Source organism: Dendrobates tinctorius, unplaced genomic scaffold (assembly GCF_039654945.1).
Source record: "Dendrobates tinctorius isolate UK_male_01 unplaced genomic scaffold, ASM3965494v1 ptg000205l, whole genome shotgun sequence".
NCBI lineage: Eukaryota > Metazoa > Chordata > Amphibia > Anura > Dendrobatidae > Dendrobates > Dendrobates tinctorius.
Window position 1 is genome coordinate 1085906 of NW_027361872.1, and position 72089 is coordinate 1157994.

The 72089-nt window shown below is 45.3% G+C and overlaps 1 protein-coding gene across 1 annotated transcript; it reads left to right on the forward strand.

Annotated features, from left to right (window-relative positions):
• The first annotated feature begins 11954 nt into the window (after nucleotides 1-11954).
• Nucleotides 11955-47719, forward strand: SOCS5 (suppressor of cytokine signaling 5). The gene is made up of 3 exons (XM_073554000.1): nucleotides 11955-12296; nucleotides 19430-19672; nucleotides 36518-47719. Exon 3 carries the CDS (start codon nucleotides 36530-36532, stop codon nucleotides 38135-38137), a length of 1608 nt encoding a protein of 535 aa, XP_073410101.1. The 5' UTR covers nucleotides 11955-12296; nucleotides 19430-19672; nucleotides 36518-36529; the 3' UTR covers nucleotides 38138-47719.
• The last annotated feature ends 24370 nt before the right edge of the window (nucleotides 47720-72089 follow it).

Genomic DNA, 72089 nt, shown 5'->3' on the forward strand with positions numbered 1-72089 from the left:
GGGTCGACGAGTTGATAGATCGGTTAGGAAAAGCCCGGTATTTGGGGTATGTAATTGGGAGGGGTGTTGTTAAACCCCAGGTTGATAAGATTCAGGAGGTTCAGGACTGGCCACAACCTGTCAACAAGAAGCAGGTGCAAGCCTTCCTGGGGATCGCCGGTTATTATCGCCGGTTCATACCCAATTTTGCAGCCATCGCTACCCCCCTGACGGATCTTACAAGAGGGAAAGACTCCGTCATGATTAAATGGAGTTTAGCGGCTGAAGAAGCCTTCCATAGCCTAAAACGGGCACTTTGCTCTCAGCCCGTACTGGTGACTCCGGACTTCCGCAGTGAGTTTGTGGTACAAACGGATGCCTCTGATACCGGTATCGGGGCCGTACTCTCACAAGTGAGGGACGGAGTGGAACACCCAGTCCTCTATCTCAGCAGGAAGCTGAATAAACACGAGCAAAGGTATGCAGTCGTAGAAAAAGAGTGCCTCGCCATTAAGTGGGCTCTAGAGGCCCTCAAATATTACCTGGTGGGCCGAAAGTTCAGGCTGATCACGGACCATGCCCCTCTCAAGTGGATGCACTTGAACAAGGAACGGAATAGCCGGGTGACCCAGTGGTTCCTTGCCCTGCAGGCCTACACTTTTACGGTGGAGCACCGCCCAGGGGTACAGATGGGAAATGCAGATGCCCTGTCCCGAGTGCACTGTTTGGCGGGTGTCATTGCTTGACCGGAGTGGTCTGAGCAGAAGGGGGGGATATGTGAGAATCATGTGGGAATAGTGGATGAGGGCAGGTATATCTCGCCCAGATTCCTTTCCTATGTGGCCTAGTCTGGTCAGTATCGCACCTGCTTGCTAATGAATAATGGGAGGTGGATATAAAAGGATGCCAGGTGGTTGTGTGAGTGTCTCAGCCTGGGAACACAGAGAGCCTGTCTGTGTGAGAGACACACGTGAGTGAAAGCAGTGCCCACTGCAACTGTGGTTTGGCTGGACGGGAGAAGCCCGCCAGTTGGTAGTTAGGTTGTCCATTGTTTAGTTAGTGCTGGACAGGCAAGGATTTGTTTTGTTTTATTTCCTTTTGCATTGCTTTCACCGTTAATAAACCTGACCCAGGGTCAGTTACACCCGAATCCCAGCTCTGCGCCTGAGTTTCATGCTGAATGCACGTGACCTTTGACCCCAGCAAAGGCGATCCCGGAGTGTTTTATCACAATAGATAGACAGACATATAGATAATAGATTGAGATAGATAGATATAGATAATCTATCTACATCTAGCTATCTCTCTATATCTTTCTATCTATCTCTATATCTATCTATGTATCTCTATATCTACAGTGTCTCTATATCTATCTCTCTCTATCTATCTATCTATCTCTATATCTATCTATCTCTATATCTAAAATAGAGATAGATAGAGAGAGAGAGAGATAGAATAGATAGAGATATAGGGATAGATAGAGATGGAGAGATATAGAGAGAGATAGTATAGATAGATAGAGATATAGGGATAGATAGAGATGGAGAGATATAGAGAGATAGATAGACAGACAGATATGGAGATAGATAGCTATAGAAAAATAGATGTAGAGATATAAAAAAAGCAAAACACAATACTCACCTCTCCTCCTCGCTCCCACGCTGATTCCGGCAGCCGGCTTCAGTGTCAGGAGCTGCCCCGTCTGCCAGACACACAGCGGGTGTGCGAAAAAGTGACGTCATCGCGCACTGACTGTGAGTCAGCAGAGGGGACTGATGGGAGAGAGAGCGGCGTCATCTGATGCTCTCTCTCCCATTACAAGTGTGAGCGGCGCCGGCCCTGATTTACAGCCGCATAGCGGCTTACGCGGCTGGGGGGCGGGGCTTCTGTGGGAATGGAGACCGTGAAATGATATTCACTGCTTCCCATGCCCATGTGGGCGTGGGAAGCAGTGAATATTCATTTCTCTTTAGCAGCGGGGACAGGGGCTCCTGCCTCCTGTCACCCGCTGCTGCTCCGCTGGCACAGGGCCCCCATAGCAGCTGTGTGGTGTGCCATTAGCAACACATCACTGGCTGGGGGCCCCTGGAGCAGCAGGGGCCCTAGGCAACTGCTCGCCCTGTATGCCAGCAGGTGCCAGGGCCCTCCGGATGCCAGGGCCCACCGGAGAATCCTCCGGTTCTCCGGTGGGCCAGTCCGACTGTGACGACTCCTGGAGTGGACCCTCTGGGTTGTGACACCAACCCTCCCAGGGCGAGCTGACCTAGTGAAGACCACCCCCTATACAGGGAGTGTCAGGGGCAAGCCCCAGGGGGTGAGGCACCACGACTGCTGGCACCAGGCGGCCGGCTCACAGGAGACACGAGTGGGTGAGTGTGTCTGCAGGAACGTGTAAAGCGTGGACACGGGAACACGTGGTATACAGAGACTTTGTTCGACCGGGTGTGAGTGAAGCAGGATGCGTGCAAGGAGCACGTCAGAGCACTGAGTCAGGCGGCAGGTGTGCCAGGAGGTGTAACAGAGTACAGGAGCAGGGTGTGTGCCAGAGAGCACAACTGAGCATAAGACAGAGCGCAGGATTGGTACGTGTGCCAGGAGGCACAACAGAGTAAGAGACTGAGTACAGGATCAGAGCATGTGCCAGGAGGCACAACTGAGTATAAGACAGAGCACGGAGTCAGAGTGTGTGCCAGGAGGCACAACTGAGTATAAGACAGAGCACGGAGTCAGAGTGTGTGCCAGGAGGCACAACTGAGTATAAGACAGAGCACGGAGTCAGAGTGTGTGCCAGGAGGCACAACTGAGTATAAGACAGAGCATGGAGTCAGAGTGTGTGCCAGGAGGCACAACTGAGTATAAGACAGAGCACGGAATCAGAGTGTGTGCCAGGAGGCACAACTAAGTATAAGACAGAGCACGGAATCAGAGTGTGTGCCAGGAGGCACAACTGAGTATAAAGCAGAGTGCAGATTCAGAGCGTGAGCCAAGAGGCACAACAGAGTGCAAGGCAGGGGACCTGAATACAGCGCACAGCCAGGCAGGGACACGGCAGACCAAGCCAGGAAGCACAACAATAATCAGGCACCTCCCATAGGGGGAGGTCGTCTGATATAGCACATGACTACTACTGGTTCCGGGTCAGGACCTAGCCAGAAAGCACATGACCACTACAGGTTCCGAGTCAGGTCCTCCATTACCATAGAGAGGATCGAGCCCTATACAGCACTGACAGGAGCGCGCAAGCGCAAACGTGACATGTAGGAGGAGACCCGGGGATGAGAGCTGCGCGTGCGCACCCGACGGGACCCCTGGAGTGACCCCGGCTCCGGAAGAGATGACGTCGGGACCGAGATCCCGCCCCCAGGTGAGCACGGCGTGACAGTACCCCCCCCTTTACGCCCCCTCTTTCTAAAACTGGAGAGGAACTTAGACAAAATCTGCGTTGCGCGGATATTCTCCCTGGGTTCCCATGACCTCTCCTCGGGGCCAAAACCCTTCCAATCGACCAAGAACATGGTTCTCCCTCTTACCTTCTTCATGGCCAAAATGTAATTCACCTCAAACTCATCCCCCAAGCCAACAGGCTGGGGTGTGTGGCCTGGAGAAGGATGAAATTGGTTAAGAACCACAGGTTTTAGGCGAGACACATGGAAGGAATTGGGAATACGGAGTGAAGGAGACAGCTTCAGTTTGAATGCAACATCATTAATCCGCCTGAGGACCTCAAAAGGACCAATGTAACGGGGACCCAGCTTGTAAGATGGTACCTTAAGGCGGATGTATTTGGTCGAGAGCCACACCTTGTCACCAGGGAGAAATGGAGGAACGTCCAGGCGCCTCTTGTCAGCGTGTAATTTAATTCTGTCCCGTGCTTTCTCGAGAGCGGTTTTGGTCTCCTGCCATACCCTGGAGAACTCCACAGACAGAGAATCGGCAGCAGGTACCCCCGAGACAGGAAGTACCGGTAGAGGCACATTGGGATGCTGTCCAAATACGATGAAGAAAGGAGACTTGGTAGACGATTCACTGGAGTGGTTATTGTAGGCGAACTCATCCCAAGGAAGTAGACCGACCCAGTCATTCTGATGAGCATTAGAAAAATGCCGGAGGTAGGATGTAAGGATCTGGTTGGTACGTTCCACCTGCCCATTGGTTTGGGGGTGATAGGCGGAAGAGAAATCCAATGACACTTTCATGAGTCCGCATAGAGCTCTCCAGAATCGGGAGGTGAATTGGACCCCTCTGTCTGACACGATGTGCTGGGGGAAGCCGTGAATGCTGAAGATATGGGAAATGAAGATCTTCGCCAAGTCAGGAGCAGAGGGTAGTCCGGGAAGAGGAATGAAGTGGGCCATCTTTGAAAATCGGTCTACAACCACCAAGACCACAGTACAACCGGAAGAACAAGGCAGATCAGTAATGAAATCCATGGCTATGTGCTGCCATGGAGCCGACGGAACGGGAAGCGGGAACAGGAGACCGGAGGGTGGTTGTCTGGGTATTTTGTTCTGGGCACAGGACGGGCAAGATGCTACAAAGTCTTTAACATCCTGGGAGAGTGAAGGCCACCAATAATGGCGAGAGATTAAGTCCAAAGTCTTTTTGACACCAACGTGGCCGGCAATCTTGGACGAATGTCCCCAATTTAGCACTCGTTTTCGGTTATTCTCAGCCACAAAGGTTCTTCCCAGAGGTAACGTGGTTAACTTGACAGGAGCCACAGTAATTACTTTGGATATGTCAATGATATGAGAGGGTTCTTCCTCTGCATCAGACGACAGGAATGATCTTGACAATGCATCCGCTCTAACGTTCTTATCGCCGGGCCGAAAATGTAGCTCAAAGTCAAAGCGGGCGAAGAATAGGGACCACCTGGCTTGCCGAGGATTGAGCCTCTGTGCGGACTGGATGTACGCCAGGTTCTTATGGTCCGTGAAGATCTTGAATGGATGTATGGCACCTTCCAGTAAGTACCTCCACTCCTCCAAGGCCAACTTAATGGCCAATAGCTCTTTGTCGCCAATGGAGTAGTTCTGCTCAGTGGAGGAAAATACTTTAGAAAAGAAGCCACAGGTGACAAAACGTCCAGAAGAGGATTTCTGCAGAAGGACTGCGCCAACCCCAGTAGAGGATGCGTCCACCTCGAGGGTGAAAGGTCTACTAACCTCAGGTCGGTGAAGCGCCGGAGCAGCGGCGAAGGCTTGTTTCAACGACTGGAAGGCCTCTTCAGCATCAGAGGGCCAGCCTTTGGGTTAGCTCCCTTGCAGATAAGGGACCAGATGGGGCGCACCAACGAGGAGAAATGAGGAACGAACTGTCGGTAGTAGTTCGCAAAACCAAGGAAGCGTTGGATTGCCTTCACCCCATGGGGCTGTGGCCAATCGAGGACGGCGGACACCTTTGCCGGATCCATGCGTAGACCTGATTCTGAGATAATGTACCCCAAAAATGGCAGGGACGTTTGCTCGAAGGCACATTTCTCGAGCTTGGCATAAAGGCGGTTCTCCCTCAGGCGCTGGAGGACTTGATGCACGTTCTTTCTGTGGGCGGAGAGGTCTGGGGAAAAAACGAGGATGTCATCCAGATAGACTACCACGCAGGAGTACAGCATATCCCGGAAGACGTCATTCACGAACTCCTGGAACACCGCTGGGGCATTGCAGAGGCCGAAGGGCATGACCAAGTACTCGTAGTGACCGTCTCTGGTGTTAAAGGCGGTCTTCCACTCATCCCCGGAACGAATGCGGATCAAGTTGTAGGCCCCACGAAGATCCAGTTTGGTGAAAATTTGAGCTCCTCTAAGTCGGTCAAAGAGCTCTGGGATCAATGGCAATGGGTACTTGTTCTTGACCGTGATATTGTTCAGGCCTCGGTAGTCTATGCAAGGACGGAGGGAGCCGTCCTTCTTTTTTACAAAGAAAAATCCCGCTCCCGCGGGCGAGGAGGACTTACGGATAAAACCTCTCGCAAGGTTCTCCTGGATATAGTCAGACATAGCTTGGGTCTCAGCAGGGGATAGCGGGTATATCCTACCCCTGGGTGGCGTAGAACCAGGAATGAGGTCAATCGGACAATCATATGGCCGATGGAGGGGCAGAGTCTCGGCCTCCTTCTTGTCGAAGACATCTGCAAAGGACCAGTAAGCCGACGGCAGACCTGTAGGTGCCGGGGATGGACCGGCAGAGTTCATCGGACGGACGGGCAACAGGCACTTCTCCTGACAGAACGGTCCCCACCGGAGTATCTCGCCCGACCGCCAGTCCAGGGTTGGCTCATGAGTCCGTAGCCAAGGGAGGCCTAGAAGAAGTGTGTAAGACATGGTAGACAAGACGAGGAAGATCTTCTCCAGGTGCAGGGCTCCGATCTGCAGCTCAATCTCTTCGGTGGCCTGGGTAACGGTCTCCTGCACGGACGTACCATTGACCGAAACAATCGACAGAGGAGTCTCCAGGGATCTGACAGGAATCCGGTATTTTTTAACCGCCTTGAGTGTGATAAAATTCCCCTCCGCGCCAGAATCCAGAAAAGCCTCCTCAGAAAAACACTTGGCACCGAGATTCAATAATACAGACACGAGCAGGGGAGGAGAGGAATCACGTACACCTAGGGAGGCCTCTCCTATCAACCCTAGGCGGAGAAGTTTCCCGGCTTCTTGGAGCAGGAACGGAGGAGGTGAAAGGAGCTCCTCTCTCTGGCTAATTCACGGGCACGTTCCTGAAACCGCAGGTCAATGTGTGTCGCCAGAGAGATCAGATCCTCTAAAGAGGTGGGGGTATCCCGACCTGCCAGTACGTCTTTGATTCGACCAGACAGGCCACGCCAAAAGATCCCTACGAGGGCCTCGTTGTTCCAACCGAGTTCGGAGGCCAAGGTACGAAAACGGATGGCATACTGTCCCACCGGTAACGTACCCTCATGGAGGTTAAAGAGGGACTCGGTGATAGAGGCCAGCCGACCTGGCTCGTCGAACACCTTGCGGAAGGTGTCCAAAAAGGTGGAAAGCTGAGAGAAGAGTGGGTCATTGCGCTCCCAGAGGGGGTTCACCCATGCTAACGCCTCCCCCTCTAAGTGTGAAACAATAAAGGCAATTTGGGCGCGCTCAGTGGGATAGTGCTGCGGCAAAAGCTCAAAATGTAACCGGCATTGGTTCAGAAATTCTCGACAAAACTTAGGGTCCCCGCTATATCGAGGTGGCTTGCCGAGGCGGTGCATCGGGTGCGGGGCCGAGGACTGGACAGAAACGGATTGTATGGCCGACAAACGGGACTCCATGGATTTCAAAAAGGCCATAATCCTGGTCTGACTCTCCCGTAGGAACACCAGTTCCTTTTGGATGGAGGTGGTGGAGCCAGCGGGGTCCATGGCCTGATTATACTGTGACGACTCCTGGAGTGGACCCTCTGGGTCGTGACACCAACCCTCCCAGGGCGAGCTGACCTAGTGAAGACCACCCCCTATACAGGGAGTGTCAGGGGCAAGCCCCAGGGGGTGAGGCACCACGACTGCTGGCACCAGGTGGCCGGCTCACAGGAGACACGAGTGGGTGAGTGTTTCTGCAGGAACGTGTAAAGCGTGGACACGGGAACACGTGGTATACAGAGACTTTGTTCGACCGGGTGTGAGTGAAGCAGGATGCGTGCAAGGAGCACATCAGAGCACTGAGTCAGGCGGCAGGTGTGCCAGGAGGTGTAACAGAGTACAGGAGCAGGGTGTGTGCCAGAGAGCACAACTGAGCATAAGACAGAGCGCAGGATTGGTACGTGTGCCAGGAGGCACAACAGAGTAAGAGACTGAGTACAGGATCAGAGCATGTGCCAGGAGGCACAACTGAGTATAAGACAGAGCACGGAGTCAGAGTGTGTGCCAGGAGGCACAACTGAGTATAAGACAGAGCATGGAGTCAGAGTGTGTGCCAGGAGGCACAACTGAGTATAAGACAGAGCATGGAGTCAGAGTGTGTGCCAGGAGGCACAACTGAGTATAAGACAGAGCACGGAATCAGAGTGTGTGCCAGGAGGCACAACTGAGTATAAAGCAGAGTGCAGATTCAGAGCGTGAGCCAAGAGGCACAACAGAGTGCAAGGCAGGGGACCTGAATACAGCGCACAGCCAGGCAGGGACACGGCGGACCAAGCCAGGAAGCACAACAATAATCAGGCACCTCCCATAGGGGGAGGTCGTCTGATATAGCACATGACTACTACTGGTTCCGGGTCAGGACCTAGCCAGAAAGCACATGACCACTACAGGTTCCGGGTCAGGTCCTCCATTACCATAGAGAGGACCGAGCCCTATACAGCACTGACAGGAGCGCGCAAGCGCAAACGTGACATGTAGGAGGAGACCCGGGGATGAGAGCTGCGCGTGCGCACCCGACGGGACCCCCGGAGTGACCGCGGCTCCGGAAGAGATGACGTCGGGACCGAGATCCCGCCCCCAGGTGAGCACGGCGTGACACCGACGCTGTGTGTACTGTTCGATAAAAAATCAGACAGCTCCCAATCATTGACCCGGGTGTGTGAATGCACCATAAGGGCTCGTTCAGACGAGCTCATTACATGTCTATGTGAAAAAAAGACGGCCAAGGAACAGCACACCCCGATCATGGACATTTTCACACACAAACCAATTGCATGTAAAACATCACAACATTTTTCGATTCAGATGTTAAACTTAATGACAGCACTAAAGAACACTGTCCATATGGCCCTGCCTTTTACAGGTCTATTTATTAACATTGGAAACTATATTTAACTAGCTTGGCCCGTGCAAAATTTTCACACATTAGTCGTCGGGGGCGCAGGCAATTTCAGAAAAAGAAATCTTGTCAAATGTAAATGTATTTCATGAGCTGATGAACACAGACAGGTATTTATGTAGATTGGTAATACAATAAATTGTTTTGATAAGTAGAGGCCAAAAAATGTCTTCTGGTTGAGAAGCCACCTGCAGGTCATTGTTTCTTTCTGCAGGTTTACGAAAATGAATGTTTAAATTGTATTTAGTGATAAAATCGTGAATGTGTGGATTGTTTGGCTGTTTTCTTGCTGAAGGGAGAAAGTTTACCTTTCAAATGGTGTATCATTTGTGTGTGTGGGGCAAAGTAATCAGCGAAAAAGCAGTGCATGTATACAAATGTGTTTGTACATGTGACTCACCTGCAGTGAAGTGTGCAATCCTCCAATGTGCCTGAAATAGACTGGGCAAGCACTTGGGCAAACTGAAAAGTCCCCAAGGCAAATGTTTGGATTTGTTTGTGATGTCTGTAAGCAGCTTTGTGGTAGTGTGCTTTGGAGTAGTATGGTGCCACCTGCAGGTCATTTTTCCTTACTGCAGGTTTATGAAAATTAATATTTAAACTGTATTTTGTGATCAAATCGTGGATGTGTGGTTTGTTTGGCTATTTTCCTGCTGAAGGGGGCAAGTTTACCTTTCAAATGGTGTATCATTTGTGTGTGTGGGTGCAGTATGAACGGAGATACAAAGTAATCACTGAAAAACAGTGTTTAGAAATAATAGAATAGATATGACCATAAGAAGGAATGGAAACGAGGATGAAAAATTTAGTTTTTTCTTCAGGATGAAATATGGACAATTTTTCATATTCTTGTCTAAAAACTCCAAACCTAAGGGTATGTGCCGATGATCCGGATGTGGCAGCGCTTTGGACGCAGCACGTGTTCGCTGCGTCCAAAGTGCTGAACGCAGGTGAATCGGCATGTGATCACTGAACCGTGCGGATTCACTGCGTCCAATACATTGTCCGGGTGAAATGTATCTTGTGGAGACTGAACTTCTCCGTAAGAGAAATTGACATGATGCAGTCTGAAGAGACGCGCCGCATGTCCGTCTCCGCAGGGGAGCCGCGGGCGTCTGTGGACACATAGTGGGCATGGGATTTATGCTGTAACATCTGGACGCTGCGGCGTTCAACCCGCAGCGTTTACTGATTGTGCGCACATACCCTTAGATAAAGAAAAAATGAGCAAATACCCTGCAGTAAGTAAATAAATAGCAGTACATGAAAATAACACAGGGGACTTGGTTAACACTATATTGATCAAAATAGAAAAGAGCATAAAAGCCATCCCACCACGACAAGGTGCACCCAACCAGGACGGACCCTAACTCTTGTAGTTCACCTCGCTACATGCCAGTGGCCTCAATAGATGGGGCAGAGCAGGACCAACACCTGCCCTTGTAAAGCTGTATAGACATATGCAGCCATGCCCCTGAATGAACAAGGTACAACGACCTAAAGCCAAACTGAAGAAATTGTCCGACAACCATGTTGGCTTGTCTAGGGGCACATTCACACTGTGGCCACTTAACAGAACCAAGGATCAAAACAAAATGAGCAAATACCCTGCAGTAAGTAAATAGGTCAATAGTACATGTAAATGACATCAGTGCACTTTGGTGGTGATTGGGTACACCTTGTCGTGGTGGGATGGCTCTTACGTTCTTTTGATCAAAATATTGTCAGCCAAGTCCCCTTAGTTATTTACATGTATTATTACTATTTACTTACTGCAGGGTATTTGCTCAGTTTGTTTTTAGCTTAGATTCGGTCTGCCTCTGTGAATGCGCACCTGCACATTGTGCTTATACGTGTTCGGGCCCATTTCTTCGGCTTTTACTCATCTGAACACAGTTTAACACGGCGATGGTGGAGCGTGAACTGCAGCCGACAGCTCTTCTATAAGGATCTACAACAGACGAGGAAGAAGAGAAGAGCGTATTGGTGTCAAAGGCGGCTCAGACCAAAGTCTTCATCTCTAAGATTGGCCACAATTATGTGTGTAAAGTCCTACACTTGTAAAGGGGGGTGTTCAATAAAGACAACTCCAGTCCACATTTCTTATTAGGGTACATGGCCATTGTAGAGAGAGGCGCACCGCTAGAAGATGTAGTAGAGGGCAGCAAAAAGCGGTTACAAAAAAAGGATAGAAACTGTGCCAACAGCGGAGACAGAACAATACATATCTGACATCCAGCCTATACTACTGAGAAGGACGCTCCCACAAGAGAAAAAGCTGAAGTTGGGCGGCACGGTGGCTCAGTGGTTATCACTGCAGCCTTGCAGCACTGGGTTCCTGGGTTCAAATCCCACCAAGGACAACATCTGCAAGGAGTTTGTGTGTTCTCCCCGTGTTTGTGTGGGTTTCCTCCAGGCACTCCGGTTTCCTCCCACATTCTAAAGACATACCGATAGGGAATTTAGATTGTGAGCCCCATCGGGGACAGTGATGACAATATGTGTAAAGCGCTGCGGAATATGTTAGCGCTAAATAAAGATTATTATTATTGTGATCACGTCGCCAACTGTCTATCACTAGGGGTGAAAAGAAGTACTGGAGTGAAACCTGGTGCAACTTTATTAACTAAGGGTGTATGTAAAAACGATCCGCCCCCCCCCCATGTCAGGGGTGGACAGCCCCTTTAAATACGATCTGGATGTACAAAGCCACAATAAACCCTGACTGCAATTGATTACTCGATGGAGAAGGATAAGTTCACAAGTATGAGAAGGGGACAGAAAAAAAAAAGATTTTTGCAGAATTTTGCATCAAATTCTGGTTCAAAATTAACACGGTTATGTAATGGAGACTGATTCGGGGCAAATTTCTTTCTGCTGAGTGGAAATTTCTGCTGAGTGTGACTACTCCCTGGTAAATAAACGCAAAGTGCAGATATAGGAGCCATAAGGACCCGGACCGATATTAGAGCCCACACTGCGGGGACAGGCGGCACAGAACACGGCCTCCGGCCCCGGGGTCTCACCCCACTGACTGCCTCCCCTAACGCTACCGGGTTATACAGCGCCCCGTCTCTACCTAACCTACTGCACGTCCCGCCCACTATACGCATGGTTGGCAGCCAACAGCGCTCTGATTGGCTAACCGCACCGACCCGGGCCACGCTGTCTTGGCCATATCTTCTTTTGATTGGCTAAAGAATCCACTCTGTCTTGTGATTGGCTGCGAGTTGCCGTCCGTCAGCTGGGTCTAGTCCCCTTCGTTATTTTCCGTCGCGGTCAGACCTGGAGGCGGGGGATGCTGCGCTGCTGCCTCCACAGGAGCCTCCGCCGCCACCGCTGACTGACACACGGCAGCCTACGCCTCGGTAACTGGAAGCAGGCTTTTGGGAACGGATAGGCCTAGGAGGAATCCCCGGGGTAGTGGTGGAAAGGAATCCGGAATTGACTGCTGAGGGCGGGGAATAGATTGGAATTGGAGGCCGGGGTCTGGGCCGCGCTCTGTTACCGGTGGGGTCTCCGTTCCGCTCGGATACCGGTATCATCTAGTACATCAACGGTGAGTGATCTAGATCGTAACGATCCGCATTGTGTGCGACGTCGCCTGCGACTCCCAACTTGTGCCGCACTGACCTCATTGTGCATGTTTCTCGCCAGAGACGGACGGGCCCTTGTGATGGTGATAGAGCGATCAGATTGGACGATCTGAGGTCGTTACGAGATTCTATCGATGTGATCGTATCGTGACATTAGGATTACAATCTGCGCAGATCTGATCGTTTTCTTAGATCCTGTGTGTGGAGTTCTCCCTGTAAACTGGATGAGGAGACAATCCTGCACAATCTGATTGTACAATCACAGCAGATCTGTGACTTTAAAGGCGATGTCCTCGCGATCTGTGGGCAGATCTATAGCCTGGGGATGAACCATCCTGGGAGAATGTCTGTCCATCCCCAGACTATAAATCTGCCAGCAGATCGAGATGGTCTGTGAGATAATGATTGGCTGCACCAGATTGTATGAGCGGAAGGATGATGGAAATCGGTCTAGAGCGGTGTTCCCTGTAACCCTCCACTACCCGCTGTGTGTGAGGGTCTGGACTCCTCTAAAAGGGGGTGGGGGGAAGGAAATACATGTTATCTCTGAGCGTGGCCACTTGGTATTGTGGGGGGGGGGGGGTGTCACTGCCTGATCACTAGGTATTGGGGGGGGTGTCACTGCCTGATCGCTAGGTATTGGGGGGGGGGGGTGTCACTGCCTGATCGCTAGGTATTGGGGGGGGGGGGGGTGTCACTGCCTGATCGCTAGGTATTGGGGGAGGGGGGTGTCACTGCCTGATCGCTAGGTATTGGGGGAGGGGGGTGTCACTGCTTGGTCGCTAGGTATTGGGGGAGGGGGGTGTCACAGCCTGGTCGCTAGGTATTGGGGGAGGGGGGTGTCACTGCCTGGTCGCTAGGTATTGGGGGGGGGGTGTCACTGCCTGGTTGCTAGGTATTGGGGGGGGGGGGGGGGGTGTCACTGCCTGGTTGCTAGGTATTGGGGGGGGGGTGTCACTGCCTGGTCGCTAGGTATTGGGGGGGGGGGGGTGTCACTGCCTGGTCGCTAGGTATTGGGGGGAGGTCACTGCCTGGTCATTTCTGTATCACAGTCTTTGCCCTTCAACTTTTAAAGGGTTCGACCACCTTTTGGGGACTATTTAAATACAAAAGTACATTCTGCCATTGGTCTGATTACACAGTGCCTTCTCCAGCCCCTACCTTGTACTGTCCGTTACTGCCTGCAGAGTGAGTTGAGAATAGTCAGTGAGCTCCTTCTGTCTGACAGGAGAGTCAGTAACTTTTTTTTTTTCCTCTCAGCTGATTTGTAATCGCGGATCACATCAAAGCTGAATGTGCAGGAAAGCAAAAGAGCCTGGAAAAGCCAAATGGTGCAGAATGTGGAATTAAGTCCAACTGCTTTGATGACTTCTAACCAAAAATTCAAGCAATTAAGTGCAAAGATGGCTGACCCCTTTAATATGTGGATCAGTGGAATGATTTGTGCCCCCCATTCTCCTGCAGCACAGGCTGTTTTCTCGCCTGGACCCCACAAGTCAGATTTCTACAGCTAATCGCAGATTGTACAAGCTGGGGGACAGTGGAAAGCTAATTGGTAGAACCAGAAATATTTACCCTCAGATCCCCCTTTATCTCCTGTGTATAGTGAGTATAAACTTTCCTAATGGGGCAGAGCCGGGGGGATTGAATTATTATTTTTTATCTGAGAAGCATTTGTCATAGTTATATTATTATTGTGGGGATCTTCCTGTTCATTTATCACTTGCAATATGTGTATCGCAGTCCCTCTGCTTTGTTAATGAATTGTGCCCCCCCCGATTCTCCGTTGGCACAAGCTATATCTCTAGGTGCCCCCCGATTCTCCGTTGGCACAAGCTATATCTCTAGGTGCCCCCCCCGATTCTCCGTTGGCACAAGCTATATCTCTAGGTGCCCCCCCCCCCCCGATTCTCCGTTGGCACAAGCTATATCTCTAGGTGCCCCCCCCCCCCGATTCTCCGTTGGCACAAGCTATATCTCTAGGTGCCCCCCCGATTCTCCGTTGGCACAAGCTATATCTCTAGGTGCCCCCCCCGATTCTCTGTTGGCACAAGCTATATCTCTAGGTGCCCCCCCCGATTCTCTGTTGGCACAAGCTATATCTCTAGGTGCCCCCCCCCCGATTCTCTGTTGGCACAAGCTATATCTCTAGGTGCCCCCCCCCCGATTCTCTGTTGGCACAAGCTATATCTCTAGGTGCCCCCCCCCCCGATTCTCCGTTGGCACAAGCTATATCTCTAGGTGCCCCCCCCCCGGTTCTCCGTTGGCACAAGCTATCTCTCCAGCCTGAAACCCACTTTGTCACCTCTCCCTATAGCACAGAATACCTCCGTTGTCCCCCGTCTTCTTGCACCCAGCACTGGATGTGTAGCTGGAGGGCGCCGTGCTCTGCCTGCACCCTCCTTTCCCGTTCACATTTTCTTTCTTTGCTTTCCGTATCATCTTTCTGTTCCTTGCTCTGTGATTTTCCGTCAGATCGGTTTTGACACCACTCCCTTCTCTGTTTACTAAATTTGTGGGTAATGTGATTTTTTTTTTTTTGCAAATTGTATTGTGGTTGTGCCCTGAAAAAGCGAGGCGTCATCCATACCGTTCTTTATAAATGAGGTGTGTGCCCTTTCTTCCCTCTGCATCGTACAGATGTGATTGTCGTGTACTGCTGGTGCGCAGGTGATGCTGTCGTCTTTGTGTGTTGTGCTCGGGGTTTTTTGGTTCTGGTGTCACAGTATAATTCTGGTATTGTACTGAGATCTGCCCGTTTCTTTCAGTTTTACACCTGATATAAAGGCTGATGCTCGGAGCTAGCACATCGGCATTACCCCAACAGTTCTGCATTGTGAAACACCATGTGGCTAATTCACACTCCCCTGATTGTATCCAGTCCCATAAACATGACCCCTGACGCAGCAGTGATAAGAGGGTCTCTATTATTGGGACCTGGGATGGCTGACCCAATTTTAATAATCTGCATAATTGCTGTTATAGCAGATGTTGGCACCATATAAACAGTGCGGGATTGGGTGTTGGGTCTTTATTGAGTATTTTTCACACTATACTTGTATTTTTTAGGTCCTTTTTTTTTTCGTTTTTCCTCAAATGAATTTAGCTCTAAGTTTTTTTTGTTTTTTTTTTTTGTTTTTTTTCTCTTTTCCCCCATAGACTTCTCTACTTAAATACTACCACAAAAAGCCACCAAAAGCCCAGTCTGTAGAAAAAGCTCTAGATCCTAACTACAGAGGAAATGACCCCAACACCCCCTGTATATTAGAGCGTGAATGTATAACTTAACTTTGGGGGGAAAAAAATCTGTATGTCGCAACCTCTCTGATACTGTTGATTTATTGAGGATCCATTTCTTGAGATCGCACCAACCACCGGGCAGATGACTGAGCTCATGTAGGGGGGGCGGCCCCATGCGCATCAGGGTGGGTAGGGGCGGCCCCGTGCGCGCCGGGGCAGGTAGGGGCGGCCCCGTGCGCAGCCTCTTGCTATAACTGAGCCTTGTTCAAGCCACCAAGCAAAAATCATTGGGGGTGGGTGTGAGTCTAGGGCATGACCCCCACCAATCAACTGTTTATCAGAGGGACTATGTAAAATCTTTGGGTCTCTTCACCTGTAGTTCTTGAGGGCCGTGGACACTCTGTAGCTTTAGTGATAAACTCACTGAGGTTATTTCAGTTTGTAGAGATAATAGATTTAGAAGATCGTTTGTAAGTTCTCATAAAAATCTGTTTTGGAAACACTGTGGGAGAACAGTGACCTGAGCCAAGTAGTCGATCAGTGTTCTACTGGACGAGATGATCAACAGCGGTGGACGGCGATATTCCGCCATGAAGGGATTGTCCTGGTTTAGAAAAACATGGCTGCTCTTTTCCTAAATCTGTGCCCCGCGATCTGTGGGATGTATCTAGAGTTGCTGCTCAGCTCCTTTTGAAATGAATGGAGTTTGGCAGTAAAGCCACAACTTCCAGACCGGTGTGCTGGAATTTCTGGAAGAGAGCAGCTATTTTTTTTTTTCTTTTTCTATTTAACTTGTTTACACCGGACAACCCCTTTATCGCCTATCGATAGGGTAAGTGATGACTTGTTGATAGGCAGAGGTGTGAACGCTCAGACCGGCACCGATCGTCAGAAAGGGAAACTTTTATTCCCGTCACAGCATGACGCGGCAGCCACCGCTCCATTCATTTCCGGTGCCGATGCTGAGCGCTGCGGTTGTGTTTTGTGGCAGCCACATAGGGAACAAATGGAGCAACAGTGGGACGTTCATCCTGCCAAATCCATTTCCCCAGAGGTGGGGCACTCGCTAATCCACACATTATCCTGCAGGCACGGGATGACTTGTATTCACTGGACGTCCCATTTAAACATCTCCCCTCCCCCCACAGATCAGCTACTTTTGGCATCCTAGTTTTATGAAAGGTGAGTGTAAAGTTTTTGTCTATATTTTCTGTTACTTTTGTGGTGTGTCTTTGTATGGGGATGTGCCGTCTAAATTCTTATGTAACTAAACAGTATGCAGTGTAATATGGTGACAGTTATGGAAGGGTGGGGGGATGCAGCTGCAGAAGCAAACTTGGGAGGCGTCTGATGGCTGAGCCAATGGATAGGAAAGCTACACAAAAAGCGGCTTTCTGTCTGCGTTACATTCGTACCCTTCCCCCAATTTATGGCACATATTCAGCAGCGCCTTTATTCCTGCCCCGGGCAGTTCTGTCCCAGCCTTTGAATAGGTTGAGCCTCGCAGTTTATTCCGGTCTTGCTCTGTCAGCAATATGATATTTCCTGCATCTGGAGCTCAGGTGATTCGCTTTGTTAGCTCCACGGTGACGTCTAATGTCCCAATTGTTCCAAATTTTACAATGAGCCCAGAGGCCACGCTGGTGTCAGCAGACGGTGGCGGCTGATGAATGACTCTTCCACCAGTAACCACAAAGGTGAGTCATTTTCAGGGGAAGACACCTGCTGAGATACAGCGTCTCCTTCCCCCTCATCCCGGAGGAACCTGTCCATGAGTAACGCTGCCTGCTAATGACGAGGTCTTCACTGGGAGAGTATTGGGATCTGCTAAAAAAGGTTTGACCACTGGCAGTGGGACGACCTGATGCCTTCTGAGCTGCATTCTCAATTCTGCTAATCATTGGAAAAGATCTCCCATGTTCAGGCCGATTTTGAATGACTGCGCTTTAGACCTTAATAAAGGCTGAGACTCGTCATGGACTTATAAAATCAGCCAAGTGACGTGCTAACAATAGAGCAGACCCCGACGTGTACCTATTGGGGGCAGCGTCACATTTTCAATGCTGTCTTTGAAGGGCGGATGAACAAAAAAACACCAGCTCTACCACTGTGTTTCATTCGATTGGCACCATGTGGGATAATGTTATTTCAAATGTAAAATATATGGTGCTTTTTTTTTCTACATTTTTTTTTAAACATTTTTTATATACCTCCTACATTTTTGTTAATTTTTAGTTACAGGACATTCTCCCTTACATAAATGCACCACATTATTTCTGCATTGCCATGTTTTATGTTGCCTTTTTGTCAGTCTGGCATTCGCAGGCTTGATTTCCCTGCACATGGCTAGCTGCAGAATGAGTTAAGTGAGGATCTGTCAGTGTGTTCATTCCCAAGGGGCGTTTTGTAAGCTAGATCTTGTCGTTTTCTGAACCCCTTTGTGTTGAGTTAAGACCATAAACCACATGAAACCTTAGTTGAAATTTGATGTGGTTATATATCTGCTAAGGGGAAATTAGAAACAGACACAAGTTACAAACTCCCATCAGAATAAGCTCACTAAAGGGTTCAGTTAACTCATTCTGCAGATGGAAACAAAGAGCTTGTAAAAGCAAAAATGAGCTGTATGCTCTTGCACCTACGTGGGGGTGGGGGGTGATGATACTCTTACACCTATTCAGGGGGGATGACGACGCCCTTGCACCCTTGTTGGGGGGTGGACAACAATGCTCTTGCGCCTACGCAGGGGTGGATGCTCTTGCACCTACATGGGGATGAGGATGGGACGACAATGCTCTTGCACCTACATGGGGATGAGGATGGGACGACAGTGCTCTTGCACCTACGCGTGGGTGGGGCTGATTCCGATGCTCTTGCACCTACACGGGGGTGGTGCGCTCTTCCATCTATGTGGGGGCGACGGCGACACTCTTGCACTTACGCAGGGAGGGGGACGACTGCATTCTTGCACCTTCACGGGGGTATGCTCTTGCACCTATGCGGGAGAGGACGACACTCTTACACCTTCATTGGGGGGGCAACAATGCTCCTGCACCTACGCAGGGGTGGACTCTTTCTCCTACATGGGGGGGGGGGGGCTCTTGAATCTACGCAGGGATGAGGGTAAGACGACAATGCTCTTGCACCTGCACAGGGATGGTACGCTCTTAAAACTACGTGGGGGTGACAATGACGCTTTTGCACCTTTGTGGGGGGGGGGGGGACGACAATGCTCTTGCACCTATGCGGGGGGGCAACGACGCTCGTGCACCTCCACAGGGGTGGGGAGGACGCTCGTGCACCTCCACAGGGGTGGGGAGGACGCTCGTGCACCTCCACAGGGGTGGGGAGGACGCTCGTGCACCTCCACAGGGGTGGGGAGGACGCTCGTGCACCTCCACAGGGGTGGGGAGGACGCTCGTGCACCTCCACGGTGCCTCTGTTAGGGATCTGTGATCTGCTGCCTGATCCCGCTCTAGTCCCAATACCCGAATGTGGCCTTTTCTTGCGTCTCCGTTGATGGCAGGGATATTCCTCCGCAGTTGGAGCGACTCGAGCACTTTCTCTTTCGTGATCAGGCAATATGTTTAATTCCCCATCTGGTGTAACCTGCATTAACAATTAATCAGATTACAATAAGAGTGGGCTGCTGATTCCCCGCAGGCCTCGGATCAGTTGGCAGATGCTGGAGCATGAGATAATTTTGCCGGTGCCTGAAGTTGATGTCATTTCTATAAGTTTGCAGCAATCGGATTATTTCCCACCGCTTTTTCCTGTGTGTCTGCTGCTGCTGATGTAGTGATGTGAGCGCGGCTGTGCTCCCATTGTAAATGCTCTCATCTGCTTTCATTTGCAGGGCTCGTTGGAACACCCTTAAGTGGAGGGCATATTTTGCACTAGGAAAGGAAGACCTCGCCTCTCCTCTTCTTGCACTTGTCATCTTGTTGCCTTGGAGCCATAAAGCCGCATCGCGCTCAAGCACAGCGACACTTCAGCTCTTGGGGATGAGCGGGCAGGAAAAAATGTGTTACCTTACATTTCATTCAGCTGCACTCATTCAGGTTCCACAATGAGGATCGTGATGCAGAAATAATTAACGGTAAGGCTATGCAGACCAGGCGTATACCCTTTGTATTAATCTGAACGCTCATGCTGCGGATGGTAAAGCATTGGCACATACATATCATTTTGAGTACTTATCCCCTTAAGGACCGAGCCATTTTTAAATGTGACCAGTGTCACTTTGTGGTAAAAAGTCGAACACTTCAATGGATCCCACTGATTTTGACATTTGTTTTTGTTTTGTGACATATTGTACTTCATGATGCATGTAAAATTTGCTTGATATAACTTGTGTGTATGTGTGAGAAGACCAGAAATTTGTCCAAAATTTTGCATTTTTCAAACTTTTAATTCTTATGCCCTTAAAGCAGAGTTATGTCACACAAAATGGTTAAGAAAATAATATCTCCAACATAACTACTTTACATCAGCATCATTTTTTTGAAACATAATTTTTTTTTTTGTTAGGAAGTTAGAAGGGTTAAAAGTTGACTAGCGATCTCATTTTTACAACAAAATTTACAAAATCATTTTTTTTTTTTTCTTTTAGGGACCACCTCACATTTGAAGTGACTTAGGGGGGCCTATATGACAGAAAATACCCAAAGTGACACCATGCTATTTAAAAACTGCACCCCTCAGTCTTCAATACCACAGTCACAACATTTATTAACCCTTTAGGTGCTTCACATGAATCAATGGAATGCTGCGGTATGAAAAAATACAGTAAAATTTACTTAAAATTTTAGTAAAATTTTTAATTTTTTTACAGTAAAATTTAGCTTTAACCCCAAATTTATCTTCACAATGGTGGCATGATAAAATGGACCCTATAGTGTGTCTTGTAACTTCTCCCTGAGTACGTCGATACTCCATATGTGGGGGAAAACTACTGTTTGGGCGCATGGCAGGGCTGGGAAAGGAAGGCGCACCATTTGACTTTTTGAAAGCAAAAATGGCTGGAATATAAAGCGGACACCATTTTTTGGAGAGCCCCTGAAGTCCCTAAATAGTAGAACCCCCCCCCCCCCCCCACAAGTGACCCTAAGTTGGAAACTAGACCCCTCATGGAATGTATCTAGATGTGTGGTTAGCACTTCGAGTCCCCATGTGCTTCACAGAAATTTATAAAGTTGAGCCTCGAAAAATGAAAAAAATCTAATTTTTCTTAAGTTTTTTGCCCCAATTTTTTTTTTCACAAGGGTAGCAGGAGAAAGAGCACCATACAATTTGTTGTGCAATTACTCCTGAGCATGCCGATACCCCATATGTGGTCACAAACTACTTTTGAGGCACATAGCAAAGTTCAGAAGTGAAGGGGCGCCAAATTGGAGTTCACTTTTTGCTGGAATGGTATGCAGGTTCCATGTCACACTGGCAGAGCCCCTGAGATGCCAAACAGTTGAATCCCTCCCATAAGTGACCCCGTTTTTTTTTGTTTTTTTTTTAAACTACAGCTCTCAATGAATTCATCTAGGGGTGCAGTGATCATGTTGACACCACAGGTGTCTCTCAGAATTTTATACCATTGGGCAGTGAAGAAAAAATAATTTTTACCACAAAAATTTTGTTTTAGCCTCAGATTTTACATTGTCACACTGGGAAATGGGTAAAAACTGCACAAAAATTTAGTTCACAATTTCTGCTGAATGTGACAATACCCTATATGTGGCTATGTACAGTACTGCTTAGCCCCACAGCGAAACTCAGGAGGGACGGAGCGCTATTTGCCTTTTGGAGCGCAGATTTTCCTGGAATAGTTTGCAAACTCCATATACAGCGCCCCTAAGTGCTAGAAGAGCAGAATTCCCCCACAAGTGACCCCATTTTGGAAATTATAGCCCTTTGGCAGTTTATCTACAGTTGAAGTGATGATCTGACTCCATGGGTGTTTTCCAGAAGTAAGCAGCAGTGGATGTTGCTGAGTCAAAATTGCAAATCTGCCATTGTTGTGCCCAGCTCATGGTTCTGGATAAATTAGGCGGGCTCTGATTGCTACAGAAATGCCAAACATGTGAACGCTGAATGGGGTTTAGGCACATTGTGGGGTCAGAAAGGAGGGAGTCACTTGGATTAGGAAGGGAATAATTTGCTGAATTTCTTTTGGAGGGTGAATCACCATTTTGCTTTTCCAGAGCCTTTGTATTACCAGTAACGTGAAAGCCCTGATTTATCCATTGACAGATGACAGACCTGAGTGGGGACTTGCTTTTTTTTTTTTTTTGTTTAAGCTTTTATTGGAAATATGTTACATAACGTTTGGGGTCACATTTATCTGGCGTTCTACGCTGAACACTTACATCGCAGTTTCCATCTAAGTCTTCGAATGACGTAATTCAGATGACACTCCCGAGGGATCATTGACTATTAACGAGGCAGCAGAGTTACTCTGGACTCAGTCTGGCCTCTGTTTAGCACCACCGGATCACAGGTCCTATCGCATTTACGTACAGTGCCTCCGTCTGCCTCATTATAGGGTATATCCCGTTGAGTGTTCGGTCTGAATCGCATTTTTCTGAGATTTACAAGGAAACCCCAGTGTAGCTCAGCGCAGAGCGCATGAAAAATGCGCACCGAGCCTTACTGCGATCTTTGGGAGACAGAATGAACAAATCAACAGCAGGTGAATAATTAGCTTGCTTTATTTTTTTACGCCGTTATTTGTGCAGTATAAATAATTAGAAGACTTTATTCTTCGGGTCAGTGCGATTACACTAAAAGATTCATTTTATTGCAAGAAATAGCTTTTGCATAGTCATATTTTGAGGGCTATAATTTTTCCGTATTTCAGCCAATAGAAATGTGAGGGATTGTTTTTTGCTGGACGAGTTGACGTTTTTATTGGTACCATTTTCAGTCATATGACCTTTTTACATCGCTTTCTATTCCGATTTTTGGGAGGCAGAAAGAACAAAGAACAGGAATTGCGTGGGATGTTTTTTTTTTTGTAACTTTTTTACTTAGTCCCGCCCTCTATGGGACTTTCACTTTCTTTTACTTTTTTTTTTTTTTTTTTTTTACTGTGATCACAGGTATAATGCATTTCGACGCACCAGCTTTGCAATGCTCTGAGCATGGTCTAAGATGCTTTCTGTAACTTGGGGAACTGGGGGGGTCGTCATAAGGACCTCTGGTCTCCATGGCAACATTCGAGCCCTTGCGATGGCGTGAAGTTTTTTGAGGGAGCCCCCTCCCTTCTAAATGTTTTGATCTCTCATCATGGTAGCATTTAGCGGGTTTAACAGCTGGGGCGTTGCTGGCACTGGCTGTCACAGCAGAAGCTCTGCCACTAGCAGCGCCGAGTTCCTGCCGTGATCGGACGGGAGGTGCTGATATTTCAGCACCTCTGCGCAATCATGATGAGATTGAACTGACTGATCACAGCGCTGGCATGGGCCCCCTCACCTCTTCCCTTGCCGCATGGCAGTTAGTGATAACTGTGCCGTCGACGATGCCAGACACCGGGAGCTGCAGCGGAAACTCAGTGCTGCACCTGGGGCGGGTGAAGAAAGCAGCTTATTTTTTTTTGTTTAAGCAAATTGCAGGCGGTGAAGAGAGATTTTCCAAAAGAAGAAAGCCCCATTTAAACTAGTATTCACATTTCCTAAATTGATGGTAAATGAAAGGTTCATATATGGGACTTTTTGAAAAACAATGTGCCTAAGCACTAAGAAGCAAGTAGTTTTTACCTACCTACCTGTTGTGTCCTACTCCGGTCATCACCAGCACAATGTGGTCACGGCCCGCTACTGCCGACAATTCAGCCGCCTGTGCTGACGACATGTCGACAGGGCGATGTCTTTTTCAATCCACTGTTAACAGGGCTGGACTGATGTCATTCTTATTGACAGCCGGATTCCCGCTGCCTAACTTGGCGGCGAATATTTTATTTGCAATATTCGCCGAGCATCATTGGAGTAGAAATTGCCTAATATGTTCGGCACCGATCATCAAACATAATATCGGCACAACCAGGGAACCAATATGGCACTTATATGGCAAACTCGGATTCGGTGTTCAAATCCGAACATATTCACTCAACTGTACAGGAGACGCTTCTTATTAATAGAGCAAATGCCTGAACGGCGGCCCCCCTCCATGCAATCCATACATCCTGGTAAGGCCTGTTTCACACTTCAGTTTTTTGTGTCAGTTAAAATCCACCAAAAAGGTGGAAAGCGGATCCGTTCCTAACTGATGTGAACGGATGCCACCGGATCCGTTTTTTTAAAGGATCCGTCGAATGAAGAATTTTAAAGGAACCGCTGCCCGAGAGAGAGAGAGAATTTTTTTCTCTGTCTGCCAGAAATGATTTCAGGGTTAAATTTCCTCCTCCGGGCATGCGCTCTATAAAAATGCGGATCCTGCAGTACAAAAAAAGTTACATGGTCCGTCCAGGCATCTCGGCGGACGCAAAAAAAATTGACGGATCCGCAAAAAAACGGATCCAACAGATGGCCATCCGTCAAGATCCGCCGGTAATGCAAGTCAATGTGGAAAAAAACGGATCCGCAAAAAAAAGGCGGATCCGTTTTTTTGCAAAAACGGAAGTGTGAAACAGGCCTAAGGCACGGGGACCAGGGCTGTCCTGCTCCATTTTGGTGAATCCTTATGGGAGCCTTCAGTATGTGCCTGTACAAACAGATAAATGCTCAGGCCCTTTATCCCTTTTGTACCGTTTGGTCTTTGCTTCCGCAGTGTTTTTAATGTGTGTGTGCGCGTGTGCAGACGCTGCTTCCACGTGCTTTGAACCACCTCCAAAGCTACGCTGACCCTGCGGAGTTTTCAGAACAATAGTCTTCTGTGTGAAAGGTGTTATGAACAACTCCTCTAAAACAGATGAGCTCCTCTTAATGAGGCTGATAATGGTATAATTCATCACACTTGGTATAAAAGACTATTGTGCTAGACTTGGGTTATGTTTGTTTTTATTGGTATGTAAAACCTGATATGGAGTCACTTTTACCTGCCTCACTATAAGGTCGGGATCACACTTGCGAGAATCTCGCACCTCAATATCCAGCACTCTGGACCGGAGTGTGCGGCAGCATAGAAATACATGCAGCCTCACACTCCGGTCCCGAGTGCCGGGTACTAAGGTGTGAGACTCGTGCGAGTGTGATCCCGGCCTTATAGTGAGGCAGGTAAAAGTGACTCCATATCAGGTTTTACATACCAAAAAACGAACATAACCCAAGTCCAGTACAACAGATTCCCATCATTGCAGATCTCCTATGAACGCCAGCCTGTGGACGCCGTTCACAGGTGATGATATTTGCTACACATAGCTGCCCTTCTATGTGTAGCACAAGCGATAGGACAATCGCAACGTCAAGTCTCCTAAGGGGACTATTTACGCAAGTAAAAAGTAGGAAAAAGTTTGTTTTAAAAAAAAAAAAAAAAAATGTAAGTTCAAATCGCCACCCTTTTGCTTCATTCAAAATAAAACAATATACATTTGTTATCGCTGCATTCAGAGTTGCCCGATCTATCAAAATATAAACTAAATTAATACAATCGGTAATCGGCATAAAGAGAATAAAATAAAATCGCCACAGAATTACAGGTATTTTGGTCGCCACAGCATTGCAATAACAGGCGTTCAAAACATTGTATCTTTCCCAAAATGGTATCAATAAAAAAGTCAGCTCGTCTGGAGGGGTGTTTGTGGCTGGCTTGTTTTCCCGCAGCTGGCTCGGGGAGGTGGCTGGCCTGTCTCACAGCGGCCCGGCTCGGGGAGGTGGCTGGCCTGTCTCACAGCGGCCCGGCTCGGGGAGGTGGCTGGCCTGGCTCACAGCGGCCCGGCTCGGGGAGGTGGCTGGTCTGGCTCGGGAGGTGGCTGGCCTGTCTCACAGCGGCCCGGCTCGGGGAGGTGGCTGGCCTGTCTCACAGCGGCCCGGCTCGGGGAGGTGGCTGGCCTGTCTCACAGCGGCCCGGCTCGGGGAGGTGGCTGGCCTGTCTCACAGCGGCCCGGCTCGGGGAGGTGGCTGGCCTGTCTCACAGCGGCCCGGCTCGGGGAGGTGGCTGGCCTGTCTCACAGCGGCCCGGCTCGGGGAGGTGGCTGGCCTGTCTCACAGCGGCCCGGCTCGGGGAGGTGGCTGGCCTGTCTCACAGCGGCCCGGCTCGGGGAGGTGGCTGGCCTGTCTCACAGCGGCCCGGCTCGGGGAGGTGGCTGGCCTGTCTCACAGCGGCCCGGCTCGGGGAGGTGGCTGGCCTGTCTCACAGCGGCCTGGCTCGGGGAGGTGGCTGGCCTGTCTCACAGCGGCCCGGCTCGGGGAGGTGGCTGGCCTGGCTCACAGCGGCCCGGCTCGGGGAGGTGGCTGGTCTGGCTCGGGGAGGTGGCTGGCCTGTCTCACAGCGGCCCGGCTCGGGGAGGTGGCTGGCCTGTCTCACAGCGGCCCGGCTCGGGGAGGTGGCTGGCCTGTCTCACAGCGGCCCGGCTCGGGGAGGTGGCTGGCCTGTCTCACAGCGGCCTGGCTCGGGGAGGTGGCTGGCTTGTCTCACAGCAGCCCGGCTCGGGGAGGTGGCTGGCCTGTCTCACAGCGGCTCGGGGAGGTGGCTGGCCTGTCTCACAGCGGCTCGGGGAGGTGGCTGGCCTGTCTCACAGCGGCTCGGGGAGGTGGCTGGCCTGTCTCACAGCGGCTCGGGGAGGTGGCTGGCCTGTCTCACAGCGGCCCGGCGAGGTGGCTGGCCTGTCCCACAGCGGCCCGGCTCGGGGAGGTGGCTGGCCCGGCTCGGGGAGGTGGCTGGCCCGGCTCGGGGAGGTGGCTGGCCTGGCTCGCCACGGCCTTGCTCGGGAGGTGGCGGCGTTGGCTGGTCTGATGCACAGATAATTATTAATTGCTATCATCCTCTTTAATTGTACTGATCCTCTTAACTCCTGGAAATGGCGGTCAGGATAATGTACCCTGTTTGTTTAGATGGGGGCCTAGCTATGTGTATGCAAAATCTTAACGGGGAGCAGCTGCAGCCTATGCCAGTGACTTTGCTCATATTGGCCTGGCGTTTTCGTTATTTCGGGGAAGTCAGTAAGTTTCCATTTCTCTTTACACATCTGTAATCATCTGAGATGTCGGTGTCGTGGGAGAGTATTTACCACCTCATCTGAGTAACTGTGGTTTAATGAGCCGACAAACGCAGGATTATTTTAAATGTCCCTCTTAGGCTCCAATTATAGAGCAGGGAAGGGTCCGGCCTTGCCCCTCATTACCCACGTGAGCCAGGAATCCAGAGTAGTGACACTTTGCAGGAGATGCTCTGCTGCTGCCACTTGCTGTGATGCTTGAAATGTGTTTTATTGAATCCCTCATCTCCGAAACACACAGCCGACTCCTCCACTTATGTACCGCGGTCTTCACAATGATGGTAAAAAGTTGTGATGGGCGCTGGTGATCCCTAAGTGCAAACCTGGTGGCCGCTCCTGGAGACGGGTGACTCGCTGCCCAGAATACTGATGACTTCATGTAACTCACATATATGATGACAATTGGAACACCCACTTGGCAATTTATACTTCGCCTTGTACCAATCCTCTGTTGTTCCTTGTAGAAGTTTTAAGAAAAGATACTCCATAATTCTTATCTTATGGGGAATTACAAGGATTCACTAAACCAGACGACATGTCAGGTGCTATACATCATAGGAGTGTGTGACGAGAATGGAGTCACCAGAAACCAGGCAGAAGAATCCGACGACCAAAATGACATTTATGCATAATATATATGTTTCCTATAAATGTCATTTTGGTCGTTGGATTCTTCTGCCTGGTTTCTGGTGACTCCATTCTCGTCACTCACTCCTATGATGTATAGCACCTGTCATGTCGTCTGGTTTAGTGAATCCTTGTAATTCCCCATAAGATAGGAATTATAGAGTATCTTTTCTTAAAACTTGTACCAATCCTCGGTTGTTCCTTGTAGAAGATTAAGTATAAATTTCCAAGTGGGTGTTCCTATTGAAAACTGCGAGTCTATAAACCGAAATGATAAAGACTGGAATAGGTATTCTTACTAAACAGGTGATGAGGTCAGCGGGGGTCCCACTGCTGTGAACCCCACTGGTCACCTGAACAGGGTCCTTTTGTCCATTCCATGTCCGGTACTGATATGAAGATTGCGGACCACCCTCCGCCTAGTCTTAGTGTCATACACCGCCACTCCATTCACAGCTCCCCCTAGCCGTGATCTTGTCGGACATTATTCTGACCCGCCAGCAGCAAGGCCCACACCGATCTCACAAATAGCGGCTATGCAGTGGACAGCACGGAATACCCCTTTAAGTCTTTTCTTTGAATGATTAATAAAGTGTAGGAGGGCGTAAAAGGGAATCTATATAGAATCCACGTGGGGCTAAACGCTCGCTGTGACCTGTGAATTAATGCCAAGATCAATGAAATCATTTTTACGAGCACTTGGGTTTATAGCTTACAGCGTAGGCCTGAGTGATTGTTTAAATGAAGGTATTAAAGGAAGAAGAAACCTAATTATGGAGTCTCCTTTCCTCCCTGTTAGAGACGGAGAGATGTGTGTGTATGTATATGTGTGTATAATATATATTGTTTTTGTACAGACTTGCAGTGGATCAGATAAATGGGTGCTTGTGTGGATAAATGGACGGGCATCTAACGTCTCTTGTGAGTTCCCCTGTGCTTGCTCTATGCAGAATGGATAAATGTTCAACTTGGTAAATTGCTCTTCTGCTCTGATTTATAACCACAAAGTTGATGTGACTTTTTATGTGGCCATATATCAGCTGAGAGGAGCTCAGAAAACAAGACCGTTATGAGCTCACTGAAGGATTCTACGTTGACTCATTCTGCAGCCTGCAACAACACAAAGGCAAACTGAAATAATCCAACACAACCCAACTGAATTCTTTTTTTTTTTTTTTGTGCCCAAAATACATGCATTTAAAGGATGCCTAAAAACTTAATAAGGTTTTCTGTACGTACAACAGGATTTTTTATGTTTTTGACCGTTCTGTGATTTGTATCTGCCATTTTTTTTTTGTTTAAATGGAATTGGCTCTGAACTGGTGTGATAGGATTCACTGCTATGATGTTTCCTTTACGCGGCGCACACAGGGATTCCTGACCTTTTTTTCCTTGGCACACAAAGCAACATGCAGGACATTATTCAGCAGTGAGCAGTGTACCTGTGAATTCTGCTCTGGAGTTAAGGCCCCGTCACACACAGCGAGATCGCCGATTTTGTGCCGCCACAGCGATCTCGCCAGCGATATTGCTGTGTGTGACATGTATCAGTGACCCCCCCCCCCCGGCCAGGTATCGCTGATCGCGCTCGAACGTCCTGGGCCATTTTTTGATCGTTGGTCTCCTGCTGGCCAGCACATATCGCTGCGTGTGACAGCGAGAGACCAACGATCAGTGACGCTGGGAGCTGGTATCCAAGGTAAACAGCGGGTATCTACCCGCTGTTTACCTTGGATACCAGCTTGCTCGCTGGTCCTGATCGCTGGTGGGTCTGTCTGTGACAGCTCACCAGCGATCCCATCCACGTTGGATCGTTGGTGGGATCGCTGGGACATTGATGTGTGTAATGGGGCCTTTAGGTGAAAGACTTGTTACACAGTTTCCTTCTGCTCCCTATTCATCCCTCTATATGGAGTATACCTGACTCTTCACTGAGTAAGTAGTCCATTTTTTTTTTTCAGTACAATTGAGTTGAGCTGTTGATCCAGAGGGGATGTTGATTTTGAAGGAAAGGGGGGAGAAGTGGCTTATAAGTGTAGAAAGCAGATTTCTCTAGGATATGTTGCAACGTTTCTTATTTTCACTTGTCCCGTAGTATTGCCAGGATGGAGCGTCAGCGGTGGAATAGTTTTTCTGATGATTCTCGTCCCCAGTGTGCGGGGCAGTAATATTGTGCTTGCATATGAGCTCACCACAACATATTCGTCCCACATGTGTGTATTACAAGCACATGTCGTGTCCGTGCCGCTGCTTTTACATATAGGGAAAATGAAAACTTTACAACATTGACAAGTGAAAATCGTGTGTTGTGGACACGAGAAGTATTATATGCGTAGAAGATAAGAGATTCCTGGTGGTGGAGGTAGGAGGGCGATTAACCCCTTGCTCAAAATGTGTTTGGAAAAGGGAACTTCGTTGGGGCATTGTGATCTGAACACCGTCCATGTCCGAAACTCGGCCTATGGGAGGATTCACGAACCGCATTGCTGGAAAAAAGCCACAAGTTGTTTTTTTGTGTGTGTAGGTTTTTTAGAGGCAAAACTATAAAAATTTGCTCCAGCATGTACAATCCCCAGTATTTACGCAGAAGAATTCACAGTACAATTTAGAGCAGATTCAGCCAACATGGAGGGCTCATTTCACACTGTATTTTGCAGTGTCCAAAAAAGTTATATATTGGGAGGATTGACTGATGGAAGGTAGGCTCATCGTTAATCATGCGCAGTGATCAAGAGCAAAAAAAAAAAAGCCCTAATTCAATAACTTTTTTTTCTTGTGTTTTTTTTTTTTCTTAATTTGTGGATTTTTGTACCATTCATTTAAAATGGGTGCACAATGTTTGAATTGGTGCAAAATCAAAGATGCTTTTTTTTTTTTTGCTCTTTGATTTTTGCAGCCTTTTTTGAATAAATTTTGCACAGCCCGTTGATGAGTTTCTGAAAAGCTGCATGTTAATCATGAACTGTGCAAGGAAAAAAAATAGATTTTATACTACACTCCAACTGTGCAAAAATTTAGCCGCTTTGAAAAGTCGCAAATGACAAATTAGCCAAAACCTTCTTTACATGACTAATGATGGGGGGATGGACAAAATCACGTAAAGATAACTTTAAAAAAACACGCGAATAATAAAGTCACTATTAGAACCTTTTTATACCATATAAATTTTCTAGATCAATGATGTGTAGGCCTCTACATGCTTTAGGATATTAGCAGGAATGTGTTGCATCTCTAGGGGTTTGGCCCCCCTCTCATGTTGCATCTCTAGGGGTTTGGCCCCCTCGTGTTGCATCTGTAGGGGTTCGGCCCCCCCTCCCCGTGTTGCATCTTTAGGGGTTTCGGCCCTCCTCCTCCCCGTGTTGCATCTTTAGGGGTTCCCCCCCCCTCCTCCCCGTGTTGCATCTTTAGGGGTTCCCCCCCTCCTCCCCGTGTTGCATCTTTAGGGGTTTTGCCCCCTCCTCCCCGTGTTGCATCTTTAGGGGTTTTGGCCCCCTCCTCCCCGTGTTGCATCTTTAGGGGTTTTGGCCCCCTCCTCCCCGTGTTGCATCTTTAGGGGTTTTGGCCCCCCTCCTCCCCGTGTTGCATCTTTAGGGGTTTTGGCCCCCCTCCTCCCCGTGTTGCATCTTTAGGGGTTTTGGCCCCCCTCCTCCCCGTGTTGCATCTTTAGGGGTTTGGCGCCCCTCCCATGTTGCGTGCGTCCTCCGGATTGCATGCAGCGGCCATACATACAGAAGACCTAAATTAGATGAATTGGTAGAAAATTTTAAGCTCCTTTCTGTCATCTGGAGATTTCTAAGAATTGTTACGGCACAATATTGCCGCCGTGTTGTCACCCAGTGTTTGTGTGTAAATAACAGAATAAGTCTGCAGCCTCGCTGCTTATACTGTAGGCCGTGTGTTTTTGTACAAATAAGTAGCTTTATAGTCTCTATACATGGATTTATTTTTCTGAAGCATGTTTAACCCTTTCCTTGCCAGAGCCATATTTCACCTTCCTGGCCAAGCCGTTATTTTTTTAAGGCGTTATGGCTTTTTTTTTTTTTTTTTTTTTTGTGGTATTGGCTCTGGAATGCTTCTGCCTATCCAAGCGATTCTCACTTTTTTTTGTGACTTTTTACTTTTAGTGGTAGATTATAATATAATTTGCATTTCTTTATAAACAATTTGACGAGTTTAGAAAAATTGGTAATTTTTCAATCTTTCGCATTTTTTGCTTTCAAACCGGCCATCCAATGCAAAGTAGTTGCAGATCTCTGTTTCTCGTGCCGATTCAGCTCTACAATTTGGATCCACGCAAACCCATTCAAGTCTTTGGGTGCATATGAAATATTGGACTGCACTCTATCATCCAAGTGCAGACTGACACGAACAATGGAGAAGACACCTGTGAAACGATTCTCATGACACTCGGATAAAAATCCGAGCAAAATATGAGCCGAGTGTCCTTAACAGAGCATAGAGAACATACACTAGTCTGGGGGAGTCTGTAAGTTAGCAGGACGCCCACGTTCCCGCAACACTCCAGCCAAACCAAAAAGCCCCTTTTAAAAACTGCACCCCTCTAAATTCCAAACAGCATTCGGAAAGTGCTTCACAGGGAGAATGAGGGAATGAAAAATTGTCTTTTCAACCCCCCCCCCCCCCCCCCAAAAAAAAAAAAAAAGTTATAGATGCATATTTTTCATTTTCACAATGAGTAATAGGAGAAAATAGACCCCATAATTTGTAACACAATGTCTGTGATGGTGGTGTTGACTCTAGAGCAAACCACTGATAGCTGAATGTGTTACAGCAGATCTTGTGCTGAGCATTGTAGCTCTACTAGTACTACAGCTCTGCTGCTCACCACAACTGTCCCCCAAGAAGGAGATCCCTCATAGAAACCAGGGTGCAAGGAGACTGCATAGCTCTGAGCCCCTTAAGAGACAACTTGAGAACGACTCTTTTAAGTTGGCTCTCCGTATTGCAGCAATGCCATACGTGCTAACTGGTCGCACTGTTCGGCTCAAAAGGTAATTTGGGGGGGGTGAATGTTCTCGCAGATTTTGTTTTTTTTTTTGTTTTTTTCCCCCAAACAATGTCACTTTTCCATAGTGTGTGTATGTATCTTTATTTTTTTTAAAACTTGAGCTTGACCGCTTGAGTCTCCACCGACCGTGGGAAGAAAGTAGTGCATGCCCGGACCGAAAAAAACTTGTCAATGTGAATAGCCCTTTTGAATAATATGGGTCAGTGTGCGCTCCAATCAAAAATTGAGCAGCACATGTTAGATTTATACACTTGTCTGCATGAGTCCCGAGTCTGAGACTCAGTACGAGACTTCCATAGGCTTCTATACGCAAAGGAACTAACGCTCCTAAGTGTGAGCCGGCAATACAGAGCTGTACTCACATGATCCTTGATAGGAACAGAGCAACGCTGAAAACTGTGACCGGAAATTATTTTAATGAACACACAATACTGATTTGCTTAAAAGGGAGCAATTAAAAAAAAAACAAACAAAAAAAAAAACAAATTTGGTGTTTTTTTTAGGCAAGGTTCATGTTTATCCTGTGCTATCCATTGAGCCCTTTCATATGTTAGACAAACTCGGACGTTTCACAGCACTCTTGACGGAACCGTTCACTCTGAGACAAGTGGCGTCACTTTGGACTCTTATCTTGCGTCTTTTCCGGCAGTGATCACGTTTTTGGTAGCTCACAAAAGCAAGGTCAAACCAGCTATAAAAAGAGAAAAACCTCGCAGGACCGGAGGCCAATATGACTCCATCTGCCTCTTTATAGTGTGAGGTTTCATCTGAATTGTCTTGTTTGGAGATTGTGCGCGACTTCTTTTTCAGTTGTGTCTGCTTCGAAAGCACTAAAAGATTGCGCATATGTTTTTCTATGGAAAAAATGAACTGTGGGTCATATATTCAGGCTTTTCAGTGTCTCTTACCAGTGAGGCCGGGCTGTGGGGTCTGGCATCTGGCTTCCCGACTCCACAGCCCTGCAAGTCGGTACAAACTGTTCATGACCAGAATATCCAAAATGGTGTAAAAAAAAAAAGTACTATCTGCACAGTATGGCCATGTTTCCACATGCGATTTTTTTTTTCTTCCCACCATGTTTTTTGTCTAGACTAAAATACACGATAGCAGTGTGCTCTGATTATTGCATTTTTGATGTTGTGTTTTGTTTTTGTGTGCAGATTTGATGCCACTTTTGTTGATGCTTCTTTTTTTGTGTGTGTGTGAATTGCTGGGAATCTGAACTTAAAAAACACAAATGTATTTTTTACATGCGTTTTTCACTCTCCCCATAGAAACCTTTTTAGGGGGGGAAAACACACAATTTAAAAGCGCAGTGGGAAAGAGTTTTCATGAAATCGCACCCACTTTACATTACATGGGAACACGGACTATATCTGATATATACTGTGGAGATGTATAATCTGAGCTGCTTTGCAATTGGTTCCAGTTTCTCTTAATTGTAAAGGTTTCATTCTGCCGATCCGTGTGTCACGATCATTGTGGCACACCTCGCATAGTCTTGCCTGTATGAAGTGGAGGAATGCGGGTGATATCGCTTCTTAGGACGAGGGCGATGGAGACGTGTTAAGATGTGTAGGGATGGGTTTAATTCTGTGGTATTCCTTGTAATCTGGAATTAAGGAGAAATGACAATTACTGGATTGATTCTCCTCATTATGTAAAATACAAGAGAAAACTTCCCCAAATAAAGTGATTGTTGGAAATATTCTTCAATGACTTGTGTCTCCCACATTCTGCCTGTTTGGTGAAATTTTACTTTAATGCTTGTCCTGTTGACAGCATCCATCACCTGTCTATAGAATATGTAATGCTTGTGATCAGGAAAGTTCCAATTTGTGCAACAACCACCGATCCCAAAAACTGGACGGATGGAGCGGTAGGGAGACTGCCTCACCATGCCCCACTGGCTATGTAAGAACGGTGGGCTGCTCAGTTCACCCGCGGGGGTCTGTTATGGTCTCGCCGGTTGGATCCCCACCGATCCTACACTTAGCCCCTATGCTGTGGATAGTTCTGTTCTAGCACAGTGTTTAGGGTATAACACGTATAACAACACGGACACCCACGAGTTCAGACAGGTTCAGAACGATGACTAATAAATGCCATTAACTTCAAAATTCATTGAAGGGTTTGTCTGCTTGTGACCATCACTTTTTGGTAAAAGGTTCCCCACAATGATGCCTTAATCACTAGGGGTCCCAGAGATCTGCTCTAATCTTATCGGTTAAGCTTCCCTGCACCAAAAGACCTGGAAGTGAGCGGACACCTTTACCATGGCGGCGCTGATAGTGTCTGACCTCATAAAATGACAAGAGTGAATCAAGTATTTACTAAGACACGTCTGGAGAACTACATGAATACAGCTGGAAAAAGACAAATGGCCATCAAGTTCATCCGAGGAATGGTAAAGGGCACAATGTGATCCAGTCCGTCCCAAAAGAGCAAATCTTTCCCCTCTTGATCCCAATTGTCAACCCAGTGGAACTGTTCTTCAAGACAAAATTCTATATGGCACGGTCCTGCTGCCCTAATGCCTCTTAACCAGGTACAACTCCTTTAGCGCACATACCAGTGTAATATGTATAGGGATTGTGCTGATTCTCATGCTCAGTAACTTGCCATCCACTTTTTCTGTGTCTGTGGGATTACTGGTCATTCTGGCTGCACTATAGGTACTGGAACTTTCTTTGCCTCATTCACCAGCCTGCTACATGCATGTATGCACTGAGCAGGACTCGCTGTTTAATAAGTGCTGACTAACAACAATGATCGCTGCCCTCGGTGCTGCCCCAAAGGCTGAAAGCAAGCACCTGCAGGGGGAATATAACGTCATTTTCTCCCTGTAACCACACTCTTAATTGGACATCTAGACATATTTAAACTGTATATACCTGCAGGATTTTGGCTGACTGGTTTCCCTAAAGACATTTGTTACTTTATTTGGTACAGTAGGAAAAATTATATGAATATTATTTACTTCGTTCAGTTTGATGCAGTGAAAGATCTGATCTTCCGTTTCTTTACCTGGTTGGTTGTTTGTTTGTTTTTTTTGTTTGTTTGTTCCCCCCCCTAAGCCCAGATCTGAGTGACGGAAGATGCCGATCTGCCGTTATTTGTGCTTTCCCTCCACACAATGAAGAGTTCATCTGACTTTGGATTATGTAATCGTCAGCTCTCACATGGCAGCCGCTGGTGTTGTTCTGTTATATCGGGCACGTCAACAGAGTTGATTGTCTTTTGAAATCATTGCTTAGTTGTCACCACACACCTGATGTCCAGCCCGCGCCTCTCGGGAGCATTTTTATTCTTTTCTTGTGAGAATAGAACATACTGTAAAAGCCTTGGGAGACTAGTCAAAAAGGCTGGTCCTAGGCAACTTCTTCCCGTCCGCTCCCCAGGAGTGACGGGTCTCTCCCTACATGCCTGTATGGAGCAAAACCTGTCGCTTCAGGTGATCAGGAAGTGAAAAGCTGCCGGGCACCCGCCTGTTCGATTACTGTTCCATGCAGTTCAGTCCTCTGTTACTTTTAAAGTATATTTTTCTTTCACGTGCAGCAATGTTTTTATGTCAGCCATACCTGGCTGAATTCATACAATCCGTGTCATACAGGGCAGGCAACTTGTATCAGCTGTTAGATTCCCTTTAATTAAAACTTTAATCTAAACCGGCCAGGATGATGTGATGAATTTCTACCTAAAACTAGAGGCATGTCTGTATGGGCGCTCACTTCTGAAAAAATCGAAACCTTTGGTGTAGAAATCCTCCTTGCCCTCACACCTTATTGCATGCTTCCTTCGTTTGGTTGACTGGTCCGTCCGGTGCTTGCCTTGGATTTTTGCAAGGGGCAGCAGTTAAAAGGCAAGAATGACCTGTCAGTCAGATGCAGAAGGCCGGAGCCAGGCGGGGAATAACTAGAAGGGCCAGGAGCATTTAGCGCCACATTTCTCAGAAATGACTGGGCTGATTTCTACGCCAAAGATATAGATTTACTCAGCATGAGAAGACTTCTACAGCCAATGACAGGTTCCCTTAACAAAACTCTTTATGTACTGAACCTATTGTGGACTCACGAGGACTTTGTGACTTCTTGCTATGTCACACTAACTTATAATCTGACACTTTCCTTTTTCTTTTTCAGGTTTACTGATCAATGGATAAAGTTGGAAAAATGTGGAATACGTTCAAATATCGGTGCCAGAATCTATTTAGCCATGAAGATGATGGAAATCAATCCAATGCAGTGGATGTTAATTCAAACAAGTGTTTCAGTGGGGGGGAGAAAGCGGAAGCTTCCTCTAGTCAGTCGCCCTTGTCCTCTACCCATCGTTTGCAGATCTCTTCTGAACTAACCTTGACCGCCTGCAGCAGCTCCAATAGGAGAAATCCAAATTGTGTCTCTGAAATGCCGCAGCTAGTTGAAATTAGTGTTGAGAAAGACAGTGACATGGACCTTAGTGCAGGGGCCCGTTTGGCACGAAGGGACTCGTATACCAGGCATGCTCCATGGGGTGGGAAAAAGAAGCACTCTTGCTCCACCAAAACTCAAAACTCCCTTGATCCTGATAAGAAAATCGTCAGGCAGAGGAGTGGACTCCCAAGAAGAGACCGGCGATATCTAGTGGGATCAGTTCACGACATGGAGGTTGTGTCTAATAGAGCGATCGGGAGTCGCAGTTTAAGGCAGAGACTCAATGAGACTGTGGGATTGTGTTTTCCTATTAGAACATATAACAGACCATCAAAGCCACTCTTTGCAACCAAGAGAAAGATTCATCTTTCGGAGCTTATGCTTGAAAAATGCCCGTTTCCGCCAGGTTCTGACCTTGCCCAGAAATGGCACCTTATTAAACAACATACAGCCCCCATTAGTCCACACTCAAGCATGTTGGATACTTTTGAGCAGACCCTTCTTTCCACTGAAGATGAAGAAGATAGGTTACGTGAAAGACGTAGACTTAGCATTGAAGAAGGTGTTGACCCTCCTCCCAATGCCCAGATCCACACATTCGAAGCTACAGCACAAGTTAACCCAGTATATAAGCTTGGACCAAAACTTGCCCCAGGCATGGCTGACATGTCAGTGGACAATGGTGCAGCGTCACATGGTGGTTGTGAGTCTGAAGAAGATGGCACGACACTCTGCCTACAGTCACGTCGACAGAAGCAGCGCCAGTTCTCTGGAGACAGCCATATGCAAACAAGTAGACAGGGAGCCTGGAAAGTCCACACACAGATTGATTATATTCACTGCCTTGTGCCAGATCTAGTGGAAATCACAGGTAACCCTTGCTACTGGGGAGTCATGGATCGTTATGAGGCAGAAGCGTTGCTGGAAGGCAGGCCAGAAGGCACATTCTTGCTCAGGGATTCAGCACAAGAGGACTACCTTTTCTCTGTGAGCTTCCGTCGCTACAACCGATCTCTGCATGCTCGGATTGAGCAGTGGAATCATAACTTCAGCTTCGACGCCCATGATCCCTGCGTGTTTCACTCCTCCACTGTTACGGGACTCTTAGAACATTACAAAGATCCGAGTTCTTGCATGTTCTTTGAACCCTTACTCACGGTACCTTTAAATAGAACTTTCCCGTTCAGCCTGCAGTACATCTGCAGGTCAGTCATTTGCAGGTCTACCACCTACGATGGTATCGATTTACTTCCTCTGCCATCCATGCTACAAGACTTCCTGAAGGAGTATCATTATAAGCAGAAGGTCAGAGTTCGGTGGTTGGAGAGGGAGCCCATTAAGTCGAAATAACCGAAAACACATTTCTGCTCTCTGGTCTCTACCTTCCAAAAAAAAAAAAATAATCACCTCATAGACTTAGGATATGCTCAGTTATTAAAGCACATGTACCTGTAAGTTAGAAATAGTGTATGACACTTCGAGCTTTACGTGTATCGGTAAACTATAATCTGCCGGTAAGGGAGGCCGCCGTGCGTTCTCTGAAACTACGAAGCGGATCCTTTTACTCTGCATGTTCTTACGAATGCTGACGCTTTATCATCCTAACAACGCTTGGATGTTCTCCATTTTCATTCTCGTGCAGAACCCGAGGTGTCTACATGGCTTCTTTTCTTACCATTAACGGTAGTTTAAGTATTTCAGGATTTAGAAAAAGAAAAATGCTAAATGTTCCCGACGTGACACAATCCCTGATTCCTTACACACTAGACAGATAGTGGCCATCCTGCTACGAAAATAAATGTTGATGCCTTTTTTTTCGTGTAGCTAACAGTTAAATAGGGTGTAACTTCGATGTAGCCAGCAGTTTGATTTTTCACATCCAAGGTGGTACTGATTAAATTAGTTATCAGGGGTTAGTTTTTGGGCTGATATGACCCATCTACAAATAACATTCACAGGTATGACTGCTCGGTCAACAGTAAAGGAAAATTCTGGTCCAAAATTAAATTTCGGTAGTCACATTGTTTTTTTTTGTTTTTTTTTTCAAATTTGGTCCTATCCTTTTTGCGTTTCACTGTCACATTATGACTTCTACTTAGTAAATGGCGGCTCTTATGTGTTTTGTTGTTCAACAGGGGAATTCTTTACTGTAAATTTGTTTGATCACTGAGTTTTTAAGTTGGACTCCTTACTGATTTTGTCAAAAGCACACCTGATGTGAAAACTGACTGACTGGCGGATCCTGTGTGACCTTCCTCCTTCTACAGGTTCACCTGTGAATGATATTTGTGTTCTATTATCAGACAAGTGAATTCAGGGCCCCTTCCTAATGGATTTCCTAAATGCAGACTTGAGTAGAACGGCAGGTCCTTGACATGGAGCGAAATACATATTTCCATTCGTGATGACTCTTGTGCAATAATGTCATCGACCAGGAAGATCGTTCCTTAAGGGATTCATAGTATTTTTCCAAACTAGTTGAATGAAAGTGTTACTGTACCATGAGTTTGGCAAATAAGTGGCAGAACTGTCTATTTTTGGCAATTTCCATTGCTTTATTTTTGGATCTTCATAACTTTTGGTTCCAGGACTTGTTCCGTCACTACTTTTTTTTTTTTTTTTTTTTTTTTTTTTCTTTCAGTGAAACATGGTGTCATAAAATCTGGAGTAATGCAAGAAACAGTTCAACTTGAGGAAGAGAACATGCCAGAAATTTTAGTTTAACTTATTTTTTTTTTTTTTGGTGCAGAGCTTCAGGGACTTGATGCCCAAGCGCAGCGACATTATCCATTTCGTGGGTATGACTTGGCATATTAGGTTTTACGCCTGAGTGATATCACGATAGTGTATTTATGGGCTAAGTAACGACCTAGCCCACTATATGGCTTTATACACTGTGCTTAGGTGATGAGTTTTGTTTTTGTTTTTTTTTGTTAAATCTTTACTTTTTTGGTAGCCTGCTTCGTGACCCCTTTTTTTTTTTTTTTTTTTTTTTGGCTTGAACTACCCAATCTGAAAATTCACCAAATTTATATCACAGGCTTATGCTGGATGATGAACTTAAGACATCTTTAGTTTACACCTCCTGTTGGTTGGCTTGCGGTACTGTAAGTCACACCCCTTTCCCATCCGGGTCACTCCCCTTTGTCAAAAGAGGAAAATGGCAATGGAAATTTGCCATATTTAGCTCTTCCCCTTCCCCTTTACATCTTACTTACCCTGACTAACATATTCCCAGGCACAATAATCTTTTTTTTTTTTTTGTTTTTTTTTAAGCTTCTTGAGATCTGTACCTGTGGCAATTGGTTGTTTCTCAACCCCTTTAATGCTTTAGTCTGCATTTTCAAAGGGAAAACTGGAAACAAATGGGTGTACCTTGCGCTGCCGTCGATGGGACAGGAATCCAAGTAATGTGGTTTATTTGTCAACGCGTTTCAAAGTTTTAAACTTCATCTGGACAAACCACGATTACCCAGGGTGTCCGAGAGTGCTTTCCCAACCGCAGTGCCCCCGGTCCTCCATGAAACCCAGTGACAACATTTCTTATTTCTTGCATTATTTCAGGTTTTATCTTAACCATTTTACCCCTCCACGGAAAAGCATCAGATCTATAGACCTTTTTTTAACTCCTTTTTTTTTTTTTTCCCCCTTGCCATTACATTTTTTCTGGAACTCTGTTCCGCTAGGTGTTTAAGGTACTGTGCATTCTTTGCAATTGTATATAGTTTTTAAGACTGCATTGGCACTTTAAATTTTAACCCCTTTTAGGGGTAATGGTGTACTCCGCCATTGTCTGGGACAGACGCATTGTTGGCATTGGACAGTGTTGAAAATGCTCCCCAGCCGAGCATTTATAAAGAGAGAAAAAAAAAAAAAGAAAAGGTTTGTGTGTTCATTCTTGTACATGTCGGTGTTAGTATGAGCTTGGTTGCTCAAGTTTTGTGAGTGTATCCTTCTTTTTCAAAGTGGATCTGGTACCAAAATTCACAATACTCTGTCTACGTTATTAAATATTAGACCTCATGAAGCTGGTGTAATTGCTTTGAAAAATCTGTCGGAATGGCAGCAAAATCCTTATTAGGCTTCCAACTAAACAAGGTGAGTTCATGAGTTTAAATCTATTCAATCTCCACCCACCCAGCCTGACTGACAACTGCAGCTTGTACTAAGCAGTGTGAGATCTTGGCAGCAGCAGGGAAGAGGGGCACTGAGGAACTGTGAAATCAGACTAGGTGGCCAGAGATTGATCAAATTTCAAAAACCATTGTGATGAGCTTTCAGAGTAAGCACACAAGCCTCATCAGGTCTCAGATCTATTTAACAATGTATGAAGTTTTTGTTTTGTGGAAACTTGATGACCGATCCGCTTCAAGCGCAGTTGAAATTGCATATTTTGCTAGCTGGACCACCTCGCCTCATGCCTTAGTAACGACCCCTAGTAATTAGTAAATAGGCTGTATTCTGAATATTGGTTCAGCTGGCAAAACGGGCTCCTCCAGGGAGAACTGCAATGGATGTAAGAAATTTACACAATATTCGTACTGATAACACTCTTTAAAGTTTAGTTCTGAGATGCTGCATCTCTATGCAAACCTAACATGAAGTGTTTATTGCTTCCTGTGCCTTTTTCATAACCTTTATTTCCCTGTTTGTCTTTGTCGTCTTTGGTGCTTTTTGCTTTTAAGTCTACACAAGCGAAGCAGCTGATCCTCCCTCCCACGTCTTTCCTCCAGTCACTTATCTAGAGTAGAACTTAAGATGCAATTTTTCACCTACACTTTTCTCTTTTTTTTTTTTTTTTTTTTTTTTTTTTAAATCAAACCTGTAAATTATTATTTTTTTTCTTTGTGTGTAGGCACAGATTAAGTAGCCTGTTCTACACAATCCTCCCAAAAATAAGTGTTTAATTTTTATTTTATGCTGTTACAGGACACTAAAAGTGTAAACATTAGAAAAAAAAGCAAATTAGTTTGTACTGGGAATACTTGAAAAATGAATGGAAGATGGAGCCTTTACCGCCACATTCAGGCGACCCTAATACAGGCGCGTTTTACTAATTGTATTGCCGCCACATTTCCCTGCCTAACCACGGGTTTTATGTCCCAAACTAACTATTTTAGGGATCTATGACCTGTTAGTCCATAATGGGAGACTTGTAATCAGGCTGGGATTTGTGGACATAATATAGATATTAAAATGATCCTGTATTACTGCCTAATCTATATCCTATCCCCTCCCATCAACACGTGTATGTATGGTTATATATATATATATATATATATATATAATTACACACGCACGGATACATCACACAAAAACAGGTGCGGATACATACATACGCACGTAGATCAGCACACATACAAACATAGGCGTGTGTACACTCTCACTCTTATAGACCCCCTTTCATTGGCAATGATTGTGAATATGGATTGGAATAACACGATGACCACAGAAGGGAACTATGTATGCAAGATCCTCTTATGCATCATATGCATTCAATCCTGCACATGTAAATTTTATTTCTAAATTATAAAGGACCCCTTTCCCTTTTTTTTGAGGAACTTAATGAAGTCCCTAATTACGGTACATGGATTATCCTGTGATGTCCCTACTTACTATAGATCAGAGATCAATACTGTAAAATATCAGCGGCCATAGATCTCTCGCCTCCACGGTTAGTTGCTGAGCCTGCAGTACGACACGAGTGGCGAAACACACTTTTGCACGTTAAAAATAATACCCAACCCACATTGATTCCCCTTCCCTCTCCCCACAGCCTACCAGCCAGCGACATCTCTCATTTTTATGGAAACAAGTGACCTAAAGCATTAGGCGTTGCTTTATGCCCCCACCCCCAAATTCATCCGTCGGGAGATCAAGGCGAGATGTTACGTTTTGCATAGGACTAGGTGTGGAATTGCATTTGCCGTCAGTATCTTTTATTTTAGTGATATTTAAGTGGTGATCGGGGGTGTTATATACGTATCTAGCCCATCACTTAGACTCCAGTGACATGCCCAATAATTTTGTTCTACCAAAGCAGTCGGGGTGACCTTCCTTTCCTCCCCTTTTTTTTTTTTTTTTTTTAACCATTCATGTGTATACCAAAGTATTTTAGACTTACGCATGCGTTCTATGCAATTGTGCTGGAACAATTCTCTTTTATGTGTGCACTTTAATTGCCCTTTGATGTTGTTTAGTGTGACTTGCTGACACACGAGGCATTTCCATATTTTTTTTTTTTTATTTCCTTTTGGCTACAGTGTAAAAGTATTTCAGAAGGATGACTAACCCTTCACGTGCCGGCACGGAAGGGGCTGCCGCGTCCCTGCCCTCGGTGCACCCTCTGCCCTTTCAGTAGTGCAGGGCGTCGCAAGGTTCTCCACAACGTAGTAACACTAGCGATTCCAGTCTTTGTAAAGAAAAAAAAAGTATGTGGATCTGTAAATAGACCTGACATTTCTACAACTGTACGGGCTAGTATGAAATCTGTCTTTTCAGTATTGTGAGTGTACAATACATACATACAAACCAGTACTCTGTTAGATTAGCCGCTTAAAAATCTAAAAAAAACCCGTAAAAATCCCCAGCATGAAGTTGCACCAGATCTGTATATTCTGTGCGTTTATCTTGACTGTCTGTTATTGCCATATGTTAAGATGCTAGTGAATTAGCATAATGCCCCTTTTTCCCCCCTCCAAGCTTGTCCAAAAACCAGGAAACCTTTCTTCTTATGGCTGCTAGCCTGATGACTTCTGGATGAGATGGTCACTCCCGCTTTAATTGCCGCTCTGAGAAGGTGCTGACCGGTGTTGCAGTTTGTAGACTCGTCTGGCAATGTACACGCACCACCATCCTCTTCGCTGAAGCCTAATTTTAGTGTATGGGTTGTTATGACCTCCTAGAATTTTGTGTGATGTGATAAACCAGATTTTTTTTTTTTCCAGCTATGGTTTGTAAAAATTGTCAAATATTGTTTAACAAAAAGCATCAAACCAAAATAGTGTACGCTTTCGAATAAAATAAAAATCTTAGTCTGCAGTGGATGTCTGTCCTAACATGTTGGTCATGACAATCAGCGTCTGTGTTTTCTACTATTTGTGGACCAATAATCCTACTTGGATGCAACGTAAGGCCCCAAAACGCACATCGGGCAAGAGATCGAAGGCAACCAGAGCCATTAGGTCACCTGCTTCTGCTGAGGTCAACATGTTTGGCTAACTAGCTAATGTGTATGGGGTCTCCTGACTGATGACTCTCTCGACAAATGATTTTGGGGGGAATAGAATCTGGCATTGGATTTCACTGGCCAGTTCTTTTCACCATGGGTGATATCGCTGGAAGACTTGCGGCTGTTTGCTCTCCTAGCTTAATTGAGAACACATGAGTGATAAATAAGAGTGCACATGTGCATGGGGTCTGAGCCGAAGGGTCATCAGTCTGACAACAGCTTTCAAAGGACACCTCAGGGCAGCATGTGGTCAAATGCCATCCTGCAGGTCTAGTCAACTCTTCGTCAATTTTAGATATCAGCAAATATGTGACTTGAACTTGACTGTTATTGCCATGGATGCCACTTCCAGGGCAGGGGCTGCCTGCATTAGCTGTTGTGGTTAGTTAACTTTTTTTTTTTTTTTTTGGGGGGGGGGGGGGGGGGCATCTTTATTTTGCCCCATAATGGTTCACGCCAAAGCATCTCTTTTTGAGGTTTCCTTCAACGAATACCATGTGAGCCTGGTGCTTGAAATAATCTGTATTTATGACCATAGAGAAGGTGACCAGAAGAAGGCTTGGTCTCTTCTATAGGCATCGTTCCCAGAATCTTTTGGATATGACTTACAGGGTGCTACTGCTGTGATTACGGCCTTGATCTATTGGCAGTCCTCTAAGCAGATGGTTAGTTTTAACGACAGTAATTTAGAATCCTAAACCACTTATTTCCACCAGGGGGGTCATTTTACTAATGTCCTTTTTATCTTCCAAATGTTCTCAGCCCGTAGCTTTGTCTTGGTCTGCAATGGTCTAGGGCCAATTTTGTCTTTAGGTCCTGACCATAGATTTTGTGTTTACGGACCCAATATTATTTCTTTAAATTGAGTCTAAAATTGGTCAAAGATCATTTGGGCAGAATGTAGCTTGCGGCACACGGTCACCTTTCCAGGTGTTCAAGTTTCAAGAAAGATTAGTCATCAAGTCTTGGGGTTAGTCATACATGATGTCCTTCCGGCAAACATTCAGGATTTATATTTTCTGAGTAAAAGTGGACAATGTTCAAGCAGCATTGACTTTCTGTCTTTTTTTGTAAATTTTTTTTTTTTTTTTTTCAGGTGGTCGTTCCTAAAAGAACCTTATTAATGTACATTAGGCCAACCATAAAAAAAAAAAATTAAATACAAGAATCTGTCAACTGATCTGTCAAACTTCTCACATCTTTTGATTTTACGGGAAATTACATATTGAGTCTCCAACATACCAAAGTTAGCATTTGTACAATTAAAGGATCTTCCATGTTTTTGTTTTTTGTTTTTTCTTTCAATTTTGGGATGGGGGACGTCGGGTTATAATGAAATCCAGTATGAATAAAGTTGATACTTAAATCATGATAAACTTTTTCTTTTTTTTTTCCCTCCCCCCGATCATGGGCATAAACCTGTATCACGTTTTTAGAGAATACATAAAGACATGTTATGTCTTTTCCAAATCACAATTGTGGCTAAACTTTGGTTACTACGTAGAGGGTATTTTTCAGTTGCATGCTGAGAAATCCAGTATTTGGGGAATGAATGGCTTCAAAAATAATTCTCGAAGAAAACCAATTGAATGCTTGAAGTAAGAAAAAAAAAAAAAAAAAAGGAATTTTAATGGAGGGTTTTTTCGGCTTGCACTGCTGGTCATCCAGATCGGCTAAATAAATTTAACAAAGCTATTTTTATATTCGAGGCTTACGGTAAGACAGACTAGAGAGTATCTTATGTCAATATTTTTATAAATGGTAGTAGCTGAGGGCATAATGGGCTTTGAGAGGCAATACCGCTCTCAATCAAGTTTTTTCTTTTTTTTTGGGGGGGACAAGGCCCAATTACCGTAGTTTGAGTGCTAAACGGTGATAAAGAGAATATAGTTAGTAGAAATGTGTAGGTTTGCCAGAACAAATTTCTTTTCACCTTTTTATAGTGATTACCAAATTTGAAGTACCCATGTTCGCTTCTATAATAGCCTTTATGATTAAAAAATGGTTTTGACTGTGTTAATAATGGGAATCTGTCACCAGGGTTTTGCTAAGAGCAACATGATGTAGGGGCTGAGACCCTGATTCCAGCGATTGTCACTTGCTGGTCTACTTGGTGTCATTTTGATATCACTGTTTTCGCCGCAGTGCTCAGAATGCTGAGCTCTGTATAACCCCGCCCACACCACTAATTGAAAAGTTTGCAGTAACACAAAGCTGCTAATCAATTTAGGGGGCGTGGCTACACCCCAGTTGACTAGGAGGCATGAGATGTCTTGTCCTGTAGTGATGATCTGCTGGTAAAATGCTGTTTTATTGAAATGGCAACACACAGCCCAGTAAGTGGCACATTTTTTAAATCCAGGCTCTCAGACCCTAAGTCACGCTACTCTCAGATTACATAAAATAAGTTAGCAGGTTTTTGGTAAGGGGATACATCTACTAAATCGCTGTACGTCCCACCGCTGATCGTCAAAACTGGGTACCAGGTACTGCCCTAGGGCATTTGAGACCTTGGATGGGTGGACAAAGTTGCTCCACTGAAAGGGAGGACGTAGGACCCTTGTTCTGGTAAATAATGGGGGAAACAGGGTTACCAAGTACAACCAGTGCTTGGGCATCTGAGACCTTGGCTGGGGCACTGTATGCTCAACTGCTTAAACGAATGACATGGAACCCTGGTTACTGAGATTGATGGGGGGATAGGTGATAACTGCTTACAAGCGGATCAAGTGGCCATTGCTTACCCCTTTTAGTATAGTTTAGATCAGCACACCGATGACAAAATTGTCCACAGTGTTGATGGCTACGGGAGCTTTCATGGCGTTACATATCTGCTCTTAAAGGTGGAGAGGCGTTAAATGGCCCTTTGGTAATTACGTTATACACGACATAATACATGTCAAACGGTAAATGTCCCATTTTTCTCCCCCAAAAAAGTATTTCCTATAAATCTCATCTTACTATAACAGCAAACTAATTCTTTTTGTTTTGTTTTTCTTTTCCCCTCACTGGTTCATAATCCGAAACGAGACGTTGCGAAAAGACTGTTTTCTTTCATCACAATAAAAATATAACCCACTTGAAAGATCATCCTCTACAGCAGATGTTAGAAGATTTATCCAATGGCTTAGCCTCAATCTGATCCCTTTTCTTTAATAGAATCATACCACGCTTTTTTCATTTGTCACAATCTAAAAAGACATCAGAGTTTTGGGGATTATCGAGATACATGACCCTAATGCCTTATACAGAACCTTGGTGCAATTTCTATAATTTTTTTTATTTATGTTTTGTTTTTAATCCTGAAAAGATGTTCTACTTTATATGGTGACTATCGCATTTCACTATTGTGGAAAACCTTTTACGTTTTTAAGGGTTATATATTGTAATTGCAAATGTATTAACCTCCATATTATGTTTTATGTAGAACCACCGTAGGTAATTAGAGGCTTTTGAGTGGGTGTTTTATTCACCGGTCGTGGGAAGGAAGAATTTTTCGATCGGAAAGCCACCAATTGCCTACTGATGGGGGTAGAATCTCTGTTATGTTAAAATCTGTTCCGTCAGTAAATACCATACAACTCTGACAATATTACATTTTACCGGACACAATTTTTATTTTACTCAAAAGCTGACATTCTTGGTGCTTTGACTTCTATAATCCTGTCTTAAATCTAAATAAAAGTAATTATGTATCTGTTTTTCTGTGTCCTGAGGTTTTTTTTTTTCATACACGTATTTCGGGCAGCATGATTCTAGCGACAGGTTCACTTTCAAGAAGCCTGAGGTCTGATCCCAAAGTTTCTTCTGTTGGGTAGTGTACGTGAATGATCAACTTTACATTCACTTTTATTGGGCTGATGGAGGAAGAAGTGGATTTCTGTGGTTACTTCTAGTGGAATTTGGGACTTCCAGTTTTTGGATCACAGAATAATTGTTTGGGTCAAGTATAAAATTTGTCTTCAAAAGTCTGAGAAAGCTGGGATGGAATCAGTTATGATGGCCATGTTTAAAGGGTTTCTACGAAGTTTGTAAGTTGCCTTTTTCGGATAAATTTGTCTTCGTGCTTACTAGAGATCAGTGGGTAAACCACAGAAGATTAAGTTTGGCGTCAAATTTCCTTCAAAGTGTAGTTTCTTGTGAATTGGACTATTTCACAGTTTGATTAAAGTGTCTAAATAAACTTTGCCGGCACCATTTCCCCACACTACTGAAGCCTGGGAGAGCGAGCTAATGGAATTTTACGTTACCACATGAGACTCTCCATAATGCCCTGTAGCTATGACATCTTACGGACCTTGTACAGTGGTGGTCAGTACCGGGTCGGGCAATCACAGATCAGCGGTGGAGCACAGTTTGTACGGCAGTCGTTTTCCATTTCCATAGCCACAGTGGATGGTCCTGATGAAGTTTTAACCTGCATTTCTGGATACCATTTCATCTTCCATCCTTGATCTACTGGTTTCGTAGATTTAACCCTTTCATTCTATTTTAGTTTCTATAGAGTGTAAGCTCTTATGATCAGCAGGGTTCTCTCTCTCAATGCACGTGTCTTTCTGAATATTTTCAAGCTTTCTAGTGTTGAGAATTTATTTTCTGCAAATTTTAGTCTTGTTGGGGGGAAAAGTTGGCGGATTTGAATTTTAGAAGATCCGTTAATTCTCAGAAGTTCTTTTGTCTATCAACATGTTTCTGGAATGGCCGAGAACCCAGAGAAGACTTGCGCACAAACACAAGGAGAATATTTTTTTTTTTTTTCAAATATTAAGACAAAAAATGCTCATTTTTAAATTGCAGACTTGGGTTACTCGTGAGCAGTGTTACTTGGATTCAAATGTGAATGATGGCCACATCTGGGGTTTGCATGTTTTCTCCCGTGTTTTACACTCTCCAAAAAAACAGGAATAACTAACCTGAGATAAAAAAAAAAAAAAAGTTGTCTACCACTTCTCATACCCCTCACTTGGCTCCCAAAAACTAATAAAGCCTTTACTCCCCTCCCGTGCTGTCGCCGTTCCTGCGTTGTCTGCACTCGCTCTCTCCAGTCTCCCATGCTGTTGTGAAACGTGACTCTGGCGCCCACTTATCGCCAGCGTCGCTGTCTCTGCCAACTGTCGAATTGAGCAGGAAGAGGAAGTCCGAGAGCAACTGCAGCCCGGAGTTCCTGTTTAGGTTCGAGTTGTTCGAAGGTGTGGATAGCGATGCCAGCGCTGATAGGGCACCGGGGTCATATGTCACAACAGGAGCCCCGGAACAGCGAACACAGACACTGCGGGAACGGCACCGGCATAGAAGGTTAATATAGGCTTTATTTTATGGGGGGGTCAAACATTTTGATCAAGGTTGTCCTAGTAGTGGACAACCCCTTTTAAGATGAGGTCTATTTCAAACACGGGCTGATGTGAGTAGTGGCAGTCTATGCAGCGGGATATGTCTACTCTATATTTGCAACATGACTAAGTATTTCCTTGTTTCTGGTGAAATGCACAAAAATTAAAATTTGGCAAAAAAAAAAAAAGTGTTATCGAAGAAGAGCAAAAAAAAAGAATCTAACTCGTACAAGTGCGGTTCTGGTTTTAGCAACAGAGTGCAGCTATCGTAAAAATACATAAAGGGGCACAGCTGCATAAACAGAAGCAAATATCGTGCGCAGACAGCCCTGGGTTCTTAGAACTCGGCTTATTGCATTCACAATGAAACACCTTTCACTTCTCATAAAGCTGTCAGGTAAAGGCTGCGGTAACCGCTCGGGGCTCATGTAATCCCACTAAACACATCTCAAGTATATGGCGCAAAAAGAATGTGTACTACGGTTTCTTTTATTTTTTTTCCCGAGCTGCTCCATGACCTGTATCGTCGCTCTAGCCAAGCGCTTTCTGTTCTGTGACCAACAATAACAGAGGCTGTAATGTCTGAGCTATAAGAAGCGCAGGCAGATGGTTTTCCACTGTGTGGTTAATCCAACATTACACAGTGCTATAGAAATAAAACTGCGGTTAACTCGCAGTAGGTTGGACAAATCATAGAAAAAAAATACCTGAAAAACAAATTAAAGTTAAGGTGTTATCGGAGCATCTGGGCATGCTCGTATATTATGTTCAAGTCCCGGCGCTGCATGTCTCGCGGCTGTTCGTCAGCCACAACACATGCAGGGATAGCTTAACAAGCAGACAATCCCTGCATGTGTTGCGGCTGTCTAAGGGCCACGAATCATGCAGCTGCAGGGACTCGAACATTATTCAAGCATGCTGAAGACACATGGATAACACTCGAGCATGACTCTAAGTTGGTCTGGATGCACAGCTGCACTCTTCTGCCTGGGGAAAAATTGGTTTGGGATAATGGTATATTGTTCCATATTTATTCTGTACGTGTCCATGGTAAAATAAAATTTGACCTGCTGCTTGTAGGTAAGGAGATCTCCACTTTGATGTGATACAAATTACCGCATTTTTTCTGATTTTATGACTCACTTTTTTTTGTTGGAGGGGGGGGGTGCGTCTTATAATCCAAATGTACTTTAACGGGGAGATTCTGCAGTGAAGCGGGGTCCCAGGAGTCACTGCTGCAGGAAGCTGGCAGCAGCAAGAGTGGGGCGATGTTACAGGCAGGAGGAGGCGGGGTTCGGTGGTGCACAGCTTTGTCAGGCACTGGCTTTCAGAAAATGTCACGAGTCCCCACAGTATCCATCCTTTTCACTACGGTGGACTTCGGGGGAAAATGGCCGATGGGCTGATAAAATTTGGGCACCCTGCATGGTAAATACCTAGTAGCACCCACCTTTTGAAAGTATCACAGCTTATAAACGCTTTTTGTAGCCAACCAAGAGTCTTTCAGTTCTTGTTTGAGGGATTTTCATCCATTCTTCCATGGAAAATTCTTCCAGCCCTGTGAAATTCCTGGGTCATCTTGCATGCGCTGCTATTTTGAGGTCTAGTTGCAGATTTTCAATGATCTTCAGATCAGGGGACTGTGAGGGCCATTGTAAAACCTTCAGCTTGTGCCTTTTGAGGTCGTCTATTGTGGATTTTCTCACTTGTCATCCGTGTATAATACGTTTCTTTTTACTCAGTAGCTATTAATTATTTACAGGACCATTTAGTTTCCAATGTTGCAGAATTGCAATGTGTCCATAAAAATGGGATGCATTACTGTGGCTTCGTATGGGATCCAATTAGTTTTCTCGCACCCTTAGACTTAATTGGCGGTTCTGATTCGATTTCTGGAGGAAAATCGTGCATGCTGCAAGTTTTTTCACACTAAGATTCAGGCAGTGAAAAAAAATCGCCCTTTTGCATTCAATAACATTGGTCCAAGTGCAAACTGCCTTTTTTTTCCCTTTTAAAGAACCACTCCAGCACTTTTTTATTTTTTCACCATTGGAGTGGTGCTTTAAGCGTAAGACATCTGCTCCCAGTCATATATTCGCCCTCCAGTGTCTTCACTGTTTTTCAACCGCTCTGGTCCCGCGGTGCAGTCTTATCAGCGCAGCTTCTGAGTGGCCGAAACTCAGAAACCATGTCACAATATCTTAATGTAACTCTTTGAGAGCCAGAATGAGCCTGTCATAGACTTACATTGATTTAGTGACCTCCAACGCACTCCATGAAACACTGGAGCAGCTGACGGGTCACAAACTGCAGGAGACGGACAGGAGCGTTAGCGACAACAGATGAAAACACTGGAAGGGGACTATCAGGCAGGTGCAGGGGACGTGGATTTTAAGCACCACTCCAGCAGTGACATATAAAAAAATCCCTCTGGAGTGGTGCTTTAAACTAAGGATAGTATTTGGATTGAGAATATGGTCATGTGAACAAGCCTTAATAGTGAATGGGGCCGTTCACTTGTCCTTGATTTGTCCAATCTTGATAACTGATAAAAATTGGTTCAAACTCTAATGAAAATTTTTTTTTAATTCCATTGCAATATCTAAAAACATGGCTCCACGACCTGTAATTTCTCTCCTGGTGTACTTCCTGTATCCAGTGGTGTGTTACACTGTCGCAGCCTATAGCAGAATCCTGTTTCTGTCTTGTTGGTCTTCATCAGTGTCCGATACGTGACTCTAGGCCTTCCTCAGTTGTGGCGCTCAGCGTTCTGTGGCTGTGATGTTCGGCATTCTACGTCTTTGAGTCTCGGTATTCTATGTCTTTGACTCTTGGCATTACACGGTTGTGATGCACAGTGGTCTGCGTCTGTATTGCACGCCTTCCCGCGGCTGTGACACTAGGCATTCTATGGCTTTGACTCTCGGCGTTCCGCACCTGTGATGCTCGCCCTTTCACGGCTGTGACTGAGCGTTGCATTCTACGTCTTTGACTCTCGGAGTTCCACAGCTGTGACGCTCGGCAATCAACGTCTTTGACTCTCGGCATTCTGCGGCTGTGACTCTCAGCATTCTATAGCTTTGACTCTCGGAGTTCCGTGGCTGTGATGCTCGGCATTCTACGTCTTTGACTCTCGGAGTTCCGCGGCTGTGATGCTCACCCTTCCCGCGGCTGTTACACTCAGCATTCTACGTTTTTGACTCTTGGAGTTCCGTGGCTGTGATGCTCGGCATTCTACGTCTTTGACTCTCTGCAGCTGTGATGCTCAGCGGTCTGCGGCTGTGACACTCGGCTTCTACGTCTTTGACTCTCGGAGTTCCGCGGCTGTGATGCTCGCCCTTCCCGCGGCTGTTACACTCAGCATTCTACGTTTTTGACTCTTGGAGTTCCGCGGCTGTGCTGCTCGTCCTTCCCACGGCTGTGATTCTCGGCATTCTACGTCTTTGACTCTCTGCGCCTTTGATGCTCAGCGGTCTGCGGCTGTGACACTCGGCTTCTACGTCTTTGACTCTCGGAGTTCCGCGGCTGTGATGCTCGGCATTCTACGTCTTTGACTCTCGGAGTTCCGCGGCTGTGATGCTCGCCCTTCCCGCGGCTGTTACACTCAGCATTCTACGTTTTTGACTCTTGGAGTTCCGCGGCTGTGCTGCTCGTCCTTCCCACGGCTGTGATTCTCGGCATTCTACGTCTTTGACTCTCTGCGCCTTTGATGCTCAGCGGTCTGCGGCTGTGACACTCGGCTTCTACGGTCTTTGACTCTCGGAGTTCTGCAGCTGTGATGCTCGCCCTTCCGTGCCTGTGACGCTCGGCAATCTATGTTTTTGACTCTCACCGTGCCGCTGCTATGATGCTTTGTCTACTGTCTACTAAATATACTTTGAGGTGTTTGTGAATAACCACTTGTTCGGATCCTCCTGGAGATTTCCGCAGCGAGCGCTCTGTGTAGGCAACATAGAAAGGGTGGAGTAATCTCCTACTTACATGTGATTTGTAATTTACGCCGAGCTTTTTATAGCACAATGAAAATAACAATTATCCACGTGTGAAGAGCGGATGTGCGCTCACACCCCGGATATGGAACATATCAGATTATATAACAGGACTCTCTTATTTTTTGACATTGATATCTTACGTTGATGTCCTTTAGTCCTTAATGGACATCAGTCACAAACATGTGAATCTTATAATATGCACAACAATACACGTAGCGGAAGGATCATGTATCAATGTCTAATGTTATCGGAAAACGAAAATACATAACAGGATTAGTAACGATCGAGTGGATCAACAAAATACTTGAAGGCTCATTCCCATCTTCACTGATACTTGCATAGTGATTATGAATTTTTTTTTTTTTTTGCATCATCTTTCCCCCTTAGGCCACGTTCACACACTCAGTATTTTCCATCAGTCTTTGGCGATAAATCCAGTAGTGGTGACGTGTTTCTATTATACTTTTCCTCTGATTGTTCCCTCTCCTGGTTTTGGCTACAAATACTGATGTAAAATGCTGACCGAATACTGAGCGTGTGAACGTGGCCTTACGAATGAAAATGCGTCCTTGTACTTTACGAAGCGGTTTTCCTGCCAACGGTCTAGTATACACTGTGTTCCAAATTATTATGCAAAAAATATTTCCTCCATATTTTCTCTAAATTACCTATATGAATTGCAGTCATTGTTATTTTCCAGTCATCTAATATTCTAGTATAATTGCAATGTTTTTGAACAAACTGCCCATGAAAACAGTATATTTTTTTAAAATAATAAACACTCAAAATGCGTGTTCCAAATTATTATGCACAGCAGAGTTTTCAACCTTTTTATTTTTATTTTGAACAAAAAAATGGTCACTTGTGAAATTATAAGCATTATCAGCTTATTATGAAATGAAATCAAACAGTTTTCAAGTCAAAACTTTATTCTCGGTGATGCTACATTTGCACATAGGACCCCTTGTTGGAAAGAAGCTTCTGAACTCTCTCGTCCATTGAATTTGTCAGTTTTTGGATGGTTTGTGCTTCAGTTGTTTTGCATGTGGACAGAATACCCTCCCACAGCTGTTGTTTATATGTGAACTGCCTCCCGCCATCATAGACACTCCTTTTGATGATGCTCCAGAGGTTCTCAATGGGGTTGAGGTCAGGGGAAGATGGTGGCCACACCATAAGTTTGTCCTCTTTTCTGCCCATAGCAGCCAGAGATGCAGATGTGTTATTTGCAGCATGAGACGGTGCATTATCATGCATGAAAATGATCTTGCTGCGGAAAGCACGGTTCTTCCTCTTGTACCATGGCAGGAAGTGCTGTTTTAGAAACTCCACATAGATTATGGAGCTCATCTTTACCCCTTCTGCAATTGCTTTCAGTGATATAAAGAGCCCTGACACACATCACCAGCAATGAGTTTAAATGACAAGCAAAAAAACTCTAACCTTATCACTCCTAAACTCTTTTTGCATAATAATTTGGAACACAGTTTATACAGCAGAAAATCCTGATCGTGCACCCACAGCTTTAGTTTTATTCTTCTAGTGAAATGCTGCAGGAAGCCGGGAGCCTGTGGAGTGTCCGCTCCCTCCGAAGATGATGGGTCATGTCGTTTAGGACCTTTGCGTTTTTCTGGGGCTGTAATATTGAAATAAACCCTCAGTTTCTTTACTTCAATGTATGTATTTTGGGCTAAAAGTAAAGTTTCCAACAGTTTTTTTTTTTTTTTTAATTAGCGAATTTTTTGTTTGCCTTCATATTGCATGAATGAGTTGACTAAGAGCTAATCAGTGAGCTCATTCTAATAGAGTATATAACTTTTTTTTTTTTTGCAATTTTCTGAGCTCCTCTGGGTTGATTTCTGGCCATTTGAAAGTTCAGCTCAAGCCCTGATTCAGAAGGCCTAACAGAGATATTGGTCTGCATCGTGGACCGGTGCTGTATCTACCCTTCTTTGCATGTATTCTGCATGCTGCCTTTTTTTTCTTTCCAGGAAGAGCATCGCTCTGAGTAGATAATTTCCCATAACTCGCTGGCTAAGGGGAGTCCTTGTGCTGCTCATGATGCACACGGACCAGATACATGCGCATCAAGCAAGCCCTGACTTTGATGTGGTCTGTGGTCATAAATCAGCTGAAACCAGTTCAGGAAGAAAAGAGTTGCAAATTCTGCGTCAAAACGAGCTCACTGACAGATTCTCAGGAAACTCATTTTACAGCCAACAATGGACAGTGCAACACTGTGGAAGGTAAATCATGAACTATCTTTATTGATACCAAATTGCAAAAATTCTTATACCAACAAACACGCATTTAAGATAAAATATGTCCCTGGAGGCATCCATACAATCAGGTTTTTTTTATTTCCTGGGGGTTTTTTTTGTTCGTTTTTCTTTTTCTTCAGAAACAGCGCCACTCTAGTCCATAGGTTGTGTCAGGTATTGCAGACATTCATCCACTCAATGCCGACTTTTATTCCCCATTGACTTGCATTGGGGTCGGGTTTTGGACGAAACTCCGACTTTTTTTCCCCCTAGTCGGGCCAGTTTCATCTGAAACAAATTTTGTTTCATGAAACCCGATCCGACCAAAGTCACTCAACTCTACAAGTGAGGTCTCGTCACATCGGTCGTGCAGGTCCGCTCTGTGTATAACCTCTACCAGGAACATTACAAGCAATGATGAGGTCAGATGTGACGTGTGACATCGCAAAAGGCGATGTCACAACACAGGGATAATGTGTAGGGTGATGCCATAACATGAGCATAGCGCACAAGGCGATGTCAAAATATCGGGACTATGTGTAGGATGATGCCATAACATGAACATAGTGCACACAGTGATGACACAGTAAGTGGTTGATTAACTAGGCAAAGATAAATCATAGGCATTGTGCAGTTTTGCCACAGTAGTGAATAACACAAAGTGATATCACAGTGCTGGAATATAGTAATGTAACAGTATGGGGATAATGCACATAGTGGTGCCACTGTCACGCTGCAGCGATGCTGTACTCAGTGTGCAATGCACAGTTAAGGAAAAAAAAATAGAAAGATCACAATGCAGAGACAGCGCGCACACAGTGATGTCACATTATAGAGATAATGCATCATGTAATGTCACACTCAGAAGATAATGCAGAGTAAAAGGATAATGCACACAGAGATGTCAAAGTACAGGTATAGCACACGCAGTGATGTCACATTTCAGGGATTATGCTCAAAGTGATGTCACAGTACAAGTATAGTAGACAGAGTGATGTCACGTTACAGGCATAATGCTCATAATGATGTCATAGAATCATAGAATCGTAGAGTTGGAAGGGACCTCCTGGGCCATCTGGTCCAACCCCCTGCTCAAAGCAGGATTCGCTAAATCATCCCAGACAGATGTCTGTCCAGCCTCTGTTTGAAGACTTCCATTGAAGGAGAACTCGCCACTTCTCGTGGCAGCCTGTTCCACTCATTGATCACTCTAACTGTCAAAAAGTTTTTCCTAATATCTAATCTGTGCCTCCTCCCATTCAGTTTCATCCCATTGCTTCTAGTCTTTCCTTGTGAAAACGAGAATAAAGATGATCCTTCTGCAATGTGACAGCCCTTTAGATATTTGTAGACAGTTATTAAGTCTCCTCTCAGTCTTCTCTTTTGCAAACTAAACATTCCCAAATCCTGCAACCTTTCCTCATAAGACAGGGTTTGCAGACCGGTCACCATTCTGGTCGCTCTTTTCTGAACTTGCACAGTACAGGTATAGTGCACATTGTGAGGTAACATTACAGGGATCATGCACATAGTGATGTCACACTCGAGATAATGCATAGCAAAAGAAAACGCACACAGTGATGTCATAGTACAGGTGTAGCAGACACGGTGATGTCACAGTACAGGTATAGTACACATGGTAATGCCATATTATAGTGATAATGCACATGGTGCCTTTATCCTATAAACTGGGCTGGAAACAATCTTATATAATACTAGCTGCCCGGGTATAGTAACTAACTGTGGTTAGTTATAGCAAATTATAATTATCCTCCATCCCATAGTCCCGTGCCCATATACCCATCATACATATTCTCCATCCCATAGTCCCGTGCCCATATACCCATCACACATCCTCCATCCCATAGTCCAGTGCCCATATACCCATCACACATCCTACATCCCATAGGCCCGTGCCCATATACCCATCATATATATCCTCCATCCCATAGTCAACCATTGTGACATCATAATGAGGGGCGGGGCTTGACACGTACACACTTTTTCCCCAGTATGTAGACAGGGGCAAAATTGTTTGGTGAATTGGAACGCGTGGGGTTAAAATTTCGCCTCACAACATAGCTTAGGACGCTCTCGGGGTCCAGACGTGTGACTGTGCCAAATTTTGTGAGCTTTATATATTAGATAATTATGTAACAGAATAAATTATATAGTTTTATTCTTGATAAAGGAAAGTCAGTGTTTATCAAGACAAGAATAACGATGGCTGTTTGATTCCTTGTTAGAGATATGAACTTTACCTTCACAGTAAGTTGTCCACTTCCACTAAAATCACCGGACCTGTTCATGCACAAAGCAAAACTGTATTATTCATTCACTTATTTATTTATTTTAATAGACTGAGAAGGAAGGTTTGTAAGAAAATGTTCCCACCGTATCAACAGAGCATCCAAGGTTACACTGACGGCGACTGCAGTGTTTCCATGTGGGGTCAAAATCCTTTACCTGGAGTCTGATAACACAGAAAGTCCGGAAAATATTCCTACCCCAGGATTATAATGTGTTGTGGACTCCTCAGAAGTCCGAGCCCGGATAATCAATAGGATTTGTATCGTGTTCACATTATTACAACTTGCGATTTGGCTTTACATTCAAATTGTCTCTTCAGAGAGGAAGAGGACTAGAACTCTAGTGCCACCTATTGGAAGTAGCAATCCTAAAAGTCAGTGTTGACCCTTTAACGAGCCTTGTTACATGACTTAGAATAAAAGCCAAACCAAAATCTCAATTTGCAGACACCGTGTTTCGGGGTACCGCCCCTCATCAGTGCAAAGTGTGAGATCTGGTTTGGCTGTGAGAGGCGTCTGACCGATATCCAAGAAGTATCATTTCTCCTTGCGGAGAATGACATTGCTAAGCATGCCGAGATTAGGAGACTTAAAGCCGCAATGCTCCTCTGGGAAAAAATATGCATTGCATATGCAATATTACATTCATCGCATACACTGGGAACATTACGGATTACTGGGCATATGCGGCATTTCAGTGGAAAGTGCTGCAAGCTATACTTTGCTATACAGAAGGAAAGAAAGGTGTGTGCCATTTATTATTGCCCAGTGGAAAGCAATTTTGTTTGACATCCATGAGTCCCATAGTGGTCTATGGACCCATAGACATAAGTCCTGTAACACAGTATGAACATGTTGTAGCATAATAGCATAACAAATTTTGTAATAACATTTTATTCTTGTCTTTTATCCAATTATTTTTATTCAGTGAGTTTTATATACTTTTCCTTGATTGTCTGATAATCTTTTTATGATGAAACCATACTGATGCAGTCAGACGGCCATATAAATCAGGCTGCGATAGGAACGCAGTGCACAGTACCGACGCGAGCGTGTCAGCTTCATGTATTTCTGGGCAGCTATCACACTCGGGTCCGTAGAGCCGCAGCCGAGTCCGAACATTGCGTTCCGAATTCCGTCCAATTTTTTTCTATGTTCTTACTGCACCCTAATGGTGACATATGCTTCTTTTGTCCATACAGTGATATATGGCTGCTCCTTCAGATGTATAAGGACAAAAGACTTAGGCTCAATGTGCAAAGAGCCTTATTAGTTTCATGATGTGGGACCGCACTATCATAATATACAGTTGAAACTAGAAGTTTCCATACACTATATAAAAAGACACATAGGCATGTTTTTCTCAATATCTGACATGATATCAGAATAAACCTTTCCCGTTTTAGGTCAATTAGGATTACCATAATTATTATTATTTGCCAAATGTCAGAATAATGAGAGAATGTGAAGTGCACCAGTCCTTCCGGCAGCAAAACAACCCCACAACATGATGCTGCCTCCTCCGTGTTTCACAGTTGGGATGGTGTTCTCAGGCTTCCAAGCTTCTCCCTTTTTCTCCTAAATGTAACGATGGTCCTTATGCCCAAAAAGTTCAATTTTAGTTTCATCAGACCACAGGACATGTCTCCCAAAATTAAGGTCTTTGTTCCTGTGTGCATTTGCAAACATTAATTTGGCTTTTTTTATGTTTCTTTTGGAGTAATGGCTTCTTCCTGGCAGAGTGGCCTTTCAGCCCATGTTGATACAGTATTCGTTTCACTGTGGATATTGACGCAATCTTACCAGCTTCTCCCATCATCTTCACAAGGTCTTTTGCTTTTGTCCTTGGGTTGATATGCACATGTAGGACCAAATCATTTTCATCTCTGGGACAGAGAACAGTCTGCTTCCTGAGTGGTATGATGGCTGGACAGTCCCATCTTGTTTGTACTTGTGTATAATTGTTTGTACAGATGAACAAGGCACTTCAGGTATCTTGAAATTGTACCCAAGGATGAGTCAGACTTGTGCAAGTTCACAATTCTCTTCCTGATATCTTGGCTGATTTCTTGAGACTTTCCCATGACGCTACACAAAGAAGCAGTGTGTTTCAGGTGTGCATTAAAATACATCCACAGGCGTGTCTCTAATTAACTCAGATGTTGCAAAAAAAAAATAAACCTATCAGAAGCTTGCAATCACATGACATTATCATATGGGCAGTCCAGAATTGTTTAAAGGCATAGTAATCTTAGTGTATGTAAACTTTTGACTATGCAGTAAGTAATAAAAATGCCTTAAAACATTCTCTCTCATTATTCTGGCATTTTGCAAATATTAATAATTATGGTAATGCTAATTGACCTAAAACGGGAAAGGTTTATTCTGATGTCATGTCAGGTATTGACAAAAACCTGCAGATGTGTCTTTATATATAGTGGATGTAAACTTCTGGTTTCAACTGTATAATGCGTGTATGTTTCGGTATCTTACTTTTCCAAAAGTAACTTTATTCTCACTGCTGTCATGGCTGGAAAAAAGGGTGCTCTTTTTACTCTTTGCCACGACAGCACCCACTTGGAGAGAGGGATCCGCCCATAGGAACAGGAAACCTACAGAGATAAAAGAGGGAGGTCCGCCTCTCCCCCTCAGTTGGTTTCCTGCTCCTATGGGAACCGCAGGACTCACTACAGTCATACCTGGGCCAAGGAACCGCCTGTGCAGTATCTGCGGGAACGGCAGGGGTTCCGGTCCGGAAGCAGCAACGGGGGAGTGCTGGCATCCGGCTCCCTCCTCATCTGATACAGCAGCAGCGTGAGCAGAAACGCCGGTGCCGGGTGAGGCCGACCGGGGGTTCCCCTGCAGAGTTACACGCCACCGGGATTGCGGGAGGATCCATCCCGGTCCGTGTGGGAGCGCGGAGCCGGAGGGGAGGACGATAGCCCCCTGCGTTCCTAAGGCTTCAGCGTCCAGGGAGATGCACATGCAGCGCCGACAGGAAGAGGTAAGGAGGAACTTCCGGGTTACCGGGGGTTCCTCAGCTCAGGGCGCACGAGCGGCTCTGGGAAAGCACGGGCATGTAAAAGCGCTCCCCGCCCCCTCCGAGGAGAGAAAAAAAAAAAAAAGGAGACGATTTAATTTACAGAGCGCCGACGGCTGTATTCCAGGCCGGGCGCATACTAATTGGCCGCAAGCAGGTGCACCTGGAGGGGGAGGTACCAGTATAATGAAGGGGCTTACAAAAGGCCTGGGGGAAATGGGTATGGCGTGCAGTCATGTCTTCACCAAGACAGGACACGCATCCCCAGGCAGGCGATACAGCGGCAGCCAAGGATCACTCACGCCGAGGTTCCTCGGATAGAAGCCACGCCAACAAGCCTCCTTTTCAGCCTCCTGAGCCGGTACCTACAGCTTCTCTGGGTGATTGGACGACTCTCTGCCTATCAAGCTGATAAATATCTCTCTCTCCCTCTCTATGTCTCCACCTCAGGCTAAGAGAAAGGGAAAAATCAAAAAATAAAGAATGTGCCCATTGTACACGTCCCCTACCGGACTCTTACACAAAAAGACTGTGCAAAAAATGCATTAATGAAACAGCAAAACAGGCATCAACATCAGCCACAGACATAAGGGCTATAATAAGGGAAGAATTACAGGCCCTAACCTAGTCTAGCATACCTATAAATACTAAGGCTAACAAGCCAACTACGGTTAGCATAGGCACTGATGAGGACGAAGCGATAGTCTCTGATAGTTCCAATGCATCCACACCATCATCTTCCTCAGATATGGAGGGGCGTTCGTGTTTTCCTTTAGATAACATGGACAACTTGGTAAGATCCGTGAGGAACACCATGGGGTGCACAGAGACAAAGGAGCCGCAAGCGACACAAGAAATTATGTTTGCGGGGCTAACAGATAGAAAGAGGAGAGTTTTTCCTGTTATACCAGCTATAAAAGCTCTGGTTAAGAAGGAATGGGAGAAGCAGAACCAGAGAGGTTATCTTCCCTCGGCCTCAAAAAGAAGGTACCCCTTCAGTGACAAAGAATTATCAACATGGTCAAAGGTCCCGAAAGTGGACGCGGCAGTTGCCTCCGCCTCAAAACAATCGGCCTTACCAGTGCTGGACGCAGGGGTTCTAAAAGACCCACTTGACCGAAAAGCTGATGCCTCATTAAAAAGGGCATGGGAGGCAGCTACTGGCACGTTTAAACCGGCAATAGCTAGTACTTGCACAGCTCGTTCTATGCTGGTCTGGATTGATCAACTAGACCAGCAAATAGACCAAAAAATCTCCAGAGACAAGCTACGAGCCGCTATACCACTGATCCGTGGCGCAGCTGCGTATATAGCGGATGCTTCTGCTGATTCATTACGCATGGCAGAAAGAACAGCAGGCTTACTTAATAACGCCAGACGTAGCCTGTGGCTTAAAAGCTGGAGAGGTGACACCCAATCCAAGGCAAAGCTTTGTGCCATTCCTTGTGAGGGTGAGTTCTTGATTGGGAAAGCCTTAGATGAAATCCTTACTAAGGCAAAGGAGAGGAAAAAAGGGTTCCCTAACCCCTCTCTCCCATTTTATAGGAGGGCGTTCAGGAGACGACCATTTGGCAGAGGAAGACCAGCAGAAAATCAAAATCTCTGGGCCACAAAGGAAGAAAAGGGCAAAGGTGCCATATTTAGAGGATCCTCCTTCCGCAGGGACAAGAGCTAAGGAGCCAGTCCCTCCAGTAGGAGGGAGACTAAGATTTTTTTCTTTGGGAATGGGAGAAAGTTATGGCCAGCCCTTGGGTTCTGGGCATTGTTAGAGAAGGGATAAAGATAGAGTTCCATCACGTACCCCGTAACTCAGTTATCGTAACATCTTTCAGCTCGCAAATCCAACAGCGGGCCCTGGAGACTGAGATTTTGAGTCTACTGGACAAAAAAGTTTTGGTCCATGTGCCTAAAGGACAGGAAGGGAGAGGATTTTACTCCCCTCTCTTTCTGATACCTAAACCAGATGGCTCATTTAGGACAATAATCAACCTGAGGAAGCTAAATTCATTTATAATAAATCATAAACTTAAGATGCAATCCATAAGATCTACAATTAAGCTCCTCTTCCCCAATTGTATGATGGCAGGCTTGGATCTGAAAGATGCTTATTATCATCTTCCCATCCATTACAGATATCAGAAATACCTCAGAGTGGCGGTCTTCCTCGATGGCACCATACAACATCTCCAGTTCACAGCCATGCCATTCGTCCTTTCCATCGCACCACGAGTCTTTACAAAGGTGATGCTGGAAGTGATGGCCTTCTTACGCCAGAAGGACACACTGATAGTACCCTATCTGGATGACTTTTTGATAATAGGAAACTCAACTCGACAATGTAATAAACGAGTTGCTGATGCAATATTGTCCCTACAGGCTCTAGGTTGGATAATAAACTTCAAGAAGTCCAGAATCGAGCCGCAATCCGTTCAGTCCTTCCTGGGTCTGCAACTAGACTCCATAAACCAAAAATGTCTGCTGCCACAGGTAAAAATTTCAGCGATTAAAATGAAGGTCAGGTTAACAATAGACAGGCCACACATATCCTTAAGGGATGCAATGTCCCTCCTGGGGTCCCTAACTTCCTGCATCCCGGCAGTTCGGTGGGCCCAGTTCCACACGAGGGAATTACAGCATCAAATTCTCTTAGAAGAGACCCATGACCGGGGGGAATTTGACAAAGAAAATTACTTTATCCCAGACGGTCCTAACCTCCCTAGCATGGTGGCTAGAGGATGATAATCTATCGGGAGGAGTACCTTGGATAATAGCACTCTCCCGTATAATTACTACCGACGCCAGCCCCACAGGATGGGGGGCTCATATGGGAAGCATCTTCACCCAAGGCTTATGGGATATATGCGAGGATCAGGATTCTTCAAACTTGAAAGAGCTAAAGGCAGTTAGTCATGCATTATATCATTTTCTTCCACAGTTACATGGGGAAAACGTGAGAATCCTTTCAGACAACACCACAGTGGTCGCATATCTGAACAGGCAAGGCGGGACTCGATCAGTCGCCTTAATGTCTTCCGCAAGAAAGATCTTGTCCTTAGCTGAAAAACATTTTTTGTCTCTCTCGGCCCTCCATATAAGAGGGAGAGACAACTCGGAAGCAGACTTTCTAAGCCGCCATACACTACGGCAAGGAGAGTGGTGCCTGAGCTGGCAAATATACACTACGGCAAGGAGAGTGGTGCCTGAGCTGGCAAATATTCACACGCATTGTGTCAATATGGGGTCTTCCCCCAAATAGATCTCTTCGCCACCAGGAAAAACAGGAAAGTGCAAACGTGACAGACAGTCCGGAAATTCTGGATGCCCTCCAAGCCCCATGGCAGTTCAAACTAGCATATGCATTTCCCCCAATCATACTACTACCACAGGTGATCAGGAAGATCAGGGCAGAAAAAGCACGCATAATCTTGATAGCGCCATTCTGGCTCAGGAGGCCATGGTTCTCTTGCCTCCAGGCAATGTCAGTGACAGACCCTTGGGTACTTCCTTCAATCCCCAAGCTCCTCTCGCAGGGGCCATTCTTCCATCCTCAAGTGGACAACCTCCACTTGACGGCTTGATACTTGAAAGGGAAATGTTGAGGGCAAGAGGATTCACGGAAGGGTTAGTCAATACTCTCCTACAGAGTCGAAAATTGGCAACGACAAAAATTTACACCAGGGTATGGAGGAAATTCCTAGAGTTCCACACAGCTCCCGACTCTAGAGAAATTCCGATAACATCGATCCTAAAGTTTCTACAAAAAGGGAAAGATTTAGGACTATCTGTTAACACACTAAAAGTCCAGGTGTCTGCTCTAGGAGCCCTCTATAGTTATAATGTGGCAGGCAATAGATGGGTAGCCAGGTTCATCTCGGCCTGTGAGCGGAGCGAACCGGTACACATACCCAGAGTTCCTCCTTGGGACTTGAATCTGGTACTAGAGGCCCTTACACGTTCCCCCGTTGAACCATTAGACTCGATATCCCTTAAGCACCTATCTCTCAAGACAGTACTACTAGTTGCACTAACCTCAGCTAGAAGAGTTAGCGACATACAAGCACTCTCAATAGATCCCCCTTTTCTATTGACATTCTAGGATCAGCTAATATTAAAACCAGACCCCTCATACTTACCAAAAGTAGCAGGGAAGTTTCATAGGTCACAAGAGATTCACCTCCCCTCATTTTTTAGTAATCCTTCTACTCCAGAGGAAGAAAAGTTCCATACACTAGACGTTAGAAGAGCAGTATTACAATACATCGAGAGGTCTAGCAGCTGGAGGAAGAGTAGGGCTCTTTATTTCCTTTCAGGGCCAAAAGAAGGGATATGAGGTCACAAGGGGTACTCTGTCTCGGTGGATCAGAGACGTGATCAGTCTGGCATATACTGAGAGCAATGAAGATCCTCCGGAGGGTATCAGAGCACATTCCGCCAGAGCTATGGCTTCCTCATGGGCAGAGAGGGGAGACGTCGCAATCGAGTCTATATGTAAGGCTGCAACTTGGTCAGTGCCCTCTACTTTTTATAACCACTATAGGCTTGATTTTTCATGCTCATCTGACCTAGCTTTTGGTAGAGCGGTCCTCGGCACGGTGGTCCCTCCCAGGTGAAGGTCTCTGTAAGTCTCTCCAAGTGGGTGCTGTCGTGGCGAAGAGTAAAAAGCCGGATTACTTACCGGTATTGCTCTTTTAATGAGTCCACGACAGCACTCGTTCATTACCCTCCCTAGAAGTTAACGTAATGTATATACACCTTCTTAGATTAGTACATTTTGAATATTGAATAATATAATGGCGGTCCTCCGGGTACTCTGAAATCCAGCTGAGGGGGAGAGGCGGACTGCCCTCTTTTATCTCTGTATGTTTCCTGTTCCTATGGGCGGATCCCTCTCTCCAAGTGGGTGCTGTCGTGGACTCATTAAAAGAGCATTACCGGTAAGTAATCCGGCTTTTCCCTAGGACAAAGATTTTGGTTACCCTTTCCCATATAGTAATGCACACAAATTATGCTGATGTGCGTCTATGGCTTTGTAGCTCAATAATCGCCTACCCTAAACTGATGCTGCAATCTTGGAGTTTTGTGCAGCAGATTTTTTTTTTTGGTTTGAGTATATACTCAAGAGAGCCACCATTTTTGTGATAAATTTTATGTTTTCCACTAAAATGGCATGAACTGACAAGAGGTTCAGAAAAACATTATAACACCTGAATGGAAGATAAACTGCAGTACCTGGCATTGGCCATTTAGAAATGTATGGGGCTGTTGGGTTCAGTCCTGTACATTGCTTATATCCAGCCACTGCCTGTGAAGGTATCATTTGGATCTAGGCCACCATTTGCATGCTGGTCAGATGTATGGGCCCTTGTAGCCTTCGAGATCCTAAGGGTCCCGTTTCACATAGCGACGCACCAGCGATCCCGACAACGATACGACCTGGTAGGGATCGCTGGTGCGTCGCTAAACGATCGCTAGTAAGATATCAAACAGGCAGATCTCTTCAACGACGCATCAGCGTGATCCCGACACAATACGACCTGGTAGGGATCGCTGGTGCGTTGTCACACAGCAGCTATTCTGAACGATTCCAGCCTGCGTCCCTGAGTTCTGCGTCGCCAACGTGGTCGCTCGTCGGCATCAAACACAGCGATGTGCACTGGCCAGCGGGACGCCGACGATGAAAAAATGGCCCAGGACATTCGAGCACGATCAGCGATATCCAGTGGGGGGGGCAGTCGCCGCTATGTGTCACATGTAGCGAGATCGCTGTTACATCACAAAATCGGTGACGCATTAGCGATCTCGCTAGCGATCTCGCTTTGTGAGACAGGGCTTTTAGAAATATGTGTTATCCTCCACCTTGTAATGTTGTCCCCATCCTGGCTCTCTTTCTTATAATCTCTCCTCATCCTGTGCCCCTTCCAGTAATAATGCCCCCATCCTGGGCCACATGGTATAACATTTTGCCCCCTCCTGGTATAACGTCCCCTAGTATAATGTCTCCCATCCATGTATAATGTTCCCATTCTGTTATAATGTCGCAATTCTGGTGTAATATCCTGATTCCATTATAATGTCCCCATTCTGTTAAAATGTCCCCCATTCTGGTATAATGACCCCCATTCTGGTATAATGTCCCTATTCTGGTATCATGTCCCTATCCTGGTATAATGCTCCCCATTTTGGTATACTGCCCCATTCCGGTATAATGACCCCTTTCTGTTATAATATCCCTATTCTGGTACAATGCTGCCATCCTGGTATAATGCCCTATCCTGGTATAATACCCCCATCCTGCTATAATGTCCTCATCCTGATATAATACTCCTGTGATGACACAACATTTAATCTTAATTAACCAGACATCTACTTTCAGTAAGCCAGGATGCATAGACTGTTATCTTTATGTTGATCCTTATTATAGGTTGAATTGATATTTGTATATTGATGAATGGTTATTTACCTCTTATATCAGCTCCTACAGTTTATTGTACTATCTTTGCAAACCAGGGAAGCAGGGTCACTGAACAATGATGTTAGCTGATATGTTGATTGCAAGTTTTACCAGGCAATGTAGTATGTTGACTTGCAAACATTGAAGGATAAACTATAAATAATCAAACAATGCAGGTTAACCTTGCCACCCCTTCCTCTTGACATGTGAATGATGGCTTGTAGGACAGTTGTGAACTATAAAAAGGTGATATGCCTCTGTAACGACATACAAGAGATTCAGCGATCCAAAGAACCAGAGACTCTTTACAAAACCACAGTGCGGACATAGATTTACCATTCTACAGGATACCAGCTTAAAGAAATTAGATCTGCGATATTAACCATCACTGAACACATGGATACGTTTGGGGTAGTCAGGATTTGGACCCACCGATCATCTGAGCTCAATGGATAGATTTGCGAAAGTCAGGATTGGGACCCACCAGTCACCTGGCTCCATGGAGATATTCGGAGAAGCCAGGTTGTGACCCTTTGGTCACCTGTCAGCAGCGTCGGACTGGCCCACCGGGGAACCGGTGGATTCCCCGGTGGGCCCTGGCATCTGGTGGGCCCTGGCACCTGCAGGCATACAGGGCCAGCAGTTGCCTAGGGCCCCCGCTGCTCCAGGGGCCCCCAGCCAGTGGTGTGTCGCACACCATGCAGCTGCTATGGGGGCGCCTGCCAGCGGAGCAGCAGCGGGTGTCAGGAGGCAGGAGCCCCTGTCCCCGCTGCTAAAGAGAAATGAATATTCACTGCGAAGTAGTGAATCTCATTTCACAGTCTCCACCCCCAGAGGCCCCGCCCCCAGCCCAGTAAGCCGCTCTGCATCAGGGCCGGCGCCGCCCTCAGTCCTCTCTGCTCCTGACTCACAGCCAGTGCGTGATGACGTCACTACATCACACACCCGCTGTGTGTCTGGCAGATGGGGCAGCTCCTGACACTGAAGCCGGGATCAGCGTGGGAGCGAGGAGGAGAGGTGAGTATTGTGTTTTGTTTTTTTATATCTCTCGCTCTCTCTATCTGTCTCTCTCTCTCTCTATCTATCTATCTCTATATCTCTATATATCTCTCTCTATCTCTCTTATATCTATCTATCTTTCTATCTCTATCTATTATCTATATCTATCTATTTCTATATCTATCTCTATCTATCGCTCTATCTTTATATCTATCTTTCTATCTCTATATCTATCTTACTCTATCTATCTCTATATCTATTATCTCTATATTTATTATCTATCTAGCTACCATCTATATCTATCTAACTTTATCTATATATATCTCTATCTAATATCTATATCTATCTCTATACCTATCTATTTATCTATCCGTTATCTATCTCTATATCTTTTCTCTGTATCTATCTATCTCTATATCTATTTCTCTCGCTATCTATCGCTCTATCTCTATATCTATCTTTATATATCTATCTCTATATCTATATCTATTTCTCTCTATATCTATCTATATATCTCTATCTATCTCTATATCTATCTCTCTGTATATCTATCTATCGCTCTATCTCTATATCTATATATCTATCTATCTTTCTCTATCTATTTATCTCTATATCTTTTCTCTGTATCTATCTCTATATATATCTATTATCTCTATATCTATTTCTCTCTATATCTCTCTCTATATCTATCTATTTATCTCTATCTCTATATCTATCTCTCTGTATATCTATCTTTCTATCTCTATATCTTTCTCTATCTATCTATTTATCTCTATCTATTATCTATATCTATCTCTATCTATCGCTCTATATCTATATCTATCTTTCTATCTCTACATCTATCTCTATATCTGTCTTTCTGTCTATCTCTATATCTATCTATTATGTCTATCTATCTAGCTATCTCTATTATCTATATCTACCTATCTCTATATCTTTCTGTCTTACTCTATCTCTATATCTATCTGTTATCTCTATATTTATTATCTATCTTTATCTATCTATCTCTATCTATTATCTATATCTATATCTATCTCTCTATCTATTTATCGATCTCTGTATCTATCTCTCTCTATATCTACCGCTCTCTCTATCTCTATCTATCTTTATATCTATATCTATCTCTATATCTATCTATTATCTCTATATCTATCTACCTATCTATCTCTATATCTATCTCTATATCTGTTTCTCTCTATATCTATCTCTATATCTCTCTATAGCTATCTATATATTATCTCTATATCTATCTATCTATCTATATATTATCTCTATATCTATCTATCTCTATATCTATCTATATATCTCTATATCTATCTGTTATCTCTATATCCATATCTATCTCTATATCCATATCTATCTCTATAACTATCTATCTCTATATCTATCTTTCTATCTAACACCATATCTCTATATCTATCTCTATATCTCATTATCTATCTATCTCTATCTCTCTCTCTTTATCTATCTATCTATTGATCTATCCATCTATCTCTATATCTATCTATTATCTCTATTATCTCTATCTATCTATCCATTTATCTATCTAGCTATCTCTATCTATCTCTATATCTCTCTATATCTATCTTTCTAACTATATCTATCTATCTCTATACATATCTCTATATCTAGCTATTATCTCTATATATATATCTCTATATCTATCTTTCTATATCTATCTGTCTTTATATCTATCTATCTATCTCTATATCTATTATCTCTATATATCTCTATATCTATTTTTATTTATAGCCATCTATCTATATATATTTATCTCTATATCTATCTATATATGTCTATATTATTATTATTATTATTATTATTATTATTATTATTATTATTATTATTATTATTATATCTGTATATCTCTGTCTATTATCTATCTCTATTATCTATATATCTCTATATCTTTCTATCTATAGCTATCTATCTATCTATCTATCTATCTATCTATCCATTATCTATTTCCTATCTATCTCTATATCTATCTACCTATCTATCTATCTATCTATCTATATTTCTTTCTATATCTATCTTTATATCTATCTCTATCTATCTCTATGAATCTTTCTATCTATATCTATCCATTATCTACTATCTATCTCTATATCTATCTATTTCTACATCTATCTTTCTATCTATATCTATCTAACTCTATATATCTATATAGCATTATACCCTATGAGGAGGCAGCATTATACCCCATGAGGGGGTGCATTATACCCTATGAGGAGGCAGCATTATTCCCTATGAGGGGGTGCATTATACCCTATGAGGGGGTGCATTATACCCTATGAGGGGGTGCATTATACCCTATGAGGAGGCAGCATTATACCCTATGAGGGGGTGCATTATACCCTATGAGGAGGCAGCATTATACCCTATGAGGGGGTGCATTATACCCTATGAGGAGGCAGCATTATACCCTATGAGGGGGTGCATTATACCCTATGAGGAGGCAGCATTATACCCTATGAGGGGGGCAGCATTATACCCTATGAGGGGGTGCATTATTCCCTATGAGGGGGCAGTATTATACCCTATGAGGAGGCAGCATTATACCCTATGAGGAGGCAGCATTATTCCCTATGAGGGGGCAGCATTATTCCCTATGAGGGGGCAGCATTATACCCTATGAGGAGGCAGCATTATACCCTATGAGGGGGCAGCATTATACCCTATGAGGGGGCAGCATTATACCCTATGAGGGGGTGCATTATACCCTATGAGGGGGGCAGTATTATACCCTATGAGGAGGCAGCATTATACCCTATGAGGAGGCAGCATTATACCCTATGAGGAGGCAGCATTATACCCTATGAGGGGGCAGCATTATACCCTATGAGGGGGTGCATTATACCCTATGAGGGGGGCAGCATTATACCCTATGAGGAGGCAACATTATACCCTATGAGGGGGGCAGCATTATACCCTATGAGGAGGCAGCATTATACCCTATGAGGAGGCAGCATTATACCCTATGAGGAGGCAGCATTATACCCTATGAGGGGGCAGTATTATACCCTATGAGGAGGCAGCATTATACCCTATGAGGAGGCAGCATTATACCCTATGAGGGGGTGCATTATACCCTATGAGGAGGGCAGCATTATACCCTATGAGGAGGCAGCATTATACCCTATGAGGAGGGCAGCATTATACCCTATGAGGAGGCAGCATTATTTCCTATGAGGGGGCAGTATTATACCCTATGAGGAGGCAGCATTATACCCTATGAGGGGGCAGCATTATACCCTATGAGGGGGCAGCATTATACCCTATGAGGAGGCAGCATTATACCCTATGAGGGGGGCAGTATTATACCCTATGAGGAGGGCAGCATTATACCCTATGAGGAGGCAACATTATACCCTATGAGGGGGGCAGCATTATACCCTATGAGGAGGCAGCATTATACCCTATGAGGAGGCAGCATTATACCCTATGAGGAGGCAGCATTATACCCTATGAGGGGGCAGTATTATACCCTATGAGGAGGCAGCATTATTCCCTATGAGGGGGGCAGTATTATACCCTATGAGGGGGCAGCATTATACCCTATGAGGAGGCAGTATTATACCCTATGAGGAGGCAGCATTATTCCCTATGAGGGGGCAGCATTATACCCTATGAGGGGGGCAGTATTATACGCTATGAGGAGGCAGCATTATACCCTATGAGGAGGCAGC

What these genes read in the sequence shown, in the direction of transcription:
- SOCS5 (XM_073554000.1), top strand. Translation starts at nt 36,530, where the DNA reads ATGGATAAAGTTGGAAAAATGTGGAATACGTTCAAATATCGGTGCCAG.